Source organism: Helianthus annuus, chromosome 14 (genome assembly GCF_002127325.2).
Source record: "Helianthus annuus cultivar XRQ/B chromosome 14, HanXRQr2.0-SUNRISE, whole genome shotgun sequence".
Classification (NCBI taxonomy): Eukaryota; Viridiplantae; Streptophyta; class Magnoliopsida; order Asterales; family Asteraceae; genus Helianthus; species Helianthus annuus.
This window is the reverse complement of record NC_035446.2, coordinates 52,487,114-52,559,202: the sequence shown is the minus strand read 5'-3', so window position 1 is coordinate 52,559,202 and position 72,089 is coordinate 52,487,114.

The following is a 72,089-nucleotide window of genomic DNA, read 5'->3' as shown; positions in this document are numbered from 1 at the left end:
GAAGCTGATCACGCGTATCATCTACGTGAAGTATTGGAAACACTTAGACGAGAAAAGCTCTATGCGAAGTTCTCGAAATGCGCCTTCTGGTTGCTAGAGGTGCAATTTCTCGGGCACGTCATTAGTGCGGACGGAGTGTTAGTAGATCCGTAAAAAATAGAGGCTTTGGCGAATTGGAACCCTCCAAAAAATCCATCAGAAATTAGAAGCTTTTTGGGTCTGGCGGGATATTATAGGAGGTTCATACAAGATTTCTCCAAGATTGCTACGCCATTGACCAAGTTAACTCGCAAAGAGGAGAAACTCATATGGGCTGTTAAACAGGAGAAGGCGTTCCAAATGCTAAAGGAAAAGTTAACTCATGCTTCGGTATTAACATTGCCAGACGGAGTCGGCGATATGGTGGTTTACTCGGATGCGTCACATTCGGGGCTCGGGTGCGTTTTAATGCAAAGAGGCAACGTTATAGCCTATGCATCAAGGCAACTGAAAATTCATGAAAAGAAATACCCTACGCATGATCTCGAACTAGCAACAGTGGTATTTGCTCTAAAAATATGGAGGCACTATTTATACGGAGTAAAGTGCACTATATTCACTGACCACAAAAGTTTGAAGTACTTCTTCGATCAGAAGGAGTTGAATATGAGACAGAGGCGGTCGTTGGAAACAGTGAAAGACTATAATTGCGAAATACATTACCATCCCGGGAAAGCCAATGTAGGGGCAGATGCCTTGAGCAGGAAGACGGACTATGCACCAATACGAGTACGATCGATGCAGCTTGTTGTGACCTCGGGTTTACTCGAGCGAATCCGAGAAGCACAAGTTGTAGAAACGAAAGAGGAAAATTGGAAGAGAGAAAGAATCGTCGGCCAACTGAAAGAGTTAACAGATGATAACAATGGGTTGAAAACCCAGTTCAACAGAATATGGGTTCCTAACTCGTGTGGAGTTAAAAAGCTTCTACTCGACAAAGCACACAAAATCTGTTAGGATCTAAGTTTGGATTGATTGTGTTTTACATTTGAATTAAGATGAAAGATGAATGAGAAATTCAGCAGAAAATAAATGATAACAAACTTTGCACATAATCAAACAGGAGAATTGCTTTCAACACACAAGTTTAACATTGAACTGAATGCTTGAATTTATTACAAGATTTAATTACAATTGCAAGTATGTAACAAACTCCCCCTCAGCCTGAGCTCACAATGATTTGTTCGTACAAGAGAAAGATGGTGAAGAGCTAATAGAACAGTACAGAGTACTGTTCTATTTATAGGCACGAGCAAAGCACTGAAGCATCTAAGCTGACGTCACCATGAAAGTGACATCTAACCTCCTAACAAACTCTAACATCTGATCTATACAACCTCTGCTATGCTAACTACTGTCATACATTACATTTCATAATATAAACTAAACTACTGCTGCATCATTCCACTGATGTGAACCCAACAATAATTGATATATCCAGCAGAGCTTGACCCATAGCAGTAGATTGAACAGTAGAGCTTTAGTCTTCCATCAGTCTTTGACTTGGGTAGCAGTTGTAGGTCAGCAGTTTGTAATGATCAGAGGATTGGAGGTAAGCAGATGTTGAAACCACTTTCAAGGGGAGAGACTTGATAACATAACTTTTGCTTATTCTGGATCCACTACTCTGATCCAGTTTTGGCTTTAATTATCTGTTCCTTTGATAGGGTTCAATCCCAACAATCTCCCCCAGGAACAGATAATGCCAAAACTCTTCATTATTGGTAGATCTCTATTGCCTCATCAAAAGTTCCCTACTTTTGAGTCTGGTGGGTTTCTTGGGAGATTTTTATTAGATGAGGTGTTTGGTGATGTTGGCCTATTGATGACTGACTGAGCAGTACTTGCAGTTTGATCCAATCCAAGAGTTTCTACAATCATCTGCTTAATGCCTTCTATTACAAGGTCATCACCTGCCATTAACTCTTGTATTGTTTCAGCATCCAACTGGTTTTGTTGCCTTCTTTTAAAGATGGCTGCACCATCTGAAGCAGTGGCTCTCCTGATTTGCAGCTTTGGTGGTCTTGTTGAAACCTCTGCTTCAGGATAGTCAGGTTTTTATGGAGCATTAGGATCTGTCTTCCTTAATTACTCCAAGCTTTTGTAGGTGGACCTGACTTTCTCTTCTTTCCATCTCAACACTTGATTTAAGGACCCATAATCAGCAGCAGCTAATTCCTCTTTCATTCTCCTCAGCTCTACCTTTTTATCAGTACATTCTTTTTGTACTTTTCCCAATCTGGAGGAGTATGTTTCACTTTGTTCTTGATCATGTCTTGAATCCTGGCTGCTTCACTTTCCAGCTCAGGAATGGTCTAGTCTTTATACATGTGTCTTTTTCCTTTGTATTTCTTGTGGGCCATGATATTTTCAACATAATCTTTTCTCATGGATTCATCTGCCTTTTATGATATTTGCTGGCACACATTCTTTGCAAATTGTTCCAAAGATCTGACTTGTGTGAGCAAGAATTGGTAGTTCTGTTGAATTTCGCTATCAGATTTCCCTTGTGAATTTCTTTTAGAGATATCCTCTGCTTGTTTAGCTTTGACTTTCAAGTATTCTTCAATATTATTGGGCCTGGGATATCCTTCAACAGATGGTAGTCTCCTTTTTGCAGGGTCATCCTCATAATAAAAAGATTTGATTTATTATCTGACTGCTATAAGCTCAAGAGGAAATTGAACACCTGCAGGAGCTAATGGCTTTTGAATCTGAGCTGATGAGAGAGGAACAGGTTTTGGTACTGTAACAAGTGATAGAGATTTTGAAGAGGTTGGTGGTGGTGAAGTGTCATCATCTTTCAGTGTCACACCCCCAAAATCCACACGCGGAGTGTCACTGCTTGGGAGCGTGACTGACCAGGATCAAGCCACCAATCATATAGAACAATGTATATAGTTAAAGTAATAGCAATTAAACCAAACCAAATCCATATGAAAGGTGTTTCCAAAACATAAGTAAGTAATCACTGTTTAGCGGAAGCGTATAAGTAAAACCCAATATAAATAAGTATGTAATGTCATAAAGTGTTCAACAAACAATCACGATCCAAGCCCACAACGACCAGCTCCTCCCTGTGCAAGCTCCATGTATCTAACGACCTGCAAGGCATGTAACAGAGGATCAACAACTAGTTGAGCGAGTTCACAGTTTATAGTTTAGTAATTGTAATAGTATGGTAAGCCTTGTGTTCGTTCATTAAGTCATGTATCGTAATAGTTTCCATCGCGGCCTCCCAGGCAGGTATGCGAAGATATTAGGGGATGTTCATCCCGAGTATTCTAGACTAGGTTTATCTGTATCGCGGCCTACCAGGCAGGTGTGCGAAGATTAGTAAATTTCAGTTTGCGGCCTTCCAAAGGCAGGTGTGCGAAGTCAGTCATAATATCGCGGCCAACCCTTGGCAGGTGTGCGAAGATCAGTTCAATAAGTGTTACTAGTCTAGTCGTAGTTCTATCAGCGGAGTATGTACAATAGTTCATTAAATCCCATTCCCACCCGGGAACCCCAATCCTTGGCTGTGTGAACTTACCTTTGTTTGCTCGGTATGCTATGTTATGCACTCACAAGTAATAAGTCAAGTCCTATTGTGTGCACGTGTAATAAATCAGTTCATGTTCGTATTAATACGCAGGTAATCTATATCATAAAGCATTTCACAGTCAACATCATGTATCACATACGATAGAGTTCTTGGTTAATACGAACAAGGTTATTCAATAACACAATTAACAGGGTCGTCATGTTTAACAAGATCAACATGCTTAACAAGATAACATGTTTCCGCAGAACAAAAACCCTAATCATGGATACTACTTAGCACTGTTAACATATGCACTTAACAATACTAGTCAATTGACCGATTTAACAAACGGTTAGGGTTAACAACTTAGCAACTTAACAATGGCTTACCTGTTTACAAAATTACATACTTACATGCATAAGATAACAGAGTTAATAATTTATAGAACTGTCATATATCTGTGTCTGCTAAATTAACAAGGTTAGGCATGTATACATTAAACATCGGACTATAAGGCTCCTTCTTTAATGTTTGAACACCCATTCACCTGATTAAAACTCGGACAAGATATGGCCAAGCACTAAAATTCAGACCATGGGGGGTGTGGGGGTTAAAGCTCGGATCATGAGGTTTAGGAGCAAAAGTCGGACAAAAAGGGGTTGGGCCACAAAATTCGGACCATACAAGGTCATAAAACTCGGATATGGCATGGGAGTTAAAACTCGGACATAAGCCATGCCCCCTATGAAGCTCGGACCAAAAAGCTCAAGAAACTCGGGCAGGATATGAGTTAGAGAACTCGGACATCACAAGGTTAAAAGTCGGATATGATATGTTATACAAAACTCGGACTAATCACAACCTCACAACCTCGGACCCTATGTTACATGATAAAAACTCAGATCCCTTGAAGCTTATACAAAAGTCGGACCTCACCTATGCCAAGGAAACTCGGACCAAGGGTGTGTGGATTAAAAGTCGGATCCTTAATCATCAAGCAAAAGTCTGACAACATAAACAAGTAAAGAACTCGGACATTTAACATCATTACTAAAACTCAGACAACTAAATCAATCATACGAGTATTTCAAGTTCACAGTTACGTTTCTTCTACAACAGTTACGTTTCAACGCTCATTCCAAACCCTAGTTCATGATTTACACAATGCAAGATCAAAATCAATCAACTGGTACTTAACAATCAACAATCATCCCAAGAACCATCTATCAAGCATGTAACTAATCATCATCATCATCACAATATTTCTGAATCAAATTAAAATCACAGAATATTATATGAAAACTAGGGTTTACACATACTACAAGAATCAAGAATGGATGACAATCAAACAATCAATAAACAATGATTAAGCAATTACCTTGATTGATTCTAAATGGATTGAAGGATTAAACTTGATGCAAAAGACTTGTGAAACCAAGAGTGATGAGAAGATGGTTGTAGAGAGGATTAGAGGAGGTGAAAGTACGTGTTTTGATTCTTTGTGAATGATTAGTGAATGATTAGGGAAGGGAATTAGGGTTATGAGTTGTTAAGGTTTCACTATTAACCCTAAACACCCTTAAGTATTATTTATTACAGTTTCAACACCACATTCCACTATTTGTCAAATCTTTCACAAGTAGCACATAACCATGCACAACCACAAAACACTTTATTGTATCAAAACGTATACAGTTTCATAGCAAACCAATTGTGCAAGTAAACAACTAAACAATAACTGAACGTGCAATAAATGTGAAATAGGAATCTTGGAAATTCGAGTTGTCACATTCAGGATTAACCTTCTCCTTTTTGGTTGAGGAGAGGCTGATGATGTTTTGGGTGGATTAGTGGTGGTGATTTGAGTGGAAGTGGTTTGTGATTGACTGACAGTTGTTGAAACAATTGGTGTTTCCACCACTGTTGCCATTACAACAGAGGTTGTAACATCTGATGTCTTCTGCTTTTTGGCAGGAGGTGATGGTGGTGAGGCTGTTTTTGGTGGTGAAGTGATTTTTGGTGGTGATAGTGGTAAGGCAGTGGTTGTGGTGTGTGTTGAAGTAGTGTGTGTTGAAGAGATGGCAGGTGTTTGGCTGACAGTTGTTGAAACTACTGAAGCATCAACAGTTGTTGATACAGCAGGTGTTATAACATCTGTTTGGGTGGAAGATTGATGTTGGGGGCTTTTGGACAGTGGTTTGGGAGTATGCTTTGTGGGTCTGGATGGTATGGATTTGGGTTCCCTCACTTTTCTAGTGGGATTTCTTTTTGTCTTAGGATTTTTAACATCCTTTGGCTCAGAACAACCCTATGCATTCAGCTCCATATAAGCTCTCTTCTCCTTACTCCACCTGGACAAGTCCTTTGCCTCTATGTCCCTTTTTACACTTGCTTTTGCTTCATCAAGTGCATTTCTGGTAACATCAACCTTTTTGCTACCATCTGGCAAGGGAATCTTTTTAGTGATAGCATCCTTTTCTGGTTCAATGAAAAGACCATCATCTATTCCCTTCTTCTTCCACTCCTGGATTTTCTCCCCCTTTTTGGCATTATCTGGGAGTAGTTGATCAATGAAGATAACAGTTGGAAGAGTAGTGTTAGTGGTGTTCAAGATGTGGGCCTTTATAGCCTTGATGTCTGCATGTGTGTTTTTGAACCTGGACTCCATTATGTTTCTCAGCTCTTGTACATGTATTGCATGTTGCTGATCAGCCATTTGTTTTTGTTGTTGGAGAAAAGGTTGAAATAGATTCCATAACTCATCTGCAGCAGGTGCTTGTGGTGGAGCAGGTACTTGAGGTGGAACAATAGTGGATTGCACCTTTTGAGCTGTTAACACTTGTTGCAGCATTTCTTTGATTTCTGCAACAGAGCCATCCAGTTTTTCAACTTTTTCCGTCAATTCCAGGTACTTTAAACCATCACCCAACTTAATGGGATCATCTGATTTCCCACTAGCAGTGGTTGTAACAGTGGTTGATGCAGGGAATGTACTCCAAGTATCATCGGGTCTTCGCGTTCCCAGGTCTACTCTGGGCCACGTTTGGAGTTCCAACGAACTCGGACAAGAGGGATTCTCTTGTGTTTGAGGACCTTAACATCCCGGTCTGTGATTTCAACTGGCTCCTCGATGCACTGCAACCGCTCGTCGATAGTGAGTTCCTTAAAAGGAACTATGAGGGTCTCATCTGACAGGCACTTCTTCAGATTCGACACGTGAAATACATTGTGAACTGCACCGAGTTCAGCTGGTAGGTTTAGCTTGTAGGCCACTTTGCCTATTTTCTCAATGATTTCTAACGGTCCAACATACCGCGGATTTAGTTTGCCCCTTTTGCCAAAACGAACCACACCCTTCCAGGGTGAGACTTTTAATAAAACCCGGTCCCCGACCTGAAATTCCAACGGTTTTCTACGCTTATCCGCGTAGGCTTTCTGACGGTCGCGTGCTGACGCCATGCGTTGTCGTTTTTGTGCAATCTTTTCTGTGGCGTCCACTACAATCTCTGGACCCGTGATCTGACTATCCCCCACCTCTGCCCAACAGAGAGGTGACCGGCATTTACGTCCGTACAATGCCTCGAATGGAGCGGCTTGTATGCTGGTGTGATAACTGTTATTATACGAAAACTCCACTAACGGGAGATGCTTTTCCCAGCCGTTGCCGAAATCGATAACACATGCCCGAAGCATGTCTTCAAGAGTTTGGATCGTTCGCTCAGACTGCCAATCCGTCTGAGGATGATATGCTGTGCTCATGTCTAACCGTGAGCCGAAAGATTTGTGCCTCGCTTGCCATAGTTCTGATGTGAATCGTGCATCCCGATCTGAAATGATGGAGGTGGGCACCCCGTGCCTCGAAACAACTTCTTTAAGATAGATGTCTGCGAGGGTGAAGAACTTATCCGTTTCCTTAATAGCCAGGAAGTGTGCAGACTTGGTGAGTCGATCCACGATCACCCATATAGTATCATTCCCACGCTGGGATCTAGGTAGGCCTGTAACAAAATCCATGGAAATCTCTTCCCATTTCCACTGTGGTATCCTGGGTTGTTGAAGTAGACCCGCTGGTTTCTGATACTCCACTTTGACTTTTGCACATGTCAAACACTTGCCGACGTAAGTAGCGATGTGGGCTTCCATGCTAGGCCACCAATATGTTGTTTTGAGATCGTGGTACATTTTATCCGACCCTGGATGTACCGAGTAGCGGGACTTGTGAGCTTCGTCCATTACCAGCTCGAGTAAACCGCCGAAAAGTGGGACCCAAATACGCCCCGTTACATAGTAGGCGCCGTCTTCCTTTTGTTCCATTCGTTGCCTTGAGCGGCGTAAGGCTTCAGCTTTGACGTTTTCAGGCTTTAATGCTTCCATCTGAGCAGTTCGTATCTGTGCGGGAAGACTGGACTGAATAGTGAGCTGCAAGGCTCGTACGCGTCTAGGTAGAGTGTCTTTCCGGCTGAGAGCGTCAGCCACAACATTGGCGTTGCCTGGATGGTACTTGATGGCGCATTCGTAATCGTTCAGAAGTTCGACCCATCTTCGTTGACGCATGTTCAAATCCTTTTGCTTAAGGATATGCTCGAGACTCCTGTGATCGGTGTAAATTGTGCACCTGGTACCGTACAGGTAGTGTCGCCATATCTTAAGTGCAAAAACAACAGCTCCCAGCTCTAAATCGTGCGTCGTGTAGTTCCGTTCGTGAACTTTAAGTTGACGAGAAGCGTAGGCAATAACTTTATCACGCTGCATCAATACACAACCAAGCCCCTGTATCGATGCGTCACAATAGACTACAAAATCGTTCGTGCCTTCTGGCAATGAGAGAATAGGTGCGCTGCATAGTCTATCCTTCAGGTACTGAAAGGCAGTTTCTTGTGTATTACCCCAACGATAGGTAACACCTTTCTGTGTCAACATAGTAAGCGGCTGTGCGATCTTGGAGAAGTATTTGATAAACCGCCTGTAGTAACCCGCCAAACCCAAGAATTGGCGTATTTCCGTTGGAGTGCGAGGCGCTGGCCAATTCCTGATCGAATCTACCTTGGATGGATCGACATGAATCCCATCCCTGTTCACCACATGGCCTAAGAAGTGGACTTCACGAAGCCAGAAGTCGCATTTAGAAAATTTGGCGTACAGTTGCTCCTTTCGAAGAAGTTCCAAGATAAGACGTAAGTGCTGCTCGTGTTCCTCCTGACTCTTGGAGTAGATCAGAATGTCGTCGATGAAGACAATGACGAACTTGTCAAGATAAGGTTTGCACACCCTGTTCATAAGATCCATGAAGACTGCAGGCGCGTTTGTAAGCCCGAATGGCATGACAAGAAACTCGTAATGGCCGTAGCGAGTTCTAAATGCTGTCTTGGAGATGTCCTCATCCCGGACTCTCAGCTGGTGATAACCTGACCTCAGGTCTATCTTGGGGTAGTAGCTCGACCCTTGCAACTGGTCGAATAAGTCGTCAATACGAGGAAGAGGATAGCGGTTCTTCACTGTGACTTTGTTCAGTTCGCGGTAATCGATGCACATCCTGAAAGTGCCATCCTTCTTTTTCACGAATAGTACTGGAGCTCCCCAAGGCGAAGAGCTTGGACGAATGAAACCCTTATCCAAGAGCTCTTGTAGTTGCTTAGACAGTTCTTCCAATTCCGTTGGAGCCAAACGATACGGTGCGCGAGCTATAGGTGCTGCTCCTGGAGCTAGCTCGACTTGGAATTCGACTTGACGATGAGGCGGTAGACCTGGTAAATCTTCAGGAAACACTTGAGGAAATTCTCGTACCACTGGAATATCCTCTATTCTTTTCTCTTTCGTCGCTGCATCAGTAACTAGTGCCAAGATAGCCGTATGACCCTTTCGTAAACATTTCTGAGCCTTCAAGAAAGAGATGATGCCAACCACAGCACCACTCTTGTCGCCTTGAACTTCGAGAGGTTCCTTTCCCGTACGAGGAATACGAATGATCTTCTCCTTGCATAGGATCTCCGCCTGTTGCTTGGATAACCAATCCATGCCGATGACGATGTCGAAACTACCCAGAACTATAGGAATAAGATCGATGGAGAAAGTCTGACCCGCTAGAACGATGTTACAACCCTTGACTACATGCATGGCTTCTACACTTTTACCATTTGCTAGTTCTACGACATGTTTGGTGTTTAGGGGTGTTGGTGTACGTTTTAACAATTTACTCATTTTTAAAGACATATAACTCGTATCCGCACCCGAATCAAACAAAACAGTAACATAAATATCATCGAGAAGAAACTTACCCATAACCACATTGGGATCATTCATTGCGTCGCCCCGACCCAGCACAAAAGCACGACCCCGAGCTTCGTTGCCATTGTTGTTGTTGTTTCCCCCGTTGTTGTTGTTCCCGTTGCCCTGGTTATTGTTGTTGTTGCGATTCTGGTTCTGGTTCAATTGAGGGCAATCACGTTTGTAGTGGCCTTCAGCCCCACACTGGAAACATCCCCGGTTTCCACGCTGTGGCTGCTGGTGCTGGTTCTATGGAGCTGGCGGTGGAAGTTGCTGGTTCTGATTTGCTGGCCGTGAGCTTCTACAATCCTTAGCCTCATGACCCATCTTGAGGCATCTTTGACAACGTTCCCTGCGACATCTTCCGCTGTGGTGTTTGTTGCACTTATTACACAGTGGGTGAATTCCCCGATATCCACCCTGCCCCTGACTGCCAGATGATTGCTGACTCGGATTCTGGTAGTCATTTGTCTTGCGCTGCTGAGACTGAACAGAAACTGATCCCTTACTGGAATCCCCCTCCCATTTTCTCTTGTTGTCACTGGGAGTAGCAGAAGTAGTGACAGCAGTAGTGGTAGCACTGATACGTTTCGGCAGCCTGTTCTGATCCACTGCCTGATCTGTGATGCGGTGAGCGAGGCGCTGAATAGCCTGAATGTTGTCAAGATTGGCCGATGTTAAGTGGCTCTGGATTTCTGGCACCAAACCCTTGAGGTACAACTCGATGCGCTTGTATGGAGGGTCCACCATAGTTGGACATAGCACGGCCAACTCGTCCGACCTCTTGGTATAAGCCTCGATTTCTGATCCAGTCATTTTCAAATGATAAAACTCATCCTCCAGCTTGTGGATGTCTTCCCGAGTGCAGTATTCACGTTTAATCAGTTCCTTGAAATCATTCCAAGGGGTGGCGTTAGCAGCTGCCAACCCTAAGATCTGCACTTGCGCGTTCCACCAAGTTAACGCGATCCCTTCCAAAGTACCAGTGGCATACTTAACCCTGCGAGCCTCAGGGCATTCACACATCTCGAACACAGACTCGAGCTTTTCAAACCAGTGGAGGAGTCCTACCGCTCCCTCAGTGCCACTAAATGTGCTAGGACGACAATCCATAAAGTTCTTGAAGGTACACACAGGTTGCTGAACGTGTTGACCTAATGTGTAAGAACAGAATGAGGTTAAACATAAGAGTTGATTAGGAACGTAGGATCTAAAGATCCTAGAATGAGTTACGACTGCAGGGTATACCTCCTGCGTTTGCAGCTGCAAGTGCCGCAACAACTTGTTCTTGAATGAGAGCCGCCAACTGGGCTTGAGTCATGTTCACACGTCCGGACATGATCTTCATAGTAAAGGTAAAATAGGTGAGATTCGTTCGCGAGTAGTGCGATGACAGAAGAGTGTAAGCACACAAGTGTGTTCAAGCAATAACAAGTAGTGAGCAATGTAATCTAAGCATACTACGAGCAAAGTTCTATGCGGTTCTAGCAAGCAGGTAATAAACATAAACCTTATTACCTAGGATGTTGAGTCTTGCACGTGGAGCGAAGCGTCGTTGTGGATCGTTGAGAGCACTGTTCTGGTTATAGTCTGGTTTTAATAAAAAAACGTTTTCCCATATTAAAACCAAGTTCTCTATAACCAATGGCTCTGATACCAATCTGTCACACCCCCAAAATCCACACGCGGAGTATCACCGCTTGGGAGCGTGACTGACCAGGATCAAGCCACCAATCATATAGAACAATGTATATAGTTAAAGTAATAGCAATTATTTTTTTTTTTTTTTTTTTTTTTTTTTTGGGTAAAGGGTTACCCCGGTGAATCTATTAAAAATGCAACCGCAAATAAGTACAAGTAGTGAGGATGTGTTCCACACTAGTTCATATACAGGACATGCCCCATATATGTAGAACAAATAAAAACCAAAAACCTATGACACCCCATTACCTAGTCTACTATACATCATGACACGACATCTAGTAGACAAAATAATGCAAAACACACAAACACAAATCAACCACCATCATCAAATATAAAGAAGCCGCAAAACAGCAACCCCTTCAGACGAAAAGCAGACAGCCTATCCATTAAATAACTTGGAAGAAGAGGTGCTTGCCCCTGCTTTCGAAGAGGAAGAGGAAATATGAATACCCGAAGTCATAAATTTACTCGTTTCATTGTAGATTTCCTCCACCACTTCCTCATCCGATTCCTCCCTGTCACTTGACCGATTCTTCTCCACTCGACCCACAGAAGTACCTCCCTGATTACCATTATCGTCCTTAAGAACATCAAACGGGTTAGACGTTGAAACCGGATTCTGAACCGGACTCTTTGATGACGCTTTCGGTTTAGGGTTGACAACTGGCCTGTAAACTACCTTTGGCTTCTGGTTTTTCATATGAAGCCCTTGATTATTTGGTTTCTTCTTTTTGGCACCTACCACCTGAAAATCATCCTTATCCTTCTTCTCAGTATCCCCATTCGAATTATCATGCGGGTTCTGAGGACACGAGTGATCCTCATGACCGAAGACACAACAAGAAGAACATCTTAACGGCTCCCAATCATACTCAATTTTAACCTCCACCTTCGAGTGACTAAGACCATCCAAGGAAGGAATTGCTACCGTAACACTCTTCTTTAACTCAACTCCTGCCTGGACCTCAATAAGAGCTCTAGCATAGCTGCTTCTTCCCCAAGATTCCGCACACATTGTAGCCGTATACGAATCTAACATTATAGGTACCCCAATCTTAGAAGCAAGTAAACTGAGCCCATCCTCAGTAAATGCCGCTAACGGCACATCATGCATCTTGACCCAAACTGGAATCGCTTTTAAATCCTCTTTTACCAACTTGATAGAAGCTGACCATTCTTTCAAAATAATTGGAACGTTTCTAATCATCCACGGCCCATCCTCTAACATTTGATCCATCCCTTCTTTCGTTGTGAACTTAAAAAAGAAGAACCCATGAGCATTCATCATAATTCTTGACAATCCATACTTAGCCCAATTGTTCTTTGCAAAGAAATCAACAACAGGAAAAGCCAGCCGTTTACCCAGAAAATAACCATACAAGGTATTCGCATACCTGTCCGAGACTTGTTTAACTGAAGAAAGAGGAATGACAACATCAGCTCCATCAACAGCTTCATTCGATTCCAGTACCCTAAAGTTCACCTTCGCTTTCTCTTTGGTATCCTTCACAATATTCGCAAATGAAAGCTGTACCTGAGAGCCAGAACCTGTTTGTTTTTGTTTATCAGCCGCAGAAAAGGATGTAGGATCTGTACTACCGGACGATTTTTCCACACCTTGATCGACCATCGACTTTAGTTTCTCCAAACCTGACCATGGGGTGTATCCCTTACCCAGGGAATCCCAGAAATTCGCTTCCAGATTTCCTAGTCGGATAGGAGCCGAAACCTTCTGGTCACTTTGTGTTGCACTTGTTACACCACTCTTTGGGTTCCCATCAGCATCAAGAAAACGTGCAGCAATTTCAGCAAACGACAATGACGGCTTCCCATTATCCTGTTGCTTACCACCCGAGCCGATTAGATCATCCATCCCCAAAAATAAATTCGTACAATATCAACCGCTAATCAAATGTAGTGCAGATTGATTAAATAATATGTATGCCGGCTTGAATTAATCAAAGATTGAACGAACCCTAGCCGCCGTAATAATTACCTCGGTCACTGGAACAAGAATCAGTCAAAACAAATGAATGATACCTCGTAACACACAATCTGCCCTTGACTAAACGAGAAACCTAGCAGCCGCCACCCTTGATCAATGGAACCTGACACTTAGGAACAACCTCGAACAAAGGAGCAAGTAACAGACAAAGAAATTAATGTACTCAGTCTTTGTCCCCCACTTGGAAAAGAAACCCTAATCAAGATAAAGAAACTAGCCGCTAATCTTCAATAAAAATACGGAACCCAAGAACACTTGATTGATTATCGCCTTCGAAGGAATCCGTAAGATGATAATCAAGATCAAACGAGATTAGGAACAGCAAAATCTAGTAGGGTATGCACGAATCGCCCAAGTCGCCCAAGTCGCCCTCGTATACGACGAATAATATTTTCATAATGTTGTGAAAAAAAGTAATAGCAATTAAACCAAACCAAATCCATATGAAAGGTGTTTCCAAAACATAAGTAAGTTATCACTATTTAGCGGAAGCGTATAAGTAAAACCCAATATAAATAAGTATGTAATGTCATAAAGTGTTCAACAAACAATCACGATCCAAGCCCACAACGACCAGCTCCTCCCTGTGCAAGCTCCATGTATCTAACGACCTGCAAGGCATGTAACAGAGGATCAACAACTAGTTGAGCGAGTTCACAGTTTATAGTTTAGTAATTGTAATAGTATGGCTTACCTTGTGTTCGTTCATTAAGTCATGTATCGTAATAGTTTCCATCGCGGCCTCCCAGGCAGGTATGCGAAGATATTAGGGGATGTTCATCCCAAGTATTCTAGACTAGGTTTATCTGTATCGCGGCCTACCAGGCAGGTGTGCGAAGATTAGTAAATTTCAGTTCGCGGCCTTCCAAAGGCAGGTGTGCGAAGCCAGTCATAATATCGCGGCCAACCCTTGGCAGGTGTGCGAAGATCAGTTCAATAAGTGTTACTAGTCTAGTCGTAGTTCTATCAGCGGAGTATGTACAATAGTTCATCAAATCCCATTCCCACCCTGGAACCCCATGCCTTGGCTGTGTGAACTCACCTTGGTTTGCTCGGTATGCTATGTTATGCACTCACAAGTAATCAGTAAAGTCCTATTGTGTGTACGTGTAATAAATCAGTTCATGTTCGTATTAATACGCAGGTAATCTATATCATAAAGCATTTCACAGTCAACATCATGTATCACATACGATAGAGTTCTTGGTTAATACGAACAAGGTTATTCAGTAACACAATTAACAGGGTCGTCATGTTTAACAAGATCAACATGCTTAACAAGATAACATGTTTCCGCAGAACAAAAACCCTAATCATGGATACTAGTTAGCACTGTTAACATATGCACTTAACAATACTAGTCAATTGACCGATTTAACAAACGGTTAGGGTTAACAACTTAGCAACTTAACAATGGCTTACCTATTTACAAAATTACATACTTACATGCATAAGATAACAGAGTTAATAATTTATAGAACTGTCATATAACTGTGTCTGCTAAATTAACAAGGTTAGGCATGTATACATTAAACATCGGACTATAAGGCTCCTTCTTTAATGTTTGAACACCCATTCACCTGATTAAAACTCGGACAAGATATGGCCAAGCACTAAAATTCGGACCATGGGGGGTGTGGGGGTTAAAGCTCGGATCATGAGGTTTAGGAGCAAACGTCGGACAAAAAGGGGTTGGGCCACAAAATTCGGACCATACAAGGTCATAAAACTCGGATATGGCATGGGAGTTAAAACTCGGACATAAGCCATGCCCCCTATGAAGCTCGGACCAAAAAGCTCAAGAAACTCGGGCAGGATATGAGTTAGAGAACTCGGACATCACAAGGTTAAAAGTCGGATATGATATGTTATACAAAACTCGGACTAATCACAACCTCACAACCTCGGACCCTATGTTATATGATAAAAACTCGGATCCCTTGAAGCTTATACAAAAGTCGGACCTCACCTATGCCAAGGAAACTCGGACCAAGGGTGTGTGGATTAAAAGCCGGATCCTTAATCATCAAGCAAAAGTCTGACAACATAAACAAGTAAAGAACTCGGACATTTAACATCATTACTAAAACTCAGACAACTAAATCAATCATACGAGTATTTCAAGTTCACAGTTACGTTTCTTCTACAACAGTTACGTTTCAAAGCTCATTCCAAACACTAGTTCATGATTTACACAATGCAAGATCAAAATCAATCAACTGGTACTTAACAATCAACAATCATCCCAAGAACCATCTATCAAGCATGTAACTAATCATCATCATCATCACAATATTTCTGAATCAAATTAAAATCACAGAATATTATATGAAAACTAGGGTTTACACATATTACAAGAATCAAGAATAGATGACAATCAAACAATCAATAAACAATGATTAAGCAATTACCTTGATTGACTGTAAATGGATTGAAGGATTAAACTTGATGCAAAAGACTTGTGAAACCAAGAGTGATGAGAAGATGGTTGTAGAGAGGATTAGAGGAGGTGAAAGTACGTGTTTTGATTCTTTGTGAATGATTAGTGAATGATTAGGGAAGGGAATTAGGGTTATGAGTTGTTAAGGTTTCACTATTAACCCTAAACACCCTTAAGTATTATTTATTACAGTTTCAACACCACATTCCACTATTTGTCAAATCTTTCACAAGTAGCACATAACCATGCACAACCACAAAACACTTTATTGTATCAAAACGTATACAGTTTCATAGCAAACCAATTGTGCAAGTAAACAACTAAACAATAACTGAACGTGCAATAAATGCGAAATAGGAATCTTGGAAATTCGAGTTGTCACATTCAGGATTAACCTTCTCCTTTTTGGTTGAGGAGAGGCTGATGATGTTTTGGGTGGATTAGTGGTGGTGATTTGAGTGGAAGTGGTTTGTGATTGACTGACAGTTGTTGAAACAATTGGTGTTTCCACCACTGTTGCCATTACAACAGAGGTTGTAACATCTGATGTCTTCTGCTTTTTGGCAGGAGGTGATGGTGGTGAGGCTGTTTTTGGTGGTGAAGTGATTTTTGGTGGTGATAGTGGTAAGGCAGTGGTTGTGGTGTGTGTTGAAGTAGTGTGTGTTGAAGAGATGGCAGGTGTTTGGCTGACAGTTGTTGAAACTACTGAAGCATCAACAGTTGTTGATACAGCAGGTGTTATAACATCTGTTTGGGTGGAAGATTGATGTTGGGGGCTTTTAGACAGTGGTTTGGGAGTATGCTTTGTGGGTCTGGATGGTATGGATTTGGGTTCCCTCACTTTTCTAGTGGGATTTCTTTTTGTCTTAGGATTTTTAACATCCTTTGGCTCAGAACAACCCTATGCATTCAGCTCCATATAAGCTCTCTTCTCCTTACTCCACCTGGACAAGTCCTTTGCCTCTATGTCCCTTTTTACACTTGCTTTTGCTTCATCAAGTGCATTTCTGGTAACATCAACCTTTTTGCTACCATCTGGCAAGGGAATCTTTTTAGTGATAGCATCCTTTTCTGGTTCAATGAAAAGACCATCATCTATTCCCTTCTTCTTCCACTCCTGGATTTTCTCCCCCTTTTTGGCATTATCTGGGAGTAGTTGATCAATGAAGATAACAGTTGGAAGAGTAGTGTTAGTGGTGTTCAAGATGTGGGCCTTTATAGCCTTGATGTCTGCATGTGTGTTTTTGAACCTGGACTCCATTATGTTTCTCAGCTCTTGTACATGTATTGCATGTTGCTGATCAGCCATTTGTTTTTGTTGTTGGAGAAAAGGTTGAAATAGATTCCATAACTCATCTGCAGCAGGTGCTTGTGGTGGAGCAGGTACTTGAGGTGGAACAACAAGGGATTGCACCTTTTGAGCTGTTAACACTTGTTGCAGCATTTCTTTGATTTCTGCAACAGAGGTATCCAGTTTTTCAACTCTTTCCGTGAATTCCAGGTACTTTAAACCATCACCCAACTTAATGGGATCATCTGATTTCCCACTAGCAGTGGTTGTAACAGTGGTTGATGCAGGGAATGTACTCCAAGTATCATCTGGTCTTCGCGTTCCCAGGTCTACTCTGGGCCACGTTTGGAGTTCCAACGAACTCGGACAAGAGGGATTCTCTTGTGTTTGAGGACCTTAACATCCCGGTCCATGATTTCAACTGGCTCCTCGATGAACTGCAACCGCTCGTCGATAGTGAGTTCCTTAAAAGGAACTATGAGGGTCTCATCTGACAGGCACTTCTTCAGATTCGACACGTGAAATACATTGTGAACTGCACCGAGTTCAGCTGGTAGGTTTAGCTTGTAGGCCACTTTGCCTATTTTCTCAATGATTTCGAATGGTCCAACATACCGCGGATTTAGTTTGCCCCTTTTGCCAAAACGAACCACACCCTTCCAGGGTGAGACTTTTAATAAAACCCGGTCCCCGACCTGAAATTCCAACGGTTTTCTACGCTTATCCGCGTAGGCTTTCTGACGGTCGCGTGCTGCCGCCATGCGTTGTCGTATTTGTGCAATCTTTTCTGTGGCGTCCACTACAATCTCTGGACCCGTGATCTGACTATCCCCCAACTCTGCCCAACAGAGAGGTGACCGGCATTTACGTCCGTACAATGCCTCGAATGGAGCGGCTTGTATGCTGGTGTGATAACTGTTATTATACGAAAACTCCACTAATGGGAGATGCTTTTCCCAGCCGTTGCCGAAATCGATAACACATGCCCGAAGCATGTCTTCAAGAGTTTGGATCGTTCGCTCAGACTGCCCATCCGTCTGAGGATGATATGCTATGCTCATGTCTAACCGTGAGCCGAAAGATTTGTGCATCGCTTGCCATAGTTCTGATGTGAATCGTGCATCCCGATCTGAAATGATGGAGGTGGGCACCCCGTGCCTCGAAACAACTTCTTTAAGATAGATGTCTTCGAGGGTGAAGAACTTATCCGTTTCCTTAATAGCCAGGAAGTGTGCAGACTTGGTGAGTCGATCCACGATCACCCATATAGTATCATTCCCACACTGGGATCTAGGTAGGCCTGTAACAAAATCCATGGAAATCTCTTCCCATTTCCACTGTGGTATCCTGGGTTGTTGAAGTAGACCCGCTGGTTTCTGATACTCCACTTTGACTTTTGCACATGTCAAACACTTGCCGACGTAAGTAGTGATGTGGGCTTTCATGCTAGGCCACCAATATGTTGTTTTGAGATCGTGGTACATTTTATCCGACCCTGGATGTACCGAGTAGCGGGACTTGTGAGCTTCGTCCATTACCAGCTCGCGTAAACCGCCAAAAAGTGGGACCCAAATACGCCCTGTTACATAGTAGGCGCCGTCTTCCTTTTGTTCCATTCGTTGCCTTGAGCCGCGTAAGGCTTCAGCTTTGACGTTTTCAGGCTTTAATGCTTCCATCTGAGCAGTTCGTATCTGTGCGGGAAGACTGGACTGAATAGTGAGCTGCAAGGCTCGTACGCGTCTAGGTAGAGTGTCTTTCCGGCGGAGAGCGTCAACCACAACATTGGCCTTGCCTGGATGGTACTTGATGGCGCATTCGTAATCGTTCAGAAGTTCGACCCATCTTCGTTGACGCATGTTCAAATCCTTTTGCTTAAGGATATGCTCGAGACTCCTGTGATCGGTGTAAATTGTGCACCTGGTACCGTACAGGTAGTGTCGCCATATCTTAAGTGCAAAAACAACAGCTCCCAGCTCTAAATCGTGCGTCGTGTAGTTCTGTTCGTGAACTTTAAGTTGACGAGAAGCGTAGGCAATAACTTTATCACGCTGCATCAATACACAACCAAGCCCCTGTATCGATGCGTCACAATAGACTACAAAATCGTTCGTGCCTTCTGGCAATGAGAGAATAGGTGCGCTGCATAGTCTATCCTTCAGGTACTGAAAGGCAGTTTCTTGTGTATTACCCCAACGATAGGTAACACCTTTCTGTGTCAACATAGTAAGCGGCTGTGCGATCTTGGAGAAGTCTTTGATAAACCGCCTGTAGTAACCCGCCAAACCCAAGAATTGGCGTATTTCCGTTGGAGTGCGAGGCGCTGGCCAATTCCTGATCGAATCTACCTTGGATGGATCGACATGAATCCCATCCCTATTCACCACATGGCCTAAGAAGTGGACTTCACGAAGCCAGAAGTCGCATTTAGAAAATTTGGCGTACAGTTGCTCCTTTCGAAGAAGTTCCAAGATAAGACGTAAGTGCTGCTCGTGTTCCTCCTGACTCTTGGAGTAGATCAGAATGTCGTCGATGAAGACAATGACGAACTTGTCAAGATAAGGTTTGCACACCCTGTTCATAAGATCCATGAAGACTGCAGGCGCGTTTGTAAGCCCGAATGGCATGACAAGAAACTCGTAATGGCCGTAGCGAGTTCTAAATGCTGTCTTGGAGATGTCCTCATCCCGGACTCTCAGCTGGTGATAACCTGACCTCAGGTCTATCTTGGGGTAGTAGCTCGACCCTTGCAACTGGTCGAATAAGTCGTCAATACGAGGAAGAGGATAGCGGTTCTTCACTGTGACTTTGTTCAGTTCGCGGTAATCGATGCACATCCTGAAAGTGCCATCCTTCTTTTTCACGAATAGTACTGGAGCTCCCCAAGGCGAAGAGCTTGGACGAATGAAACCCTTATCCAAGAGCTCTTGTAGTTGCTTAGACAGTTCTTCCAATTCCGTTGGAGCCAAACGATACGGTGCGCGAGCTATAGGTGCTGCTCCTGGAGCTAGCTCGACTTGGAATTCGACTTGACGATGAGGCGGTAGACCTGGTAAATCTTCAGGAAACACTTGAGGAAATTCTCGTACCACTGGAATATCCTCTATTCTTTTCTCTTTCGTCGCTGCAACAGTAACTAGTGCCAAGATAGCCGTATGACCCTTTCGTAAACATTTCTGAGCCTTCAAGAAAGAGATGATGCCAACCACAGCACCACTCTTGTCGCCTTGAACTTCGAGAGGTTCCTTTCCCGTACGAGGAATACGAATGATCTTCTCCTTGCATAGGATCTCCGCCTGTTGCTTGGATAACCAATCCATGCCGATGACGATGTCGAAACTACCCAGAACTATAGGAATAAGATCGATGGAGAAAGTCTGACCCGCTAGAACGATGTTACAACCCTTGACTACATGCATGGCTTCTACACTTTTACCATTTGCTAGTTCTACGACATGTTTGGTGTTTAGGGGTGTTGGTGTACGTTTTAACAATTTACTCATTTTTAAAGACATATAACTCGTATCCGCACCCGAATCAAACAAAACAGTAACAGAAATATCGTCGAGAAGAAACTTACCCATAACCACATTGGGATCATTCATTGCGTCGCCCCGACCCAGCACAAAAGCACGACCCCGAGCTTCGTTGCCATTGTTGTTGTTGTTTCCCCCGTTGTTGTTGTTCCCGTTGCCCTGGTTATTGTTGTTGTTGCGATTCTGGTTCTGGTTCAATTGAGGGCAATCACGTTTGTAGTGGCCTTCAGCCCCACACTGGAAACATCCCCGGTTTCCATGCTGTGGCTGCTGGTGCTGGTTCTGTGGAGCTGGCGGTGGAAGTTGCTGGTTCTGATTTGCTGGCCGTGAGCTTCTACAATCCTTAGCCTCATGACCCATCTTGAGGCATCTTTGACAACGTTCCCTGCGACATCTTCCGCTGTGGTGTTTGTTGCACTTATTACACAGTGGGTGAATTCCCCGATATCCACCCTGCCCCTGACTGCCAGATGATTGCTGACTCGGATTCTGGTAGTCATTTGTCTTACGCTGCTAAGACTGAACAGAAACTGATCCCTTACTGGAATCCCCCTCCCATTTTCTCTTGTTGTCACTGGGAGTAGCAGAAGTAGTGACAGCAGTAGTGGTAGCACTGATACGTTTTGGCAGCCTGTTCTGATCCACTGCCTAATCTGTGATGCGGTGAGCGAGGCGCTGAATAGCCTGAATGTTGTCAAGATTGGCCGATGTTACGTGGCTCTGGATTTCTGGCACCAAACCCTTGAGGTACAACTCGATGCGCTTGTATGGAGGGTCCACCATAGTTGGACATAGCACGACCAACTCGTTCGACCTCTTGGTATAAGCCTCGATTTCTGATCCAGTCATTTTCAAATGATAAAACTCATCCTCCAGCTTGTGGATGTCTTCCCGAGTGCAGTATTCACGTTTAATCAGTTCCTTGAAATCATTCCAAAGGGTGGCGTTAGCAGCTGCCAACCCTAAGATCTGCACTTGCGCGTTCCACCAAGTTAACGCGATCCCTTCCAAAGTACCAGTGGCATACTTAACCCTGCGAGCCTCAGGGCATTCACACATCTCGAACACAGACTCGAACTTTTCAAACCAGTGGAGGAGTCCTACCGCTCCTTCAGTGCCACTAAATGTGCTAGGACGACAATCCATAAAGTTCTTGAAGGTACACACAGGTTGCTGAACGTGTTGACCTAATGTGTAAGAACAGAATGAGGTTAAACATAAGAGTTGATTAGGAACGTAGGATCTAAAGATCCTAGAATGAGTTACGACTGGAGGGTATACCTCCTGCGTTTGCAGCTGCAAGTGCCGCAACAACTTGTTCTTGAATGAGAGCCGCCAACTGGGCTTGAGTCATGTTCACACGTCCGGACATGATCTTCATAGTAAAGGTAAAATAGGTGAGATTCGTTCGCGAGTAGTGCGATGACAGAAGAGTGTAAGCACACAAGTGTGTTCAAGCAATAACAAGTAGTGAGCAATGTAATCTAAGCATACTACGAGCAAAGTTCTATACGGTTCTAGCAAGCAGGTAATAAACATAAACCTTATTACCTAGGATGTTGAGTCTTGCACGTGGAGCGAAGCGTCGTTGTGGATCGTTGAGAGCACTGTTCTGGTTATAGTCTGGTTTTAATAAAAAACGTTTTCCCATATTAAAACCAAGTTCTCTATAACCAATGGCTCTGATACCAATCTGTCACACCCCCAAAATCCACACGCGGAGTATCACCGCTTGGGAGCGTGACTGACCAGGATCAAGCCACCAATCATATAGAACAATGTATATAGTTAAAGTAATAGCAATTAAACCAAACCAAATCCATATGAAAGGTGTTTCCAAAACATAAGTAAGTTATCACTGTTTAGCGGAAGCGTATAAGTAAAACCCAATATAAATAAGTATGTAATGTCATAAAGTGTTCAACAAACAATCACGATCCAAGCCCACAACGACCAGCTCCTCCCTGTGCAAGCTCCATGTATCTAACGACCTGCAAGGCATGTAACAGAGGATCAACAACTAGTTGAGCGAGTTCATAGTTTATAGTTTAGTAATTGTAATAGTATGGTAAGCCTTGTGTTCGTTCATTAAGTCATGTATCGTAATAGTTTCCATCGCGGCCTCCCAGGCAGGTATGCGAAGATATTAGGGGATGTTCATCCCGAGTATTCTAGACTAGGTTTATCTGTATCGCGGCCTACCAGGCAGGTGTGCGAAGATTAGTAAATTTCAGTTCGCGGCCTTCCAAAGGCAGGTGTGCGAAGTCAGTCATAATATCGCGGCCAACCCTTGGCAGGTGTGCGAAGATCAGTTCAATAAGTGTTACTAGTCTAGTCGTAGTTCTATCAGCGGAGTATGTACAATAGTTCATCAAATCCCATTCCCACCCGGGAACCCCATGCCTTGGCTGTGTGAACTCACCTTGGTTTGCTCGGTATGCTATGTTATGCACTCACAAGTAATCAGTCAAGTCCTATTGTGTGCACGTGTAATAAATCAGTTCATGTTCGTATTAATACGCAGGTAATCTATATCATAAAGCATTTCACAGTCAACATCATGTATCACATATGATAGAGTTCTTGGTTAATACGAACAAGGTTATTCAGTAACACAATTAACAGGGTCGTCATGTTTAACAAGATCAACATGCTTAACAAGATAACATGTTTCCGCATAACAAAAACCCTAATCATGGATACTACTTAGCACTGTTAACATATGCACTTAACAATACTAGTCAATTGACCGATTTAACAAACGGTTAGGGTTAACAACTTAGCAACTTAACAATGGCTTACATGTTTACAAAATTACATACTTACATGCATAAGATAACAGAGTTAATAATTTATAGAACTGTCATATAACTGTGTCTGCTAAATTAACAAGGTTAGGCATGTATACATTAAACATCGGACTATAAGGCTCCTTCTTTAATGTTTGAACACCCATTCACCTGATTAAAACTCGGACAAGATTTGGCCAAGCACTAAAATTCGGACCATGGGGGGTGTGGGGGTTAAAGCTCGGATCATGAGGTTTAGGAGCAAAAGTCGGACAAAAAGGGGTTGGGCCACAAAATTCGGACCATACAAGGTCATAAAACTCGGATATGGCATGGGAGTTAAAACTCGGACATAAGCCATGCCCCCTATGAAGCTCGGACCAAAAAGCTCAAGAAACTCGGGCAGGATATGAGTTAGAGAACTCGGACATCACAAGGTTAAAAGTCGGATATGATATGTTATACAAAACTCGGACTAATCACAACCTCACAACCTCGGACCCTATGTTATATGATAAAAACTCGGATCCCTTGAAGCTTATACAAAAGTCGGACCTCACCTATGCCAAGGAAACTCGGACCAAGGGTGTGTGGATTAAAAGTCGGATCCTTAATCATCAAGCAAAAGTCTGACAACATAAACAAGTAAAGAACTCGGACATTTAACATCATTACTAAAACTCAGACAACTAAATCAATCATACGAGTATTTCAAGTTCACAGTTACGTTTCTTCTACAACAGTTACGTTTCAACGCTCATTCCAAACCCTAGTTCATGATTTACACAATGCAAGATCAAAATCAATCAACTGGTACTTAACAATCAACAATCATCCCAAGAACCATCTATCAAGCATGTAACTAATCATCATCATCATCACAATATTTCTGAATCAAATTAAAATCACAGAATATTATATGAAAACTAGGGTTTACACATACTACAAGAATCAAGAATAGATGACAATCAAACAATCAATAAACAATGATTAAGCAATTACCTTGATTGATTCTAAATGGATTGAAGGATTAAACTTGATGCAAAAGACTTGTGAAACCAAGAGTGATGAGAAGATGGTTGTAGAGAGGATTAGAGGAGGTGAAAGTACGTGTTTTGATTCTTTGTGAATGATTAGTGAATGATTAGGGAAGGGAATTAGGGTTATGAGTTGTTAAGGTTTCACTATTAACCCTAAACACCCTTAAGTATTATTTATTATAGTTTCAACACCACATTCCACTATTTGTCAAATCTTTCACAAGTAGCACATAACCATGCACAACCACAAAACACTTTATTGTATCAAAACGTATACAGTTTCATAGCAAACTAATTGTGCAAGTAAACAACTAAACAATAACTGAACGTGCAATAAATGCGAAATAGGAATCTTGGAAATTCGAGTTGTCACATTCAGGATTAACCTTCTCCTTTTTGGTTGAGGAGAGGCTGATGATGTTTTGGGTGGATTAGTGGTGGTGATTTGAATGGAAGTGGTTTGTGATTGACTGACAGTTGTTGAAACAATTGGTGTTTCCACCACTGTTGCCATTACAACAGAGGTTGTAACATCTGATGTCTTCTGCTTTTTGGCAGGAGGTGATGGAGGTGAGGCTGTTTTTGGTGGTGAAGTGATTTTTGGTGGTGATAGTGGTAAGGCAGTGGTTGTGGTGTGTGTTGAAGTAGTGTGTGTTGAAGAGATGGCAGGTGTTTGGCTGACAGTTGTTGAAACTACTGAAGCATCAACAGTTGTTGATACAACAGGTGGTATAACATCTGTTTGTGTGGAAGATTGATGTTGGGGGCTTTTGGACAGTGGTTTGGGAGTATGCTTTGTGGGTCTGGATGGTATGGATTTGGGTTCCCTCACTTTTCTAGTGGGATTTCTTTTTGTCTTAGGATTTTTAACATCCTTTGGCTCAGAACAACCCTATGCATTCAGCTCCATATAAGCTCTCTTCTCCTTACTCCACCTGGACAAGTCCTTTGCCTCTATGTCCCTTTTTACACTTGCTTTTGCTTCATCAAGTGCATTTCTGGTAACATCAACCTTTTTGCTACCATCTGGCAAGGGAATCTTTTTAGTGATAGCATCCTTTTCTGGTTCAATGAAAAGACCATCATCTATTCCCTTCTTCTTCCACTCCTGGATTTTCTCCCCCTTTTTGGCATTATCTGGGAGTAGTTGATCAACGAAGATAACAGTTGGAAGAGTAGTGTTAGTGGTGTTCAAGATGTGGGCCTTTATAGCCTTGATGTCTGCATGTGTGTTTTTGAACCTGGACTCCATTATGTTTCTCAGCTCTTGTACATGTATTGCATGTTGCTGATCAGCTATTTGTTTTTGTTGTTGGAGAAAAGGTTGAAATAGATTCCATAACTCATCTGCAGCAGGTGCTTGTGGTGGAGCAGGTACTTGAGGTGGAACAATAGTGGATTGCACCTTTTGAGCTGTTAACACTTGTTGCAGCATTTCTTTGATTTCTGCAACAGAGGTATCCAGTTTTTCAACTCTTTCCGTCAATTCCAGGTAACCATCACCCAACTTAATGGGATCATCTGATTTCCCACTAGCAGTGGTTGTAACAGTGGTTGATGCAGGGAACGTACTCCAAGTATCATCCACTAATGCCCTTTTTTTCTTGGTTCTGGGGACTTCTTCCTTCAACACTTGATAACCTTTTGATGGTACCCGTGGTCAAAACAAACTCACCAGTGGTTATCAGAGGTGCTATGGATGGAATTGCCTCCAAGGAAGTCTTATTGATGTAACCACTGTCCAAGTGTAAACCAGTGGGTTCAATACTTGTAGTGGCTGCTTCACTTGGAGTACCACCAAGAGTTACTTGTAACTCAAGGGGTGTAACCTCCTCAGGTTGTGTGGGTGGGTTAGCAATGATTGATACATCAGACCCAGTCAGTTGTTGAGGTATATTCTCATCAATAGGTGAGTGAGAAGGACTGGTTTGTGCCTGGTTCAGATCAATAGCATCTAACAATAATTTAGTTGGGGAGGGAATTGTTGAGGTGAGGTTGGGTGTAGAAAGAGAATTGGCCCCGGGCATTGGGCTGTGGATGATGGAAGCAAGTGATTCCAGAGCATCATATTGTGGTGTCCCTATTTGTACAACCTGTTCTTTTTTAGAAGAAGCAGGAGGAGTTTCAGCCATGGGTTGAGATATTTCTACCAACTGCTGTGAGGAAGTAGCAGCAGTGGTTTCTTGTGACTTTTGTGCAGTCACTGGCAGTTGCTCTGGTATCTCATCCTCCAGAGTTGCCTTTTTTGTAGGTTTGCGGGGCTTTTGAGTTTTCTTTTTGTTTGGCTTTTTGAGGATTGGGTTTCAAAGCAGTTGTTTTGCTGCTTTGATCACCTTGAGCAGTGGGCTCAGCAGCAGATACCTGAGGAGCAGTGGTAGCTGCTAAATTTGCTCAGGCACCTCTGCTTGTGTTTTGCAAGGTGTTGACATTCTTGTAAAGGTTTCAACAGTTAAGCTGTTTATTTGAAAAGATTCACCTTGTTTTATTGCAGAAGCATCATCCTTACTAAATTTCTTTTCAAAATAATAGCTTAGAAATCTTGGAAAAAGTAAGAATAACTTTTTATCAACATTTTTAACCAAATCACTAAAGATTTCCTAGGAATAACTGAAATTTTCTTCTTGAAGAATAGCATACCCCAGGTTTTGAATCTTTAATGGTATTTCATTAAAAGAGGTGGTTTTGTTTGAAACACACAATAATAGGGTATGAAATAAACATCTTGTTGCAGGAGGGAAATACCCTTTTTGTAAGGTATCCCTCTTTATCATTGAATCAGCATACCCTCTTTCAAGGAAATCAATTTTTAACTCATTTTTGGGAAAAGAATTTTTACCTTCCTGATCATCGAGTTCAAAGACTTCCGAGATGGATTGTTTTGTGATTTTGACTGCTTTTGTAACATTTGTGCTTGTAATCATTATGAACAGTTCAATTATCAATAAAACAATGTTATTTTATCCCAATGATTGTTTGGTTTTGTTATACATTTTTCGTATTTTAACTTTTGTTCAATTTTAAACTCTACATCGCCTTCTGGAGAAATATACGCAAACTAGTATGTAAACGTACTCAGTTTAATGCGACAAATACTCCGGAACATCAACATATACTCAACATACCTTAAATAACCTTTACATAACTTAGAAATAAGTTTTGAAGGCTTTGGTATGGCAAAAACAAGTTAATTCGCTTACAGGGACTAAACTTGACAAACTACGAAAGTATGCCAATTTAAACTGTAACGAACATTCCGGAACACGTCCATAAGTTAAACATACCATAAATATCCTTTACATAGCCTAGAAATAGGGTTTGAGGGGTTTGGTATGCTAAAACAAACTTTTGGATCATTCAGGGGCTAAAAGTGTCAAAAAGTGCACAAGTTTGCACTTTTGTGCATAATTTACGTTCTGAATACATCCGGACATCCAAAAATTTATGTAAGCATCCTAGTATTATGCCTTAGTGTTTGGCATAAGAAAAATCCATTCGTCGCGCAATTTGGATCGTCTTTCACGCTTATGCGCATTCCGTCGTAATTAACCGAACATCGCGACCGTACGGCCAAACGAACCGACATCCGACATATTTTTGAGCACATTTTAGGTCCCCTATACTTTAACTTCATTTTAGAGCTTTGAAATGAGGTTAACGGGGCTTAAACATGCCAAAAACGCATCAAATACCAAGTTTTGGTGCTGCAGGGACTAAAATGGTAAATCTGCCAAACTAGGGGCTTACGGACCGTAAGCCAAAGCCCATACGGTCCGTAAGGGGTCCCCAGTACAGCAGAAACTACATTTAATGCTGATTGGCTCTTCAGATCGCGAAAGGTCCGATTGCCTTTTCACCCAATGAAAGGCCAAGGGCCATATTCAGTGAATCTAGTTAGGTAACACATGTACACACAAGATCGTGGCACGATCTTCGATAAAACGATCCTAACGGTTCCACTTTTCCTATAAATACCCCCCCCCCTTTGTTCCAAAAACCCACAAAATCAGATCTTAAGGCTCTAAGTTGGAACCATTGTTTCATACCTGAGCTATTTGATCTAGATTAGCACTCGGGGACCCTCCGTAAGTCTTCTTTCGTTCTTTTATTCGCTTTTCGAGTCCGAAAGTCGACGTTTTGTTGACTTTCTGCATTGACCAGTTTATGGTCGATGCGAAGTTCATTAGAACTTCATAACGTGAGCGTGATCACGATGGTTATAGTCCGTAGTGACTATACCTACTGATCACCACGTTATCTAGGCTCAGTGACGAGTCGTAGTTTCGGCCAAAAGGTGCATTTCTTGCATATTTTGTAACCAAACCTACTCGTGGGCATCAAAGCCGTTTGTTTTGATGTCAAACTTGTTTTCAAACATAGTTAAGCATGTTCTAACATGCTTAGCTCGTCACTTTTAGTTTAGTGCTTATATAGGGTCGTAAGGTAAGCGATCTAAACCATCGCTTATACTTTCGAACCCGACCTATTTGGTCGATCATTAGGATCCGACCAAACACATTAGGTGACCATAGCTATAACCTTCCGAGGTTATACCTTGTGGTCACGATGTTAGGCGTTCCAGACGCGTTCTACGCGAACGACGCGTTAGGGTAGCCTAAGCTACCTAAACAAGTCGTAATGGACCGTAAGCACTTAGGTTAAGTTTCATTTTAGTATATAGGCTTTGTTAAACCATATTACACGAGTCCCCATGCTCGTTTGGTTTACGAACCCGCATACTATCCGATCCTTCCGATTTTGGTCCGGTATATTAACATAGCTACCTATTAGGTGCCGTTTGATATTCCGTGACCTAGCATTGTTTGGTTATTATAGAAGAACTTCAAAGCAATCTCAGGTGAGTACATTGAACCCCTCTTTTACTATTTTCCAAACTGTTTTGGGGTGAAACACATGTGCCTATCTGTTACATTCATGCTTTCCATGTTTTCACATCATATGCCTGCTATGTTGTTAGTACATTATAGTACACGATTTTATTACATTTTATGCTATGTATGCCCATTGTGTGCGTACTTAGTGCAATGATTTACATGAACATTTCTGTTGCATATGTTTACTCAGCATATGGACACATTGATTTACATGAACATTTCTGTTGCATATGTTTACTCAGCATATGGACACATTGATTTACATGAACATTTCTGTTGCATATGTTTACTCAGTATATGGACACATTGATTTACATGAACATTTCTGCTACATATGTTTACTCAGCATATGGGCACATGCCTTCATTTTGTTATGACATTTGGTTTGTTTAACATGGGACAATACATTCATTAACATTAGCTACGCCGTTCGTTAGTAGGTAGTGGTACCATAGGAATTGACAACTCCCGTTTCTGAAGTCATGGGTTTGATAGGACTAGAAGAAATGACCGAATTCGATATACATAACTTAGATAAACCTTTAATTTGTTTAAGGGTTTATCGCCGCAGTCTCAAGGCTTGGATGTATGCATAGTGTACAATACCGCATAAATGTTAATAGCAATAGAGCATGCACTTTTACGCAGAGCATAACGTTGATTTAAACCACGTTTTACTTCAACGACTTGTTTTGTGCATTTTACATATGGTTTAAGTTGATACATTTCGCTTACCATACATGATACATTTTGGGATACACATTACATGATTTACATTGAACATAAACATTTGACATGGTTTACACAAATAACATTTGACATTTGGTTTATACATGAACAATTTACATGGTGGATTGGTTTTGGGTAAATGATTTGAGTAACGTGGCATATGTAATAGGATACAAACATGGTGGATACGCCGCTGGTACTTCCTATATATAAATGTTTGTATAATATTACATATCGGGGCGTTATCTAAGTCACTACAGTTTAGACACATTACATTTTACACAAATATCATATTCTTCACAAGACATTATTTTCACAAACAACTTATTATATTCAACTCATTTTACTTGGTTACTCGTTTAACCTTGCACTTATCTATACATATCATTTGATGTTATCGTTTTCACATGATTTACAAAACAAAACAATTTACAAGGTTCATGATTGACTGTTATTGGACATTTTCTCAAAACTCAAGTCATGAATCCCATTTTCACAAAACCTATGTATCTCACAGGCATTTTTATGCTGACGTACCTACTTTCACATGTGTTTTCAGGAGCTGTTCCATAGGATGTTGATCACGATACTAGGGCGGACCTGTGCCTTAGAGACTAAAACTGAAGATAGAACTAGTATAACTATGTTTTGATTTCTGTACTTCCTTTTAAGACAATGTAACACCCTTGTTTAATAAATAAAATGTAACTGTATATTCCATGGTTGTATAACAATTAATTCTGTCCACAACACTCCCCGACGTTTTCCGCCGCGGTTGCATGTTACACGCGGTCGGGGTGTGACAGAAGAGTTGGTATCAGAGCCATTGGTCATAGGGAATTAGGTTATTAGTAATGCTTTGACCTAGACTATAACTTTCTAGGACCCTAACACAAGTTATCTTGTGTTTAGAGTTTAAAATATGCACATCACCTATCCTTAGGTGATAACCACAACGGGAACTTCGGTTCCGAATCCGCTTTGAAAATTAATCATCTGTTCTAGGATGATTGATTACTAGGTTTTAAACCCTCTGTTATAAGGTTTTGAACCCTCTGTTATATGGTTTTGAACCCTTTGGATTCTCAAAAATCCCGTCAAAGTTTTGGGTTAATAGTGTGAACACGTGCGAACTGGAAGAGTGAATGCCTGTACCCTGGGTTTTCTGTCTAAGGCTAGAGTGTTCGTACAAATCCACATAATCGGACCAGTCACTCTTACCTGGGAACTCTTGGGGTGAGTGTTCACTTATAGGCGAGCATGTCTTCGCGATACACTAATTCTGACCCATTTACTTTGACTAGACATTTCATGTCGCTTGTTTGCTTTGCGATAACCGCCATCTTTGCTTTTGTTGATTTTGCTTCATCTCATTCTCTTCATCCAATCATCTCACTCGTTTCATTTCATGTTTTTCTCTTTTAGAATGCCTCCTCGACGCGACAACCAGATAGCTACTGCCGAGCTGGCGGAGATTATTGCGCAGCAGATGGCTGCTCAATTCCCAAATCTCTTTGCTCAATGGAACCAGGAACAATAACAACAATGGTACATGCAAATACAAGGATTTTAACTCGGCTAAGCCACTCAAGTTTAGTGGTTCTGAGGGAGCAACTGGGCTTCTTCAGTGGTTCGAAAGCATCGAGAACACTTTCCGTCATGTGCAGTGTCCTGACAATCGCAAGGTTGAGTTTTCTTCGAGTGTGTTTCAGAAGAGGGCTCTTACATGGTGGAATGGGGTTATGAGAGATCAAGGTGCAGAAGTTGCTCTAGCTCAGACATGGTCTGAACTGAGAGCTCTTATGATGAGGGAGTTTTGTCCTCGTCATGAACAACGGGCGTTGGAGAAAGAATTTGATGTTTTGAAGCAAGATAGTGGCGAGCACAGGGCTTATACGGATAGGTTTGAGGAGTTAAGTCTGCTTTGCCCAACTATGGTTACCCCACTCGATAAGGCCATCGAAAGGTACATCGACGGCCTACCTGACTCAGTACAAGACATTCTCACTGGTAGCAACCCTACCACACTCCGTCAGGCAATCGAGTTATCAGCGACACTGACTGAGTCGCAGATTCGAAAGAATAAGCTACACAGGAAGGGTGACAAGGGCAAGAAACAGTCGGCTGACAAGGAAGATAGCAAGAAAGGTCAAAACAAGAATGGAAAGGAGTCTGGTTCATCAAAAAGGGCAAAGAAGCGTAAGGCTTCCCAAAACTACGCTGTCACTGCCCAAGCTAACCAGGCAGCTCCCAACCAGCCTCCAGCAAAGAAGCCCTACTCAGGAAGTGCACCTTTGTGCAATCAATGCAACAGTCACCATCAGCCGCAATATCAGTGCCGTTTCTGTACTAACTGTGGGAAGTCAGGTCATCTTGCCGATGTTTGTCGGTTTGCTCAGAACCGCGCAGTTCAGAACCCTGCTCAACAAGTTGCTCAGCAACAGGGTCAGGCTGCACGACCAAACTACCCACCAGGTGCTTGTTATAACTGTGGGGATCTGACCCACTACAGAAATCGGTGTCCAAGACTAGTCAACCAGAACCAGAATGCAAACCAGAATCAGGCACAGGCTCGAGGTCGAGTCTTTAACATGAATGCACAAGAAGCACAAGCAGACAACGAAGTGGTAAACGGTACGTTCTTTATTAATAATCAGCCAGCATCTGTTCTTTTTGATTCGAGTGCCGACAAGAGTTTTGTGTCATTGTCTTTTGAGACAATGCTTCGCGTGTCTAGAACAAAACTAAGTAAACCTTTGACAGTAGAGGTTGCCAGTGGTGAACCCATTGTTCTTAATTCTGTTCTACGTAACTGCCAGTTGAACCTTAACGATCATATTTTTCCGATTGACCTCACGCCAATGCAACTTGGAAGCTTCGATGTTATAGTGGGAATGGATTGGTTATCCAAGCATCGCGCAGAGATAGTTTGTTCTGAGAAGATTGTTCGTGTACCGCTGTCAACAGGCGAGATCCTACAGGTTCGTGGTGAGAAGCCTGCCGGTGGTCTCAAACTCATGTCTTGTTTTAAAGCTCGGAAATATCTGCGAAAGCACTATGTGGCTTTCTTAGCACATGTTATAGCAGATAAAGGCAAGGGTAAGTCTATTTCAGATATTCCTGTCGTTCGGGATTATTCTGAAGTTTTCCCTGAAGAGTTACCTGGTCTACCTCCAGCACGCCAAGTCGAGTTCCGTATTGATCTCGTACCTGGTGCAAATCCCATTGCCAGAGCTCCATACCGTCTTGCACCATCAGAGATGCAAGAATTATCTAAGCAGCTTCAGGAGCTCTCTGACTAAGGTTTTATCCGTCCTAGCTTTTCACCTTGGGGTGCTCCCGTTCTTTTTGTAAAGAAGAAGGATGGATCTTTTAGGATGTGCGTCGATTATCGTGAGCTTAACAAGCTCACCATCAAGAATCGATATCCCCTACCTCGCATTGATGATCTCTTTGATCAATTGCAAGGCGCTTCTTATTTTTCAAAGATTGATCTACGATCTGGATATCATCAGCTTCGTGTGCATGAAGAAGACATTCCCAAGACAGCGTTCCGTACTCGTTATGGACATTATGAGTTCACAGTCATGCCATTCGGTTTGACTAATGCTCCTGCTGTTTTCATGGACTTGATGAATAGGGTCTGCAAGCCTTATTTGGATAAGTTCATCATCGTTTTCATTGATGACATCTTGATTTAGTCTAAGACGCAAGCTGATCATGAGCAACATCTACGTCTTACATTGGAACTCCTAAAGAAAGAGCAGCTTTTCGCCAAATTCTCCAAGTGTGAATTTTGGCTTAAAGAAGTTCAATTCTTAGGACATATTGTAAACGAACAAGGTATTCATGTGGATCCCTCCAAGATTAGTGCGATTAAGGATTGGGATACGCCTACTACTCCTACTGAAGTTCGTTCTTTCCTTGGTCTGGCGGGTTATTACCGCCGCTTCATTGAGAATTTCTCAAAGATTGCAGTTCCTCTAACTGCTCTAACTCAGAAGAACAAGCCATTTGATTGGGGAGTCAAACAAGAGGAAGCGTTTCTGACTTTGAAACAAAAGCTTTGCGATGCGCCTGTCCTAACATTGCCTGAGGGCAATGATGATTTCGTCGTTTATTGCGATGCATCTAAATTGGGTCTTGGCTGCGTCTTGATGCAAAGAAACAAAGTCATAGCATACGCATCAAGGCAGTTGAAGATACATGAGAAAAACTACACCACTCATGATCTTGAGTTAGGTGCAGTTGTCTTCGCTCTTAAGATCTGGAGACACTATTTGTACGGTACAAAATGTGTGGTTTTCACTGACCACAAAAGTCTTCAACATATCTTCAATCAAAAGGAACTCAACATGAGGCAAAGACGTTGGGTTGAACTTCTAAATGACTACGACTGCGAGATCCGCTACCATCCTGATAAGGCGAATGTCGTAGCCGATGCATTGAGTCGAAAGGAACGTACTAAGCTTCATTGTGTACGTGTCCAATCTGTTATTCAAACCGATATCCAAGCTCGTATTTCTCAGGCTCAACAAGCTTGTGTTTCACAAGGTTTGATGGATAAGGAATTTCCTTATCACATAACACCTGCTCTTGAACTGAAGGACAATGGATCATATTACTTCATGGACCGTTTGTGGGTCCCAAGCCAAGATAATCTTCGTACCTTGCTTATGGATGAAGCCCATAAGTCTCGTTATTCTATTCATCCTGGCTCAGATAAGATGTATAAGGATCTTCGTATACAGTATTGGTGGCCTGGTATGAAGAAAGACATTGCCTTATACATATCAAAATGCCTTACTTGTCTTAAGGTTAAGGCTGAACATCAGCGTCCTTCTGGTTTATTGGAGCAACCAGAGATCCCAGTTTGGAAATGGGAAAACATTACTATGGATCTCATTACTAAACTCCCACGCACAAAGAAAGGTCACGATGCCATCTGGGTAGTCGTTGATCGTCTTACAAAGTCAGCGCATTTCTTGCCAATCCGTGAGGATTTTTCGGCTGACAAACTTACTCAAATCTACGTGGATGAAATTGTAGCACGACACGGTGTTCCTTTGAACATCATTTCTGACAGAGATGCTCGTTTCACTTCTCATTTTTGGAGAACCATGCAATCTGCTATGGGGTCCCAACTTAATTTGAGCACAGCTTATCATCCGCAAACAGATGGTCAATCTGAAAGAACAATCCAGACACTGGAAGATATGCTTAGAGCTTGTGTGATCAATTTTGGTGGTAGTTGGGATTCACATCTTCCGTTGATTGAATTCTCCTACAACAACAGTTATCACTCCAGCATCAACATGGCTCCTTTCGAGGCTCTCTATGGTCGAAAATGTCGTTCACCAGTCTGCTAGAATGAGATTGGCGAGGCTCAACTTACTGGACCTGCCCTCATTTTAGAGACAACAGATAAGGTTAAGAAAGTTCGTGATAACCTTCAGACAGCTAGAAGCCGTCAAAAGAGTTACGCGGACTTAAAACGCAAGCCCTTGGATTTTCAAGTCGGTGATCGTGTATTACTTAAGGTCTCACCTTGGAAAGGTGTGATCAGATTCGGAAAGAAAGGAAAACTTGCACCTAGATACGTTGGACCATTCAAGATCGTCGAAAGAATCGGTAAGGTAGCCTACAGACTTGAGTTACCTCCTGAACTTGGAAATGTTCATCCAACTTTTCACGTGTCCAATCTCAAGAGGTGTTTAGCTGATGAGAACCTCCACATACCGCTTGACGAGATTCGTGTTGATAAAACACTGAAATTTGTTGAGAAACCGGTAGAAATTATGGAACGTGAAGTCAAGTGGCTCAAACGCAAGCGCATTCCTTTGGTCAAGGTTCGTTGGGAATCAAAGCGCGGACCCGAGTTTACTTGGGAACGTGAAGATCAAATGAAGGCAAAATATCCGCATCTTTTTCCACGAGTTTCCTATAAATAAATTTCGGGACGAAATTTCCACAAGTAGGGGAGACTGTAACATTTGTGCTTGTAATCATTATGAACAGTTCAATTATCAATAAAACAATGTTATTTTATCCCAATGATTGTTTGGTTTTGTTATACATTTTTCGTATTTTAACTTTTGTTCAATTTCAAACTCTACATCGCCTTCTGGAGAAATATACGCAAACTAGTACGTAAACGTACTCAGTTTAATGCGACAAATACTCCGGAACATCAACATATACTCAACATACCTTAAATAACCTTTACATAACTTAGAAATAAGTTTTGAAGGCTTTGGTATGGCAAAAACAAGTTAATTCGCTTACAGGGACTAAACTTGACAAACTGCGAAAGTATGCCAATTTAAACTGTAACGACCATTCCGGAACACGTCCATAAGTTAAACATACCATAAATATCCTTTACATAGCTTAGAAATAGGCTTTGAGGGGTTTGGTATGCTAAAACAAACTTTTGGATCATTCAGGGGCTAAAAGTGTCAAAAAGTGCACAAGTTTGCACTTTCGCGCATAATTTACGTTCTGAATACATCCGGACATCCAAAAATTTATGTAAGCATCCTAGTATTATGCCTTAGTGTTTGGCATAAGAAAAATCCATTCGTCGCGCAATTTGGATCGTCTTTCACGCTTATGCGCATTCCGTCGTAATTAACCGAACATCGCGACCGTACGGCCAAACGAACCGACATCCGACATATTTTTGAGCACATTTTAGGTCCCCTATACTTTAACTTCATTTTAGCGCTTTGAAATGAGGTTAACGGGGCTTAAACATGCCAAAAACGCATCAAATACCAAGTTTTGGTGCTGCAGGGACTAAAATGGTAAATCTGCCAAACTAGGGGCTTACGGACCGTAAGCCAAAGCCCATACGGTCCGTAAGGGTTCCCCAGTACAGCAGAAACTACATTTAATGCTGATTGGCTCTTCAGATCGCGAAAGGTCCGATTGCCTTTTCACCCAATGAAAGGCCAAGGGCCATATTCAGTGAATCTAGTTAGGTAACACATGTACGCACAAGATCGTGGCACGATCTTCGATAAAACGATCCTAACCATTCCACTTTTCCTATAAATACCCCCCCCCTTGTTCCAAAAACCCACAAAATCAGATCTTAAGGCTCTAAGTTGGAACCATTGTTTCATACCTGAGCTATTTGATCTAGATTAGCACTCGGGGACCCTCCGTAAGTCTTCTTTCGTTCTTTTATTCGCTTTTCGAGTCCGAAAGTCGACGTTTTGTTGACTTTCTGCATTGACCAGTTTATGGTCGATGCGAAGTTCATTAGAACTTCATAACGTGAGCGTGATCACGATGGTTATAGTCCGTAGTGACTATACCTACTGATCACCACGTTATCTAGGCTCAGTGACGAGTCGTAGTTTCGGCCAAAATGTGCATTTCTTGCATATTTTGTAACCAAACCTACTCGTGGGCATCAAAGCCGTTTGTTTTGATGTCAAACCTGTTTTCAAACATAGTTAAGCATGTTCTAACATGCTTAGCTCGTCACTTTTAGTTTAGTGCTTATATAGGGTCGTAAGGTAAGCGATCTAAACCATCGCTTATACTTTCGAACCCGACCTATTTGGTCGATCATTAGGATCCGACCAAACACATTAGGTGACCATAGCTATAACCTTCCGAGGTTATACCTTGTGGTCACGATGTTAGGCGTTCCAGACGCGTTCTACGCGAACGACGCGTTAGGGTAGCCTAAGCTACCTAAACAAGTCGTAATGGACCGTAAGCACTTAGGTTAAGTTTCATTTTAGTATATAGGCTTTGTTAAACCATATTACACGAGTCCCCATACTCGTTTGGTTTACGAACCCGCATACTATCCGATCCTTCCGATTTTGGTCCGGTATATTAACATAGCTACCTATTAGGTGCCGTTTGATATTCCGTGACCTAGCATTGTTTGGTTATTATACAAGAACTTCAAAGCAATCTCGAGTGAGTACATTGAACCCCTCTTTTACTATTTTCCAAACTGTTTTGGGGTGAAATACATGTGCCTATCTGTTACATTCATGCTTTCCATGTTTTCACATCATATGCCTGCTATGTTGTTAGTACATTATAGTACACGATTTTATTACATTTTATGCTATGTATGCCCATTGTGTGCGTACTTAGTGCAATGATTTACATGAACATTTCTGTTGCATATGTTTACTCAGCATATGGACACATTGATTTACATGAACATTTCTGTTGCATATGTTTACTCAGCATATGGACACATTGATTTACATGAACATTTCTGTTGCATATGTTTACTCAGCATATGGACACATTGATTTACATGAACATTTCTGCTGCATATGTTTACTCAGCATATGGGCACATGCCTTCATTTTGTTATGACATTTGGTTTGTTTAACATGGGACAATACATTCATTAACATTAGCTACGCCGTTCGTTAGTAGGTAGTGGTACCATAGGAATTGACAACTTTCGTTTCTGAAGTCCTGGGTTTGATAGGACTGGAAGAAATGACCGAATTCGATATACATAACTTAGATAAACCTTTAATTTGTTTAAGGGTTTATCGCCGCAGTCTCAAGGCTTGGATGTATGCATAGTGTACAATACCGCATAAATGTTAATAGCAATAGAGCATGCACTTTTACGCAGAGCATAACGTTGATTTAAACCACGTTTTACTTAAACGACTTGTTTTGTGCATTTTACATATGGTTTAAGTTGATACATTTCGCTTACCATACATGATACATTTTGGGATACACATTACATGATTTACATTGAACATAAACATTTGACATGGTTTACACAAATAACATTTGACATTTGGTTTATACATGAACAATTTACATGGTGGATTGGTTTTGGGTAAATGATTTGAGTAACGTGGCATATGTAATAGGATACAAACATGGTGGATACGCCGGTGGTACTTCCTATATATAAATGTTTGTATAATATTACATATCGGGGCGTTATCTAAGTCACTACAGTTTAGACACATTACATTTTACACAAATATCATATTCTTCACTAGACATTATTTTCACAAACAACTTATTATATTCAACTCATTTTACTTGGTTACTCGTTTAACCTTGCACTTATCTATACATATCATTTGATGTTATCGTTTTCACATGATTTACAAAACAAAACAATTTACAAGGTTCATGATTGACTGTTATTGGACATTTTCTCAAAACTCAAGTCATGAATCCCATTTTCACAAAACCTATGTATCTCACAGGCATTTTTATGCTGACGTACCTACTTTCACATGTGTTTTCAGGAGCTGTTCCATAGGATGTTGATCACGATACTAGGGCGGACCTATGCCTTAGAGACTAAAACTGAAGATAGAACTAGTATAACTATGTTTTGATTTCCGTACTTCCTTTTAAGACAATGTAACACCCTTGTTTAATAAATAAAATGTAACTTTATATTCCATGGTTGTATAACAATTAATTCTGTCCACAACACTCCCCGACGTTTTCCGCCGCGGTTGCATGTTACACGCGGTCGGGGTGTGACAGCTTTACCCTTTAGAGTAGAGTTAATGGCTATGACATCTTCGCCTTGTTTGTCAAGGGTACAATTTTTCCAAAACTCTCTTTGGGTTTGCAAGTAAATTGGAGCATCTACTGTAAGCAAAGTTTTGTACTTTGATGCAGACATGAGGTCAATGATGGAATCGAAAGCATCAGTTGTGACAACCCGAGTTTCAAGGTTTCTATCCGACTTAACTTAGTATTTGTTGGCAAGTGTGTCTTTGTATTTATTTGTTGTGCACGATTCGTGTTGTTTATATGTCCTTGGTGTGCATTATGTGGGTGCATGTTAATAATATGCTTGGTGTAAATATTATGTTATATATTTAATAACAATGAAATGGAACTTTGCTTTACACCCTAGCCGAAAACCCATACCCTATGAAAACACTCCATGACCGAAAACACCTCAGGTGTTTTCATCCACAAGAGGCCAACGAAAAAAAAACCAAATGGGCTTTGGGCCCAGTCATGATTAGATAAACATTTGTTCTTAATCCTTTACGCTAACTGTTATTTGGCAAACCCTAATCACATCTTCTCTCTCTCTCACTACCCTTGAACCCGACGGCAATCTCTAAACTCTTTGGGAACCCTTGCTAGCCTCTTGTCATAACTGGTTAGTATATTATCTTGGTGATTGATTGTTGTAATGATTGTTATATAATTCCTGCAAATTTTTATATATGTAAGATGATCGGCTGAGATGTGATGTTTGGGGATTTATTCGAACTGTATGATTAGGAATTCTGGTAATGATAATCCGATGAGATGAGCATTGATTCGATGGGTGTCTAAGTATACATACAAGTGTTAATTATTTGCATGATTAATAGGGTTGAATGTTAGTAGATTATTGATGAATAACAATGATTATAAATTGCTAGTAGTTCTTATCTGTTAACTTTCATATTTGTGGGATATTGTCCATATGAGATATCAAATGAAAATTGGATATGATTGGACCGATTGAAAACAATTATTATTTCATTAATTGGCATGTGAGCTACTGATAACTAAACTAACATGTGAATATGTGATGTTAGCATGATTTTTCTTGTTGATGATTGTCATAATCAATGATGGTTCTCTGTTATATTACTAAAAAATATGGTTATGATTGTGTGTATGCATGATTCTAGAGTAGTTGATGTATCGGCCCAATCACCATAGCACTGATTCAGAAGTAGTCGTCCCATGTGCCTCTTGAAGTATGTGCTTGTTGATGATGTGTGATGTTGTAATTCTGAAACCCCTTGTATGTCGGCTGCCCTTCAAAGTCAAGCCCTAATCCAAACCCACATGTCCACCACTTTTATTAGCGGCCCAATCAAAAGTCCGACATGCGTGCGTGATGTTATCGGCCCACTTTTAGGTTTTAAGGCGGTGACTGGTCTGGATTTTTGAAGGACTCCTTGGGTCCGAATTTTATAAGCATAAATGGTCCAAAGTTTGGTTGGTTGCCTAGTCTGAGTTTTTATTAATACTTGTATGGTCCGAGTTTTGTGGGGGTGTTTGGTCTGAATTTCATAAGGAACCCATGGTCCGAACTTTATAGATGTATGGTCCGAACTTTATAGATGAATGGTCCGAACTTTACAAGTGATGAATGGTCCGAGTTTTGTTAATGCCTATGTAGTCCGAGTTTGTTAATTCTTGAAAGGTCCGAGTTTGTTAACATAATCAGGTTAAATGTTGAATGAAAAACACTTATCCTGCCACTATATGAATGTTACTGTATGATACTGTGTATTACTGTATGTTACTGTATGTATGTGTAATCTATGTTATGTCAATCTGTAAACAATTATTACACAGAACACAGTTGTTTGGACACCTAGGAATTGTAAACCTTATTTGAACGTAAACACTTAAATTGAGTTTATGTGCAATGTACCTTAGGTCGTGGGTACGGACCTAACCATTAATTAACACTAGAAGCACAATAACAAACCTAGCAAACCAAGGTGAGTTCACACTCTTACCAAGGCATGGGATTCCCGGTGGGTAGGGAATGGGATTGAAGGAAAAGGATTGATGAATTATTTGGATTTACACTGTTACTAGACTATCTACCATCGTCCTCGGTTGCGAAGGACCCTTACGTAAAACCTACGTAATACTTGTGCTTACTACTGTCCTCAGGGTTCGAGGGACACTTACGTAAAACCTACGTAAACTCATACATACTACTGTCCTAGGGTTATGAAGGACACTTACGTAAAACCTACGTAAACACCCACGTACCACTGTCCTCGGGATAAGAAGGACACTTACGTAAAACCTACGTAAACCTCGTACATACTACTGTTCTCGGGTTAAGAAGAACACTTATGGTTACCTCTAGTCTAGTACATACATACATGGGAAGCCCCAACTAATTGAACATACAACTGACTTAGTTAATAACGCATGGTGATGCAACGAACTTACTATTACGAACTTATTTCCTGTGAACTCGCTCAACTAGTTGTTGACTTTCTGTTACATGCCTTGCAGGACCATAGGTACTCATGGAGCTTGCACGGGAGGCGCGGTCGTTGTTGACATGGATTGTGGGTGTTTCGATGAAAACATTATGACTCTTTAAACTTAACACTTGTGTAGGATTTTTCATACTATGCTTCCGCTACTTATACTATGTTTTGAAATGAACACCAATTGAATTGTGATGAATTACATTTACACTTACTTATTATTTACATGTTCAATATGATAGGTGGCTTGATCCTGGTCATGTCACGCCTCCAAGCGGTGGTGCTCCGCGAGTGGATTTTGGGGGTGTGACAGATTGGTATCAGAGCCATTGGTTATAGAGAACTCGGTTTTAATAAGGGAAAAACGTTTTTATTAAAACCAGACTATAACCAGTACAGTGCTCAACGATCCACAACGACGCCTCGCTCCACGTGCAAGACTCAACATCCTAGGTAATATGGTTTATGTTTATTGCCTACATGCTAGAATTACATAGAACTTTGCTCGTGGTATGCTTAGATTACATTGCCTACTATTCGTTATTGCTTGAGAACGCTTGTGTGCTTACTCTCTTCTGTCATCGCACTATTGGCGAACCTCTCTCACTTATGTTGCATTTGCTATAAAGATCATGGCCGGACGTATTAACTTGACTCAAGCCCAGTTGACGGCTGTCATCAATGAACAAGTTGCTGCGGCACTTGCAGCTGCACAAGCAGGTCAACACGCTCAGCAACCTTTTTGCACTTTCAAGAACTTCATGGACTGTCATCCTAGCACGTTTAGTGGCACTGAAGGAGCGGTTGGACTCCTCCATTGGTTCGAAAAGCTCGAGTCGGTATTTGAGATATGTGAATGCCCTGAGGCTCGCAGGGTGAAATACGCCACTGGTACTTTAGAAGGAATTGCGCTGACTTGGTGGAACGCGCAAGTTCAGATTTTAGGGTTGGCAGCTGCTAACGCCACTCCTTGGAATGATTTCAAAGAGCTGATTAAACGAGAATACTGCACACGTGATGACATCCACAACTTGGAAGTGGAGCTCTACCATCTGAAAATGACAGGGTCGGAAATTGAAGCCTATACGAAACGGTCAAATGAGCTGGCCATCTTGTGTCCAACTATGGTGGACCCTCCAGTCAAGCGCATTGAATTGCACCTCAAGGGGTTAGCACCAGAAATTCAGAACCATGTGACATCGGCTAACCTTAATAATATCCAGGATGTTCAGCGTCTTGCTCATCGCCTCATGGATCAGGCAGTGGAACAAAACAGGCGACCTAAGCGCATCAGCGCTGCTGCTACCGTTACCACTTTTGCTACTCCTACTACAACCAGTGATAACATGTCACACCCCGACCACGTAAAACAACAAAATGTGGCGGAATCGTCGGGGAGTGTTGTAACAGAATCATTGTTTCATAACACATGGAAAAATTGAAATTTTGTTTTATTGATTAAATAAGTTACAGTGTCTTAACAAACAAAGATGTATAACATAATTAACTTTTCTTGCGTCTGTTATTGTCACTAAGGCCCAAGTCCGCCTATGTGTATCTTGACCAATCCTATGCATCATCATCTGAAACACATGTGAAAATAGGTACGTCGACATAAAAATGCCGGCGAGTACATAGGTTTTATTGATTTAGGATTCATGACTTATAAGTTTAGAAAAAAAGTTGTTTAACAAAAGTTAGTCATGATCCTTGTAAAATGTTTTTGTTTTATAAATCATTTGAAAAGCGATGATAAGGTAGATGATATGTAAAAGAGTAATGTAAGGTTAAATGAATAACCAAGTAAAAATGAGTTTATATAAAATAAGTTGTTTGTAAAACAATGTCTTGTGAAAAATATGTTATATGTCTAAACTGAAATGATTTAAACAACGATGCGATATGTAATATCATACAAACACTTATATATAGGAAGTACCAGCGGCGTATCCACCATGCTTGTATCATATTACACACGCCTCGTTACTTAAATCACTTACCCAAACAAACCACCAATGTATGATGTCTATGTTTAAACCAATTGCCAAATGTATTGAATAATATGCCAAAATGTTTATGTCAAGATGTAAATCATGTTATGTATAACCAATGTCAAAAATGTTTATGTGTTAAATGTAAATCATGTAATGTGTAACCAAAATGATATGTATGGCTAGTGAAATGCATCAACTAAACTATAGGTAAAATGCACAAAACAAAGTATTGAAGTAAAACTTGGTTTAAATCAAAGTTATGTTTTGTGGAAATGAATGCTATACTGATACAAACATCTATGCGGTGTTGTGAAAATGCATACATTCAAGCCTTGCGACTGTGGCGATAAACCCCTAAACGAATTTAAAGGTCTATCTGTGTAAACGTATATCGAATTCGGTCATTCCTTCCACCCAAACATACCTAGGATGTTAGGAACGGGAGTTGTCAATTCCTATGGTACCACCACCTACTAACGAACGGCGTGATCAATGTTAATGAATGTATATTGTCCCATTTAAACAAACCAAATGTCATACCAAAATGTAAGCATGTGATGTGATGTGAATGTACTAAGTATGAACTAAATGAACATACATAGCATGTGATGTGATGTAAAACAATGTACTAGTATGATGAACATACATAGCATGAAAAGGTAATGTAAGTCAAATGTACTAAGTATGCGCTAAGCGAACATACATAGCATAAAATGTCATGTAAAACGATGTACTAAGTATGCACACAATGGACATACATAGCAAAAACATAATGAAATCATGTACTAATAGTGTACTAATGAACATAGCAAGTATATGATATGAAAACATGAAAAGCATGAAAGTAACAAGTAGGCACATGTGTTTCACCCTAAAATGTTTGAAAAACAGTAAAAGAGGGGACTATGTACTCACTTGAGATTGCAAAATAGACTTTAGATATCCACCAAGCAAAGCTAGAAGATCACGGATTCAAACGGCACCTAATATAGGTATCTACATTAATAAACGGACCTATCGGAGGATCGGGTAGTATGAGGGTTTGTAAACCAAATAAGTGTGGGAACTTATGTAATATGGTTTAACAAAGCCTATATACTAAAACGAAACCAATCCTAAGTGCTTTTGACCCGTTACGACCCGTTTAGGTAGCTTATGCTACTTTAATGCGTCGTTCGTGTAAAACGCGTTTGGACCGCCTAACTAGCCCTATGACAAGTAAGATATGCCTTAACATGTTTAATATTGTTGCCAAATCAGTTTAGATGTCAAAAGTTATGTTACTTATGCTTAAAATGAATTTTAGCGCAAAAAAGGGTATTTTGGTATTTTCCTAAGGCATATAAACTACCTATCATACAACTACTTAAACGAAGTGACCATAAGGTATAACCTCAGAAGGTTATTCCCTATACAACTATGGTCACCTAAAGTGTTTGGTCGGATCCTAATGATCGACCAAATGGGTCGGGTTCGAAAGCATAAGCGATTGTTTAGATCGCTTACCTTTACGACCCTAGACAAGCACAATTCTAAAAGTGACGAGTTAAACATGTTAAAACATGTTTAACATAGTTTAAAAACAGGTTTGGTATCAAGACAAAGGGTCTTGATACCCAAAAGTAGTTTGGTTACAAAATACGCAAGAATACGCATTTTGGCCGAAATTACGACTCGTCACTGAGCCTAGATAACGTGGTAATCAGTACGTATAGTCACTAGGGACTATAACCATCGTGATTACGCTCACGTTATGAAGTTCAAACGAACTTCGCATTGACCATAAACTGGTCAATGCAGAAAGTCAAACACAGTTTGACTTTAACGCTAAAACAAAAGAAAAGCATGAAAGAATACTTACAGAAGGTCCCCACAAGATTTGATCCGATTTACCCTCAGGTATGAAGTATGAACTCCAACTTAGAGGACCAAAATCAGATTCAAATGTGGGTTTTGCAAATGAGAATGGAGGGGTATTTATAGATTTCATGGAACCGTTTAGACCGTTCGTCGAATAACGTGCTTTAATCATAACCGTACACATGTGCCCATGGTTTTGTAAAACCATGGGAGCTCCTAGAATGAGTCCATGGTATTATAAAAGCCATTGAATATTAGCCCATGGTATTGCAAAACCATGGGTTAAAACCATCAAATCTCAAAAGTGGACCAAGTTCAATGTATCTGCCAGAATTTCAAAATTGGTCCCTTCACTTGTAAAACTTGATTTTTTTTTTTTGCAGTTTTAAGCCCCGTTAACCCCATTTCAAGGCTCTAAAATAAACTTAAAGTATAGGGAAATTAAAATATGCTCAAAAACATCTCGGATGTCAGTTCGTTTGGTCGTACGGTTGTGTTGTTCGGTTAATTACGACGGAAATCGTAATGAACACAAAAACGATCCAAATTACGCGACGGATGGAATTTTTCTTATGCCAAACACTAAAATAAAATATTTTAATGCTTACATAAATTTTTGGATGTCCGGATGTATTCAGGACGTAAGATATGTGCGAAAATGCAAACTTATGCACTTTTGACGCTTTTAGTCTCTATTGATCAAATAAGATTATTTTAGCATACCGAACCCCTCGAAGCCTATTTCTAAGCTATGTAAAGGATATTTAGGGCATGTTTAACTTATGGTCAAGTTCCGGAATGTCTGTTACAGTACAAATTGACATACTTTCGCAGTTTGTCATATTTAGTCCCTGTAAGCGAATAGACTTGATTTCGGCACACCAAACCTTCCAAAACTTATTTTCTAAGTTATGTAAAGGTTATTTAAGGTATGTTGAGCTTATGTCACTATTCCGGAGTGTTTGTTGCATTAAACTGGCTATATTTACGCATCAGTGCGCGTATAACCTTCTAGAAAGCGATTTAGAGCTCGAAATGGAACAAGAGTTGATATGTGCAAATGATACACATATTTTTACAAATAACAAGTATGAAATACAATATTTCATTGGTTTGGTATTTGTTTGATGGTTGAAGTGACACAGGTGTCACAGTCTCCCCTACTTCAGGAAATTTCGTCCCGAAATTCATCTTAGAGGAAACTTGTGAGAGCTTGAAATATGAGGTTGAAAAGATCGAACAACACTGGTTAGAGTCCTGAACTTCTAGTAACTTTAAATAACATCATGCTTGAAATGTGAGAGGGACACTTATATACAAGTATATAAAGTGTTATTAGTGCGTCCACCGTACCTCTATTACATTGTTCACATTTTGTTATGGTTGTCACTATCGGTTCTTACACATAATAAGTCTTACCATGGTTTCTGTGCACTGAATTTCATAATTATGTACGCGTCCATAATTACGTAATTCCTTGCATGGTTTGCACAGTGTATTTTATAATGTGTAGGGGAAACCAAATGAACAAACATGTGATGAGTGTGACTAGACCATACTGGGGTCCTTTTTAATTGAGTCAATAAATGATCTCTAGACCACCAAGGAGTCTTTTCAGCTTATATCATCACATGTCATTCTTAACCAGATTCTGAATCAATCTTTTGACTAGACCACTCAAAGGGTCTCTTTTGAATCATGGAATGGTACTATATAATCCAAGGGTCTTGACTATCACGTAGAAGCCCAATAAGGATTTAAGGTAGTACCTTTTTGAATATCCTACTATGAATCCCTCATATAAAGATATGAAAGGTTCTACGAGGATTTGGATAACGAATATCCAGAGTATACAAAAACATAAAATGCATAAAAGAAAACACAAAATGCATAAACACATAATCACATAATTGTTTAACTTGATTTTAAATTTGTTATCATTTTGCTAATTGCGCACAAGTATTTAAAGCACACTAGGAATCCATTCCGTGGATTTCATTTGGTACTTTAAACATTATCAAGAATCTAACTATGAAGATAGAAAGATCATAAAGAGGAAATTCGATTTCGATTGTAAGGAACCGAAATGTTCAAATTTAGGCATACGAGGAATCCAATGAAGGATTCTGATTTGAATGACAATTATCCACAATGATCTAATTGTGAAGATAAAAAGATCCCATATGGATTTTAGGAATTGAAGATGTTTTGAAACCTTGCACTAGATGTGCTTAAGTCAAAACATGAAGTAAAAATGCTTATGAGGTTGAGATGCTAGATATGCCAAGGCAACATATGAAGTGGAATTTGAAGGTTAAGTCAATGTATGAGGAAAATACTTTGAAAACTATGCATGGGGTTCTAAAATGTGTTCAATGTTTTTGGAAACCTTATATATAATACTTTTGAAATCATAAAGTAGGTGTATTAGGTAGGTATATTTATAAAAATGTTTTAAAATCATGCGAGATAAATTTTGAAATTATGTATAAGGTTTTTTTTTGAAAACATGAATGATGCTTTCGAAGTCATGCACTTGGTATAAGTAATTATACTGTATTATAACATTTTGAATTCATGAAGATTGTTTTTTGAAAATATAGACAATGTTTTTGAAATCATGCATTTGATATGTTAAGTAAATACACTATATTAAAAATGTTTTTGAACTATATATAAAATGTTTTTGAAATCATGAAGGTTGTTTTGAAAACTTATGTTATGCATGTTAATAAATCAGAACGTAATGGGTATGAGATTTGAAAATACCCTTAGTTATCTAACCAAGGATTCAAAGGTACAGATGCGCAAAAAGTACGATTACTCAAAATTTCGCTTTATTTCTTGTACTTTGTCTCCTAGAATGAAACGAGTACTTAAAATTTTTGAGGAAATCATGAGCGATCACTTGAAAGGGAGAATCACAAGAGTAGTTTGTAAAGAGCATAGTTCCTTGATGTAGGTATCATAGGGAAATGCCATATACACATGTAACTACATTTGTATATCAGAATTGCGAACAACGACTTTTATTTATGAACAAAACATATTGTTTCACAATACAAAAAAATAAAAGAAACAAAGGCATAAGACAACAACATCTTTTGCTCGGCCAAATGCTTATCTAGGGGTTGGATTTGCATTGACAATCTTCGGGCATTTGTTCCTGAAATGGCTCGTCTCACCACAGTTGTAGCAAGTACCAGATGGGAAACGAGCTTGAGTAGGGTTGACTTGGAGTTGGGTAGCAGCAAGGTTTGCAACAGCTTTGTTTTGGATAACAAAGCGGCATATGTTAATCAAATGTCCCAACCGTCCACAGTAGGTACATTTGGAGTAGGGTATGAGGTTTAAATGATGACGGTTGCATCGCTTGCACCGTGGGGCAGCTCCTGTAACATTTGTGCTTGTAATCATTGTGAACAGTTCAATTATCAATAAAACAATGTTATTTGATCCCAATGTTTGTTTGGTTGTGTTTTACATTTTTCATGTTTTGACTTTTATTCAATTCCAAACTCTACATCGCTTTCTTGAGAATTATACACAAACTGGTGCGTAAACGTACTCAGTTTAATGCAACAAATACTCCGGAACAGCAACATATACTCAACATACCATAAATATCCTTTACATAGCTTAGAAATAGGCTTTGAGGGGTTTGGTATGCTAAAATAAACTTTTGGATCATTCAGGTACTAAAAGTGTCAAAAAGTGCACAAGTTTACACTTTCGCGCATAACTTACGTTCTGAATACATCCGGGCATCAAAAAATTTATGTAAGCATCCTTATATTATGCCTTAGTGTTTGGCATGAGAAAAATCCATTCGTCGCGTCATTTGTATCGTCTTTCGCGCTTATGCGCATTTCGTCGTAATAAAGCGAAAATTGCGATCGTACGGCCAAACGAACCAACATCCGGAACATTTTTGAGCATGTTTCATGTCCACAATGTTTAGGCATCATTTTAGGGCCTTAAAGTTGGCTTTAGGGGCCTTGGAAGTGTCGGAAATGGCTTAAATATGCAACAGGGCCTAAAACTGTAATTTCTGAAACTTTGTGCTGATCAGGCAGGGCCAGGCGGCCCGCCTGGGTTTTGTGTGCTTCCTTACGCGAGCCGCATCAGACAAACAGACCAGATTCAATGTTTAGATCCACTTGCATTGGCCTTTCGATCACCCAATGGGCAACGCCACGTGTCGGATTCCTATGGTGGGGGCAAAATAAGGCACCACAACTTTGCGACAAGTGTACGGCTTGGATCATGGCACGATATTCAAGAAACGATCATAACGGCTTTACTTTTCCTATAAATACCCCCCCCCTTTGGTTAAAACCCACAAAAATCTGATCTAAAGCTCTAAGTTGAGGCCTTTGCTCTCATACCTGAGCTCCTGGATCGAGATTAGCTTTCGGGGACCCTTCGTAAGTGTTCTTTCGTTCTTTTATTCGCTTTTCGAGTCCGAAAGTCAGCGTTTTGTTTGACTTTCTGCGTTGACCAGCCTATGGTCAACACGAAGTTCATTGGAACTTCATAACGTGAGCGTGATCACGATGGTTATAGTCCATGGCGACTATACCTACTGATTACCACGTTATCTAGGCTCAGTGACGAGTCGTAGTTTCGGCCAAAATGCGCATTCTTGCGTATTTTGTAACCAAACTACTCGTGAGCATCAAAGTCGTTTGTTTTGATGCCAAACCTGTTTTCTAAACTTAGTTAAGCATGTCCTAACATGCTTAGCTCGTCACTTTTAGTTTAGTGCATATATAGGGTCGTAAGATAAGCGATCTAAACCATCGCTTATACTTTCGAACCCGACCCATTTGGTCGATCATTAGGATCCGACCAAACACATTAGGTGACCATAGCTATAACCTTCCGAGGTTATACCTTGTGGTCATGATGTTAGGCGTTCGAAACGCGTTCTACGCGAACGACGCGTTAAGGTAGCATAGGCTACCTAAACGGGTCGTAATGGGTCGCAAGCACTTAGGTTAGGTTTCATTTTAGTATGTAGGCTTTGTTAAACCATATTTCACGAGTCTCCATACTCGTTTGGTTTACGGACCCGCATACTATCTGATCCTTCCGATTTTGGTCCGGTATATTAATATAGCTACCTATTAGGTGCCGTTTGATATTCCGTGATCTCTAGCATTATCTGGTTATTACACGAGAACTTCAAAGCAATCTCAGGTGAGTACATTGAACCCCTCTTTTACTGTTTTCCAAACTGTTTTGGGGTGAAACACATGTGCCTACTTGTTACTTTCATGCTTTCCATGTTTTCACATCATATACCTGCTATGTTCGTTAGTACATTATAGTACATGTTTTCATTACATTTCATGCTATGTATGCCCATTGTGAGCATACTTAGTACATTGCTTTAAATTACATTTCATGCTATGTATGCCCATTGTGTGCGTACTTAGTACATTGCTTTACATTACATTTCATGCTATTTATGCCCATTGTGTGCGTACTTAGTACATTGTTTCATATTGCATTTCATGCTATGTATGCCCATTGTGTGCGTACTTAGTACAATTATTCATCACTTGCCTACATTTTGGTATGGCATTTGGTTTGTTTAACATGGAACAATACATTCATTAACATTGATCACGCCATTCGTTAGTAGGTAGTGGTACCATATGAATTGACAACTCCCGTTCTGGACATCCTAGGTTGGTTTGGATGAAAGAAATGACCGAATTCGATATACATAACTTAGATAAACCTTTAATTTGTTTAAGGGTTTATCGCCACAGTCTCAAGGCTTGGATGTATGCATTTTCACAATACCGCATAAATGTTTATATCAGTATAGCATGCATTGTTCCACAAAACATAACGTTGATTTAAACCATGTTTTACTTCAACACCTTGTTTTTGTGCATTTTACATATGGTTTAGTTGATACACTTCACTTACCATACATGATATATTTTGAGTACACATTACATGATCTACATTAAACATAAACATTTTGACATTGATATACACATTTGGTGGTTTACAGTGAACATAGACATTTCGATATCGTTTACACAATAACACTTGACAATTGATTTATACATGGACAATTTACATGGTGGTTGGTTTGGGTAAATGGTTTTAGTAACGTGGCGTATGTAATATGATACAATCATGGTGGATACGCCGCTGGTACTTCCTATATATAAATGTTTGTATAATATTACATATCGTAGCGTTATCTAAATCATTTCAGTTTAGACATATTACGATTTATACAATTAACATACTTTTTACAAGACATTGCTTTACAAACAACTTATCATATTCAACTCAGTTTACTTGGTTAATCGTTTAACCTTACATTTATCTATACATATCATCTGATTTTATCGTTTTCCAAAAGATTTACAAGGCAAAACAATTTACAAGGTTCATGACTGACTGTTATTAAACGTTTTCTTAAAACTTAAGTCATGAAATCCCATTTTCACAAAACCTATGTATCTCACAGGCATTTTTATGCTGACGTACCTATATTCACATGTGTTTTCAGGAGCTGTTCCATAGGATGATGATCATGACACTAGGGTGGACCTGTGCCTTAGAGACTAAAAATGAAGATAGACTAGTTTAATTATGTCTCGAACTCTTTGTTTTCCTGTTTAAGACAATGTATTACGCTTGTTAAATAAATAAAATATAACTTTGGTTTCCATGGTTATGAAACAATTAATTCTGTCCCAACACTCCCCGGCGTTTCCGCCGCGGTTGCATGTTATACGCGGCCGGGGTGTGACAGAAGAGTTGGTATCAGAGCCAATGGTTATAGGGAATTAGGTTATTAGTAATGCTTTGACCTAGACTATAACTTTCTAGGACCCTAACACAAGTTATCTTGTGTTTAGATTTTAAAACATGCACATCACCTATCCTTAGGTGATAACCACAACGGAAACTTCGATTCCGAATCCGCTTTGAAAATTAATCATCTGTTCTAGGATGATTGATTACTAGGTTTTGAACCCTCTGTTATAAGGTTTTGAACCCCTTTGAATTTTCAAAAGTCTCGTCAAGGTTTTCGGGTTTTAATAGTGTGAACACGTGCGAACTGGAAGAGTGAACGCCTGTACCCTGGGTTTTCTGTCTAAGGCTAGAGTGTTCGTACAAATCCACATAATCAGACCAGTCACTCTTTCCTGGGAACTCGTGGGGTGAGTGTTCACTTATAGGCGAACATGTCTTCGCGATACATTATTTTTGACCCGCTTACTTTGACTAGACATTTCGTGTCGCTTGTTTGCTTTGCGATGCGTAACCACCATCTTTGCTTTTGTTGATTCTGTTTCATCTCATTCTCTTCATCCAATCATCTCACTCATTTCCTTTCATGTTTTTTTCCTCTTCTAGAATGCCTCCTCGACGCGAGAACCAGATAGCTACTGCCGAGCTGGCAGAAATAATTGCGCAGCAAATGGCTGCTCAATTCCCAAATCTCTTTGCTCAATGGAATCAAGCCAACAACAACAACAATGCTCCATGCAATTTCAAGAATTTTAACTCGGCTAAACCACTCAAGTTTAGTGGTTCTGAAGGAGCGACTGGGCTTCTTCAATGGTTCGAGAGCATCGAGAATACTTTTCGCCACGTGCAGTATCCGGATAATCGCAAGGTCGAGTTTTCTTCGAGCGTGTTTCAAAAGAGGGCTCTCACATGGTGGAATGGTGTAATGAGAGACCGTGGTGCAGAAGTTGCTCTAGCACAGACATGGGCTGAACTCAGAGCTCTTATGATGAGGGAGTTTTGTCCTCGTGATGAACAACGAGCGTTGGAGAAGGAGTTTGATGATCTGAAACAAGATAGTGGCGAACACAGGGCATATACTGATAGGTTTGAGGAGTTGAGTCTGCTTTGCCCGACTATGGTCGCCCCACTCGACAAGGCTATCGAAAGATACATCGACGGCCTACCTGACTCGGTACAAGACATTATCACTGGTAGTAACCCTACCACACTCCGTCAGGCAATCGAGTTATCAGCGACATTGACTGAGTCGCTGATTCAGAAGAATAAATTACACAGGAAGGGTGACAAGGGCAAGAAACAGTCGTCTGACAAGGAAGATAGCAAGAACGGTCAAAACAAGAATGGAAAGGATTCTGGTTCATCAAAAAGGGCAAAGAAGCGTAAGGCTTCCCAAAACTATGCTGTCACTGCCTAAGCTAACCAGGCAGCTCCCAACCAACCCGCACCGCCTCCAGCAAAGAAGCCCTATTTAGGAAGTGCACCTTTGTGCAATAGATGCAACAGTCACCATCAGCCGCAATATCAGTGCCGTTTCTGTACTAACTGTGGGAAGTCAGGTCATCTTGCTGATGTTTGTCGGTTTGCTCAAAATCGCGCAGTTCTGAACCCAGCTCAATAAGTTGCTCAGCCTCCTGCTCAGCAACAGGGTCAAGCTGCACGACCACAATACCCACCTGGTGCTTGTTATAACTGTGGGGATCTGACCCATTACAGAAACCGGTGCCCAAGACTAGCCAACCAGAACCAGAATGCAAACCAGAATCAGGCTCAGGCTCGAGGACGAGTTTTCAACATGAATGCTCAAGAGGCACAAGCAGACAATGAAGTGGTGAACGGTACGTTCTTTATTAATAATCAGCCTACATCTGTTCTTTTTTATTCGGGTGCCGACAAGAGTTTTATGTCATTGTCTTTTGAGCCAATGCTTCGCGTGTCTAGAACGAAACTAGGTAAACCTTTGACAGTAGAGGTTGCTAGTGGTGAATCCATTGTTCTTAATTCTGTTCTACGCAGCTGCCAGCTGAACCTTAACGACCATATTTTTCCTATTGACCTCACGCCAATGCAACTTGGAAGCTTCGACGTTATAGTGGGTATGGATTGGTTATCTAAGCATCACGCAGAGATAGTTTGTTCTGAGAAGATTGTTCGTGTGCCGCTGTCGACAGGCGAGATCCTACAGGTTCGTGGTGAGAAGCCTGCCGGTGGTCTCAAACTTATGTCTTGTTTTAAAGCACGGAAGTATCTACGGAAGAAATATGTGGCTTTCTTAGCACATGTTACAGCATACGCATCGAGACAGTTGAAGATTCATGAGAAGAACTACACCACTCATGATCTTGAGTTGGGTGCAGTTGTCTTCGCTCTTAAGATCTGGAGACACTATTTGTACGGTATAGAATGTGTGGTTTTCACGGACCATAAAAGTCTTCAGCATATCTTCAATCAGAAGGAACTCAACATGAGGCAACGACGTTGGGTTGAACTTCTAAACGACTATGACTGCGAGATTCGCTACCATCCTGGTAAGGCGAATGTCGTAGCCGATGCTTTGAGTCGCAAGGAACGTACTAAGCTTCATTGTGTTCATGTCCAATCTGTTATTCAAGCTCAATCCGATATCCAAGCACGTATTTCTCAGGCTCAACAATCTTGTGTTTCATAAGGTTTGATGGATAAGGAATTTCCTTATCACATAACTCCTGCTCTTGAACTGAAGGACAATGGATCGTATTACTTCATGGACCGCTTGTGGGTCCCGAGCCAAGATAATCTTCGTACCCTGCTTATGGATGAAGCCCATAAGTCTCGTTATTCTCTTCATCCTGGCTCAGATAAGATGTATAAGGATCTTCGTATTCAGTATTGGTGGCCTGGTATGAAGAAAGACATTGCCTTATACGTATCCAAATGCCTTACTTGTCTTAAGGTTAAGGTTGAACATCAGCTTCCTTCCGGATTATTGGAGCAACCGGAGATCCCAGTTTGGAAATGGGAAAACATTACTATGGATCGCATTACTAAACTCCCGCACATAAAGAAAGGTCACGATGCCATCTGGGTAGTCGTTGATCGTCTTACCAAGTCAGCGCATTTCTTGCCAATCCGTGAGGATTTTTCGGCTGACAAACTTGCTTAAATCTACGTAGATGAAATTGTAGCTTGACATGGTGTTCCTTTGAACATCATTTCTGACAGAGATGCTCGTTTCACTTCTCATTTTTGGAGAACCATGCAATCTGCTATGGGGTCCCAACTTAATCTGAGCACAGCTTATCATCCTCAAACGGATGGTCAATCTGAAAGAACAATCCAGACACTGGAGGATATGCTTAGAGCTTGTGTGATCGATTTTGGTGGTAGTTGGGATTCACATCTTCCGTTGATTGAATTCTCCTACAACAACAGTTATCACTCCAGCATCAACATGCCCCTTTCGAGGCTCTCTATGGTCGAAAATGTCGTTCACCAGTCTGCTGGAATGAGATTGGCGAGGCTCAACTTACTGGACCTGCCCTCATTTTAGAGACAACAGATAAGGTTAAGAAAGTTCTTGATAACCTTCAGACAGCTAGAAACCGTCAAAAGAGTTACGCGGACCTAAAACGCAAGCCCTTGGATTTTCAAGTCGGTGATCGTGTATTACTTAAGGTCTCACCTTGGAAAGGTGTGATCAGATTTGGAAAGAAAGGAAAACTTGCACCTAGATACGTTGGACCATTCAAGATCATCGAAAGAATTGGTAAGGTAGCCTACAGACTTGAGTTACCTCCTGAACTTGGAAATGTTCATCCAACCTTTCACGTGTCCAATCTCAAGAGGTGTTTAGCTGATGAGAACCTCCACATACCGCTTGACGAAATTTGTGTTGATAAAACACTGAAGTTTGTTGAGAAACCGGTGGAAATCATGGAACGTGAAGTCAAGTGGCTTAAACGCAAGCGCATTCCTTTGTTCAAGGTTCGATGGGAATCTAAACGTGAGGGGAGACTGTAACATTTGTGCTTGTAATCATTGTGAACAGTTCAATTATTAATAAAACAATGTTATTTGATCCCAATGTTTGTTTGGTTGTGTTTTACATTTTTCATGTTTTGACATTTATTCAATTCCAAACTCTACATCGCTTTCTTGAGAATTATACGCAAACTAGTGCGTAAACGTACTCAGTTTAATGCGACAAATACTCCGGAACAGCAACATATACTCAACATACCATAAATATCCTTTACATAGCTTAGAAATAGGCTTTGAGGGGTTTGGTATGCTAAAATAAACTTTTGGATCATTCAGGGACTAAAAGTGTCAAAAAGTGCACAAGTTTGCACTTTCGCGCATAACTTACGTTCTGAATACATCCGGACATCCAAAAATTTATGTAAGCATCCTTATATTATGCCTTAGTGTTTGGCATGAGAAAAATCCATTCGTCGCGTCATTTGGATCGTCTTTCGGGCTTATGCGCATTTCGTCGTAATTAAGCGAACATCGCGATCGTACGGCCAAACGAACCAACATCCGGAACATTTTTGAGCATGTTTCATGTCCACAATGTTTAGGAATCATTTTAGGGCCTTAAAGTTGGCTTTACGGGCCTTGGAAGTGTCGGAAATGGCTTAAATATGCAACAGGGACTAAAATTGTAATTTCTGAAACTTTGTGCTGATCAGGTAGGGCCAGGCGGCCCGCCTGGGTTTTGTGTGCTTCCTTACGCGGGCCGCATCAGACAAACAGACCAGATTCAATGTTTAGATCCACTTGCATTGGCCTTTCGATCACCCAAAGGGCAACGCCACGTGTCGGATTCCTATGGTGGGGGCAAAATAAGGCACCACAACTTTGCGACAAGTGTACGGCTTGGATCATGGCATGATATTCAACAAACGATCCTAACGGCTTTACTTTTCCTATAAATACCCCCCCCCCCTTTTGGTTAAAATCCACAAAAATCTAATCTAAAGCTCTAAGTTGAGGCCTTTGCTCTCATACCTGAGCTCCTGGATCGAGATTATCTTTCGGGGAACCTTCGTAAGTGTTCTTTCGTTCTTTTATTCGCTTTTCGAGTCCGAAAGTCAGCGTTTTGTTTGACTTTCTGCGTTGACCAGCCTATGGTCAACACGAAGTTCATTGGAACTTCATAACGTGAGCGTGATCACGATGGTTATAGTCCATGGCGACTATACCTACTGATTACCACGTTATCTAGGCTCAGTGACGAGTCGTAGTTTCGGCCAAAATGCGCATTCTTGCGTATTTTGTAACCAAACTACTCATGAGCATCAAAGCCGTTTGTTTTGATGCCAAACCTGTTTTCTAAACTTAGTTAAGCATGTCCTAACATGCTTAGCTCGTCACTTTTAGTTTAGTGCATATATAGGGTCGTAAGATAAGCGATCTATACCATCGCTTATACTTTCAAACCCGACCCATTTGGTCGATCATTAGGATCCGACCAAACACATTAGGTGACCATAGCTATAACCTTCCGAGGTTATACCTTGTGGTCATATACCTGCTATGTTCGTTAGTACATTATAGTACATGTTTTCATTACATTTCATGCTATGTATGCCCATTGTGTGCGTACTTAGTACATTGCTTTACATTACATTTCATGTTATGTATGCCCATTGTGTGCGTACTTAGTACATTGCTTTACATTACATTTCATGCTATGTATGCCCATTGTGTGCGTACTTAGTACATTGCTTTACATTACATTTCATGCTCTGTATGCCCATTGTGTGCGTACTTAGTACATTGCTTTACATTACATTTCATGCTATGTATACCCATTGTTTGCGTACTTAGTACATTGTTTCATATTGCATTTCATGCAATGTATGCCCATTGTGTGCGTACTCAGTACAATTATTCATCACATGCCTACATTTTGGTATGACATTTGGTTTGTTTAACATGGAACAATACATTCATTAACATTGATCACGCCATTCGTTAGTAGGTAGTGGTACCATAGGAATTGACAACTCCCGTTCCGGACATCCTAGGTTGGTTTGGATGAAAGGAATGACCGAATTCGATATACATAACTTAGATAAACCTTTAATTTGTTTAAGGGTTTATCACCACAGTCTCAAGGCTTGGATGTATGCATTTTCACAATACCGCATAAATGTTTGTACCAGTATAGCATGCATTGTTCCACAAAACATAACGTTGATTTAAACCATGTTTTACTTCAACACCTTGTTTTTGTTCATTTTACATATGGTTTAGTTGATACACTTCACTTACCATACATGATATATTTTGAGTACACATTACATGATCTACATTAAACATAAACATTTTGACATTGATATACACATTTGGTGGTTTACAGTGAACATAGACATTTCGATATGGTTTACACAATAACACATGACAATTGATTTATACATGGACAATTTACATGATGGTTGGTTTGGGTAAATGGTTTGAGTAACGTGGCGTATGTAATATGATACAATCATGGTGGATACGCCGCTGGTACTTCCTATATATAAATGTTTGTATAATATTACATATCGTAGCGTTATCTAAATCATTTTAGTTTAGACATATTACGTTTTATACAATTAACATACTTTTTACAAGACATTGCTTTACAAACAACTTATCATATTCAACTCAGTTTACTTGGTTAATCGTTTAACCTTACATTTATCTATACATATCATCTGATTTTATCGTTTTCCAAAAGATTTACAAGGCAAAACAATTTACAAGGTTCATGACTGACTGTTATTAAACGTTTTCTTAAAACTTAAGTCATGAAATCCCATTTTCACAAAACCTATGTATCTCACAGGCATTTTTATGCTGATGTACCTACTTTCACATGTGTTTTCAGGAGCTGTTCCATAGGATGATGATCATGACACTAGGGCGGACATGTGCCTTAGAGACTAAAAATGAAGATAGACTAGTTTAATTATGTCACGAACTCTTTGTTTTCCTGTTTAAGACAATGTATTACGCTTGTTAAATGTCACACCCCGACCGCGTGTAACATGCAACCGCGGCGGAAAACGTCGGGGAGTGTTGTGGACAGAATTAATTGTTATACAACCATGGAAATTAAAGTTACATTTTATTTATCAAACATGGGTGTTACATTGTCTTAAAAGGAAGTACAGAATTCAAAACATAGTTATACCAGTTCTATCTTCACTTTTAGTCTCTAAGGCACAGGTCCGCCCTAGTATCGTGATCAACATCTTATGGAACAGCTCCTGAAAACACATGTGAAAGTAGGTACGTCAGCATAAAAATGCCTGTGAGATACATAGGTTTTGTGAAAGTGGGATTCATGACTTGAGTTTTAAAGAAATGTTTAATAACCGTCAGTCATGAACCTGGTAATTTGTCTCGCTTTGTAAACCATTTGAAAAACGATAATATCAGATGATATGTATAGATAAACCTAAGGTTAAATGAATAACCTAGTAAAATGAGTTGAATAAGATAAGTTGTTTTGTAAGACAATGTTTTATGAAAGATATGTTATTTGTATAAAATGTTATATGTCTAAACTGAAATGATTTAGATAACGCTAAGATATGCAATATTATACAAACATTTATATATAGGAAGTACCAGCAGCGTATCCACCATGTTTGCATCATATTACATACTCCACGTTACTCAAACCATTTACCTAAACCATCCACCATGTAAGATTGTTCTTGTATAACTCAATTGTCAAGTGTTATTGTGTAAATCATGTCAAATGTGTCACACCCTGGTCGTAGCGGAAGCGCGAGGTGTGATCTGTTGGTTCTCATTGCATAACGATATAAGTAAACGTACTAAATGAATAAAACATACTCCATTGTCATTACCATAATTGTTCAAAAGATGCGCAAAATATATTAAGTTTATAATTTACAAATCGTTCAAAGAAAATAAGTTGTTATTATTTCATACATCCAAAACGAAAGTTTTAAACATTAAGGCTTTGTCCACTATAACACCGCAAAGCGGCAGTATAATAGATAAACCCTTCAAAAGATGGCACAGAGTCTTGATACTTGTTTCCTGAATTAGAATCCCTGACAAGGTCCACTAATTCCCTGAAATACATGTTTAAGTAGAAAAATCAACAAAGGTTGAGCGAGTTCATGCAATTTAGTTGTGTATGATACACCCGAAAATGTAGAATGCATTTGTATTTGAATCAAATACAGTATGAAAAGCGTCAATGAAATCGTGATCATTAATGTTTTGCAAGGACATTAATATGTGTGACGAAATAGGAAGCAATCCAACCCTAGACGATTTTAATTGTATCGACACCATGTCGTAGGGCAACAAATGCACTCCTAGGCAAATGAATGGCCATGAGTGGGGCTCGCCAAAACCCATTAGATCTAACCCTTTGTTCCTTGGTCCAAACTTGGATTAATGGTGCTTTAGTTATGGCCCTAATTTCTCACATGATCTAAGGTGTTTCATTCCTTGACTTAACATACTATTGTACATGTATTTTCCCCGATAGTTGTAAAGCTTGAAAAGCATTTAAGATGAAAAGGGGACATGAACTCACAGTATCGCATCAGTGAGTAGAAGTAAATATGATTTCACTTGCGGTAGTCCTGAACAGTGTTGCTACCTACAATCGTTGGTATATTTGTTAGACACTTTGGTCTTTGTAATTAACTTGAGTACAAGTCTTATGACTTAAATATGTGTAAGACTTGTATGTCTTTATTGTTAGTTGAACTTTGTGTTTAGTATTCATCAATCATACACTTGTATTTCTTTACAATTTATGTCATTGGCCTTAGCCCAATAAATTATGATATTGGGCCCAAATAGTGTTGGGCTTAAATAGTGTTGGGCTTTAAATAGTGTTGGGCTTTAAGTAGTGTTGGGCTTTAAATAGTGTTGGGCTTTAAGTAGTGTTGGGCTTTTAAATAGTGTTGGGCTTTTGGGCCCATAAGTTTGGTATTGGGCTTGGCCCATGAGTTATTTGCTATTGGTCTTAGCCCAAGTATTTAGTTTAAGCCCAATATAATTTATTAAAAAAAATATAAGCCCATCTATATAAATATTTAGCCCATTTGAAAAGATAAGTCTTTCATTTTTATAAAAATTTACTAATTATACTTTTTAGGTAATAAAAAAAACATAATACTTTTTATAAGTTTTCAAAATGTCCGAAGTTTGTTAAGGGTAATGTAATTTTTGAGTCCGTGTCGAAAGATCGTCTAGATGTCGTATTAAGTCCTCGGATTGGTAATATGTCCGTAAGTTCGTCTGTCGTCCGGTTTGTCCATAATTTATGTCCGATTTTTCGTATTGTCCGTAACATGTCTTTAAGGCATATTTATATGTAGTTTTGTAAGACTTTAATTATAAAGTCTCTCGAGTTTATTATTACCATTTTAATCAAGTTCCTATCTTTGATATATATAACTAATACACCAATTATTACATATCACATAACTTGTTAAAATGAACAAATATATATTTTCTCAAAAATATATATTTATCTAATCTTTTCTTTTTATAAAACCTTTCTTTAAATCTTTGTAAATCTTGTAAAGATTTAACCAAAATGATAGTTTTTATAACATAAAGTTTTTAAGAAAAATTTGCCATATAACCTTTGTTTTAATCACTTTGTCATGTTTAATAAACATATCTTTTTCTTTTCAAATCAACATCACAATTTACTCATAACTTTTATAAACAATATACATAAGCTTTATAACAAGATTTATAACATAATCTTATCAAGATGATCTCAAAATCATGTAGGGTTTTGAACTTACTCATAATATATGTTAACTAGTTCAAAAACCAAGTTTATTTCTAGTTTTAACAACTTTTATTAAAAATCTCATGTTGTATGTTACTTTTTATTATCTTGTAAAAAGTCTTGTGTTTATTTAAAAACCTTAGATACTTTATTTACACCATAAATTTTGATCATCCATTATATAAAAAAAACTTTGACATATTCATGTATACTTGTTAGATTATATTTTTAAGAACATCATCTAACAAGTTATACATGTCTTAATCATCTCAACAAGATCAAATATGCAAATAACAACTCTTAATCACCACATAAACAAACATATATTATGATTTGTACTTTTTGCTTCTTTGTATCTTCATATTATTATGTATGATTATTTTGTTATTTTACTAGTTATAATAATAATCATAACAATAATAAGTAAGAAAAAATAAATAAAAGTTAGAAGCTCACTTCTAGCTCTAGGCTAGGGATGATCTAAATGAGCTTATGATCCAAAGAAGATGAAGATCTTGTTGTTAGAAGACTCTTGGATGGATGAAAAAGCTTGCTTTAGCTTCTAGGTGCTTTAGATCTTCTTAAGTTCCATGATACTTCATGTTGTTCATAAGAAAAGTGAAGAAGTGAAGTGGGTTTTCTATGGTGTTCTTGGTGAAATATGAAGATATGAAGATATGAAGATGAAGATATGAAGATATGAAGATGAAGATATGAAGATTGAAAGAGTTTGTGTGTGTTTGAAAATGTGTAGAAAAGTGGTAGTGTGTGTTAGTGATTTAGGATATGTGTTATAAGTCTTACACCTCATGGCTAACCATTACACCTCATGACTAACCATTACACTTCATAATCCACTTCATATTTGGATAAGTATCCTTGTAATAAAGTAATAAAAAAACAATGGTGGGGGGCCCACTTGTGGTAAAAGATGTTGGTAATTTTATTAAGGTTAAACATGGTAAAAAAAAAGTTAAATGTTTACGTTTTTATGTCTTACCAAGTTTCAAGATGTTTCAAGACTTAAAATGATCACAAATAGGATGAAAAAGACCAAAAATAATGTTCACTAGTTCACTACATATGTCAAATTGTAGTTCGGATAGTCGTTTAGTGCTCGTTTCGCAAGTAGCTAGTCGAAAGGTTAGCATATATGAATTATAGGGAAAAATTCGGTTATATATTTATATGATATTCCCTATGTATTTTCATATGAAATTTGTGTTTAACAACACTTTTGCACCTTGGGGTAAAAACACTAATGCTGAATTTTTGCGGACAATTATTGAAATGGTCACTTTTAGTGCTTTTCGGCAGTTTTCGGGCAGTTTTTTTTTGTGCTACCGGACATTGGTAATATATTCGACCAAACCCTTTCATTTCCAATTAGGGTTTATTGTATAATTGATGTTGGACTTTCCTCTGAGTTCTAAAAATATTGTTACACTAGTTTCTGCGGATCCTGAGTTTTTGTCAGCACTCTAGCTTACTAGGCACTACTCTAGTTGTTTCGATGCAATGTTTACACTGTTTCAAATATAACCACTAAAAATGAATCATGTGCATCATAAATGAATATTCCATGAGTATCCTAGGATGTATATCATGTAATCATGCATTTCGGATATTCCAACCACGAAACCGTATAATGTAAATTACTGTTTTAAGTGTACGTAAATTACCAGAAAGTGGCAGTTGTCACATTCTCCCCTTGTTATTGAGAATTTCGTCCCGAAATTCAAGCTGAGTCATCCTTTGTAGGAGACTTCTGGAACAGGTGAGAGTATTTGGCTTTGATTTAGTTTTCACGTTCCCAAGTATACTCGGGTCCATGTCGAGACTTCCAACGTACATTTAATAATTTGATACGACTCCTCCATGATTTCTGGACTTTACAGTCAATGACTTCAATAGGTTCTTCAATGAATTGGAGTTTGTCTTCAATATGAATGTCATCCACATGGATGATAATCGTTTCTTGCGTTGGACTCTTTTTAAGATTCGATACATAAAACGTGTCGTGCATACTACTAAGTTTGTCTGGGAATTTCAGCCTGTAGGCATCGGTGTCAATCTTTTTCAAGATTTCAAATGGTCCAATGTTATTGTGGGTTAAGCTTTCCACACTTACCAAACCTCGCTACACCTTTCCAAGGTGAGACTTTCAACAAGACTTTGTCTCCGACCTCGAAGATAATGGTTTAAGTCTCTTGTCTGCGTAGCTCTTTTGTCGATCGCGAGCCGTCTTGATACGGTCTCGGATCTGAAAATTTTTATCCGTAGTCTCTTGGACTAGTTCCGGACCAATTAATTGTCTATCGCCTGTTTCCGCCCAACATAGCGGAGAGCGACACATTCGACCATAAAGAGCTTCAAACGGTGCAGCTTGTATGGTAGTATGGTAGCTGTTATTGTAGGAAAACTCAACTAAAGGTAGATGAGTATCTCAATTGCCGCCTAAATCCATAACACACGCACGAAGCATATCTTCGAGTGTTTGGATTGTCTGTTCACTCTGGCCACCAGTTTGTGGATAAAAGGCTGTACTTAGATTCAAATGAGATCCAAAGGCCTGTTGAACTAATTTCCAAACTCTTGAAACAAAACGACCGTCTCGGTTAGAGATGATTGAAATAGGTACTCTATGACGAGCCACAATTTCTTTGAGATAGATTTCTGCTAGTTTCTCGGTACTATCCTTCTCCCAAATCCGAAGGAGTGTGCGGACTTTGTCAATCTATCGACGATTACCCATATCATGTCGTGGCCTCTTAAGGTTCTGGGTAACTTCCTACTGAATTCCATCGATATCTGTTCCCATTTCCAAACGGGAATCTCGGGTTGTTGTAGCAAACCCGAGGGTTTCTGATATTCGGCTTTGACCTTCGCGCAGGTCAAAAATTTTCCTACATATGTCGCGATATCACTTTTGAGGTTAGGCCACCAATAGTATTCTTTTAATACTTAGGCCTATGTGCTTCCTCAAAATATCATCTCGAAGGCCACCAAAGAATGGAACCCAATTTCGACCCATAAGGTATAAAGTTCCATCTTCTTTCGGCACTAATTGTTCCTTCATGCCTTGAAGTGTTTCTGCTTGAATATGCTCTTCCTTGGGCGCTTGTGAATCATCTTCTCTAATGCTTGAACTCTAACTCGCTCCTTGCGGCTCAAGACGTCAGCTACAACGTTCGCCTTGCCCGAAGGTACTTTATTTCACAATCATAGTCGTTCAACAATTCAACGCAACTTCGTTGACACATATTTAATTCTTTTTGGTTGAATATGTGTTGAAGACTTTTATGATCCATGAAAATAATGCATTGAGTACCATATAAATAATGTCGCCATAATTTTTAAAGCGAATACCACCGCGCCTAACTCAAGGTCGAGAGTGGTATAGTTCTTCTCGTGAACTTTTTAATAGGCGAGACGTGTACACAATAAATTTTTCACGTTGCACGAGTACGCAACCCAATCCTTGATGCGAAGCATCATAGTTTACAACAAAGTCATCGGTATCGTCAGATACTGATAAGATTCTAAAATGCTATGCACCAATCTTAAGAATAAATTGTAATGCTAGTATTTGTTTTTCGATTGGGGCGAATTTATTGTCTTTCTGAGTGAGGGAGGTTAGAGGTCGAGCAATTTTAGAAAAATTATCCATAAACCTCCGATGATATCCCGTTAATCCGAAAAAAAAATTGTCGGACTCCAGTTGGAGTCTAGGGCACTTCCCAATTCTCATTTGCTTCAATCTTAGCTGGGTCTACTTGAATGCCTTTCCCGTTCACCACATGCCTGAGAAATAGTACCTCGCGAATCCAAAATTCGCACTTGGAAAATTTTACGTATAGTTTCCCCTTCTTTTGGTAGCTCCAAATTGGTTCTCAAATGTTGTTGGTGTTCATCAGTCGATCGTGAGTATGTTAATATGTCGTCAATAAATACTATGACGAATTTGTCGAGATACAGCTTGCACACGCAATTCATTAATTCCATGAAGACCGCTAGTGCGTTTGTTAAATCAAGAAAAAAAAAACATAACGAGAAACTCGTAATAACCATAACGAGTTTTTAAAAGCCGTTTTAGGTGTGCTTTCCTCTTGAATTCGTAACTAATGATACTCCGATCGTAAGTCTATCTTAGAGTAAAAGCTTGAACCTTTCATAAACCATTTGAGTTAGTTGGATATTCATTTGTAACATGGTTTAGAAATATGAATTCTCATTCATCGAAATGTTGTACACTTTTGAAAAACTTGCATGTCTTTCCACCCCCAAAACCTTTATAAAGATGTATAATGGTAAAGAGTGGGGGTTATGAACTCACAACATCCTTATTCAATCAACTACAAGGTTCAGAAGGTGCTAATCGACATGAAGATTTAGCTATGGTGCGGCTCCCGGTACCAAGTCGATGTGAAGCTCGACTTGTTGATACGGTGATAGTCCTGGCAACTCTTCAGGAAAGACTTCAGGAAATTCTTTTATCACAAGAATATCTATCGGCTGTGGTCCAACGGCCTTCTTGTCAACAACAAGTGCTAGAAAGGCAATACAACATTTCCGTAAGCACTTCTGTGCCTTCATGCAATTGATTATCTGCAATAATATATCATGCTTCTCTCCATGGATAACAAGTGTCTCTTCGTTCGATAGTGGTAGGCGAATGGTCTTCTCAAGACAGACGACTTCGACTTGGTTATCAGATAACCAGTCCATGCCAACTACTACATCAAAACTACCCAACTGAACGAGTAAACGATTGATATTGAATTTCTGCTCTTGACTCGACGAGTTTACCGTTTGCCAATTCTATAGAATGAGGAGACGTCTAGCTTACTTGATTCTAGGCCAAGTACATTTGGAATTCTATGTAGTAAGGACTTCACTGTACCAATATAGAGGACAACCCAATCCCTATGTTTAGATGTAGGATAACCCAATCCCTATTTGTAGCTAGGACAATCGCGTCACTAGCCATGAAACTCATGTATGTAAAAGGTTGAGATGAAGCTAAAATTGGCAATGGTATCAAATAACATGTATGTGAAATGTTGATGGATAGGATACGTATCGGTGACCCTTAATGATTTGACATGTCTTAGCAAATTCCCTATTAGCTAACTTGATATAGCAATGTGTGTCTAACATCACTCTGATTCAAGTATATGCTTAACATCTAAAGACACTAGCTAAGCTCGGTGTTGGTATTACAAGAATTGATACATGATAATCGTAGAGTGTACGTACTCATGACATCATTGGGATTTTGGGGAGTATTCATAGGTCTAACCATACACGCACCTATTCACTAGCTTGATTCATTCTTAAGTATTACCGACCTACTAGTCTCTGTTTTGCGCCCGGTCTCAGCATACTGCTACTCTTGGCACTTTTGCAAGTGTTCTCATGATGAACGTCTCACTTGTCGCATTAAGGATTTCAGCAAGTTACAGCATACCTATTGGTGCCAAAATCATTTATGGCAGCAATTGACTTCGTTTCTCTCATGGCGAGAGTTATTGTTTGAGTGATCGAGGTAGGGTGGGATGATGCGGTCATGTTTTGGATTCTAGGGATAAACTTAAATTATGACGCTCACTGCGTTTGAATACGGGCGTTACCATATATGGAACAACCCTAGAGAAACCGTGAAAGCATCGAATGTAACCAACAACGTAGGCTCTAATCGTGATCGAGTTCTAGAATAAAATCATATGAAAATAGATGAAAATCAGATGATATAAAAGAATGATGTATGGTTCAATAAATAACCAATAGAATTGTAGTGTATAAATATATCATGTCTTGAAATAGAATATTATGTCTTGTGTAGAGGATGTCGTGTCTTGTGCAAAAATGTCATGTCTTGTCTTTGTCGAAAAGGTTTGAATAACACCACGATATGCAATATAATATATGCACTTATATATATGAAGTACCAGTGGCGTATCGACCATGCTTTTATCATATTACACACGCATCGTTGTTTAAATTACTTACCAATAACCACCAAAGAAGGTCTTATGTATACCACTATCAAATGTCATGTATAACAATGTCTTGCGTAACAATGTCATGTATAAACCATGTCTTGTGTAAAAGCAATGGTTTTCAACACATAACTTTTGACTTAAACATTTGTTTCTTTTGGCGTCATGATCTTTTTAATATACACTATTAAAAGAACCTGGACATATATATTTGGATAAATATAGTCTATCATGCGCCCAAGAATGAAGAATGCAATCGATCGGTCATGGAAACCTCAAGACCGCATTGTTCATACATGTTTGAATAAATGATAATGCGGATAACCAAAATCAAAAGGTGTAATGCCTCTTGCGTATATTGGTCATATGTCTAAATGGAAAAAATAATTTGTTGAGGAAGGGAAACCAACCAGTGGTCTTCGTCCATATAATATGTATTCCACACACCATGGACCTCGGTCGTCCTAAGTAGAGAAAATCCTTTGTGTTACTTGTCCATGTGATAAATATGGTAATAGTGCTTGAGTTTCACGAGCTCTAGCAAGATCATTAGAATCTCCAAAAAAATATCGAATAGAATGCAATAAGGGAGTTGCAGCATGGCTCATGCCATACCATTCCGTAGGAAAAGACAAATGTCAAGCGACAGAATTTATTGTATCATTTCCAATAAATATGATAAGGTGGAATATGATAAGGTAAAGTAATGTAGGGTTAAGTGTCATAGACACCATGGAAATAGTCCATGTACAAAAATTTTAGAATGTTGAGGAAAATACTTCATGAGTAGCTAACAAGTTTTGTTTGTTTAAATGACTAGTCTCAACTGAATTGTGATATAGATCGAATGTTAGGTGTGAACAAATATGTGTCATCTTCCTGCATTGTATTGTATTGTAGGGTGTTATACTAACCACCCAGTTCATGTTCTAATAGATAAGAAAATTGGAATCTCAAATAATAACTTAAGAATTTTGAACGAATAGTGATCATTAGCTTGGCCCGTAGAGTCCACCAGAATTCCCATGCACTACAAGTTGTTATTACGTTGGCCACCGTAATAATAAATTGCCTTGCATGGTCACCCTAGCATTCTCTCGTACAAAGCAGCCGATCAATAAGAGAGGAAACATTATTGTCAATATACCTTCAACATAGGAGGGACCTTCGTGATAGCTCACGTGACAACGTTCGTTGTCATTACTCGTAGAACGGTACGACGTTAGATGAAATAGAATTGGAAAGAATCTGTAACAATAACAACTGAAGGGGCACCTTTAAGATGATTACTTCATCTTCCTTGTAGGGACAAGAGTATATCATCCTTGATTAGCATGAGTCATAGGGATCTCGTCCCACAAATGGAGTTGTTGTCCAAGGTTACCACCTTCGCCTCGTCATCATTATCATGGTCAGGCATCTCAACATTCGCGAGAAAGCAACCATATTTTTACAGAATTAAGTTTAAGATTTCACTTAGGAATCATGTTCGCCATAAGCTCCGCAGTGGACGTGAGGTCGATATTTTCATCGTGCGAGTAAAGAATAATAATAAAGTTTGAAGTCAAAGGTATTTTGCTTTTGGCAAAATAGTTTGTACAACACATATATGAATGACTTATATATATAATCATGTAAAATCCTATCTAACAAGGATTTCTATCTTTGCATAAGCTGAACTTGTAAACCGTTTATAATGCATAAACTGATAATGTAATGTATTGTAGACACATAGTATGTTAATGTAATGTGTCTATTTCTCATAGACTTTACCCATGGAAATGTCCTCGCTTGATTTATATGGAGGGAATTTTTGTTGTAGTGGACCTTGAAAAATGTTTATGCAATGAAAACCTTTTGACCTGTCCAATTTTATATATAGTTTGTTCAACATGAACAAGAGGTTTTCGTGAGAGGTCCCTAGTGATTGTAGACTTAGACTCGAGAAAGAATCCTGGTTCACTACAATCGAAGCTCTGATACCAATCTGTCACACCCTGGTCGTAGCGGAAGCGCGAGGTGTGATCTGTTGGTTCTCATTGCATAACGATATAAGTAAACGTACTAAATGAATAAAACATACTCCATTGTCATTACCATAATTGTTCAAAAGATGCGCAAAATATATTAAGTTTATAATTTACAAATCGTTCAAAGAAAATAAGTTGTTATTATTTCATACATCCAAAACGAAAGTTTTAAACATTAAGGCTTTGTCCACTATAACACCGCAAAGCGGCAGTATAATAGATAAACCCTTCAAAAGATGGCACAGAGTCTTGATACTTGTTTCCTGAATTAGAATCCCTGACAAGGTCCACTAATTCCCTGAAATACATGTTTAAGTAGAAAAATCAACAAAGGTTGAGCGAGTTCATGCAATTTAGTTGTGTATGATACACCCGAAAATGTAGAATGCATTTGTATTTGAATCAAATACAGTATGAAAAGCGTCAATGAAATCGTGATCATTAATGTTTTGCAAGGACATTAATATGTGTGACGAAATAGGAAGCAATCCAACCCTAGACGATTTTAATTGTATCGACACCATGTCGTAGGGCAACAAATGCACTCCTAGGCAAATGAATGGCCATGAGTGGGGCTCGCCAAAACCCATTAGATCTAACCCTTTGTTCCTTGGTCCAAACTTGGATTAATGGTGCTTTAGTTATGGCCCTAATTTCTCACATGATCTAAGGTGTTTCATTCCTTGACTTAACATACTATTGTACATGTATTTTCCCCGATAGTTGTAAAGCTTGAAAAGCATTTAAGATGAAAAGGGGACATGAACTCACAGTATCGCATCAGTGAGTAGAAGTAAATATGATTTCACTTGCGGTAGTCCTGAACAGTGTTGCTACCTACAATCGTTGGTATATTTGTTAGACACTTTGGTCTTTGTAATTAACTTGAGTACAAGTCTTATGACTTAAATATGTGTAAGACTTGTATGTCTTTATTGTTAGTTGAACTTTGTGTTTAGTATTCATCAATCATACACTTGTATTTCTTTACAATTTATGTCATTGGCCTTAGCCCAATAAATTATGATATTGGGCCCAAATAGTGTTGGGCTTAAATAGTGTTGGGCTTTAAATAGTGTTGGGCTTTAAGTAGTGTTGGGCTTTAAATAGTGTTGGGCTTTAAGTAGTGTTGGGCTTTTAAATAGTGTTGGGCTTTTGGGCCCATAAGTTTGGTATTGGGCTTGGCCCATGAGTTATTTGCTATTGGTCTTAGCCCAAGTATTTAGTTTAAGCCCAATATAATTTATTAAAAAAAATATAAGCCCATCTATATAAATATTTAGCCCATTTGAAAAGATAAGTCTTTCATTTTTATAAAAATTTACTAATTATACTTTTTAGGTAATAAAAAAAACATAATACTTTTTATAAGTTTTCAAAATGTC